General features: G+C 38.4%; 1 pseudogene across 1 annotated transcript; it reads left to right on the top strand.

Moving 5' to 3' along the window:
• The first annotated feature begins 53944 nt into the window (after positions 1-53944).
• LOC308627614 (solute carrier family 28 member 3-like) lies at positions 53945-55376 on the top strand (annotated as a pseudogene). The gene is made up of 3 exons: positions 53945-54229; positions 54365-55063; positions 55200-55376. The product of its transcript is annotated as a solute carrier family 28 member 3-like (transcript).
• The last annotated feature ends 16713 nt before the right edge of the window (positions 55377-72089 follow it).

The raw sequence follows: 72089 nt of genomic DNA, 5'->3' as shown, positions 1-72089 counted from the left end.
ATGATCTACTGCTGGATGGGTTTGAGTCAGGGTTTCTATGCGTGATCCCTGAATGTTAGGGGTGGGTGGGGTTGACAGCAGCCTACACAATAGTGCTGATGAGGAGTGAAGAGTATGAGCTAGGAGGATGAGAATGGAGAGGAAGGGGCTGCTGGAAGAGAGACTTTGGAGTTAGAACAGGTAGAGTCTGGGGGAGGAGGATGGACCAAATCAAAGGTGTGTGTTGGGTTCCACACCTTGTAACGAAGGCTGCTTTGATTGGTTGGTCGACCTCGCTGCAGAGAGTAGGCCCTCAATAATATTTGCTGAATCAAAATGGGAAATGTTTCATATGAATACTGCTGCTTTGCTTCTTGGTACTTTTAAAAGACATGTTTTTGAGTTTCTGATTTTTAAACAATTTAACACGTTTTAAAATATTCTTTCTGGTGTCCGTCCATCTCCCCAGTCATTTGTCAAAGAGGACAGGATGCGTCATCTTCCTTGGGGGTGTTTTTTAAGCCGCTCTCCACCAGATCAGCCGTGCAATGGATTATGGAAGCAAATGTCATGCAAAGGACCACAGGCCATGCCTCAAGTTTCACCCAGGAGGATAACTGACCCCTAGAGTGACCTTTCTGAGGGGAGCCATCTGAAGTTAGAGATGATTATTGATTTCATCATTTTTACTGAGGTCTAAGGCAGCAGACTGAGCTTGGACTCGGTAACAGAGCTAATCTTGATTTCCACCTATGTTGATCTCTTTAGTCTGATGTTCATTGCTAAGCCCCTGAAATGCAGGTCCGGGTCAATGTTACTTTCAGCAAACTTCTGTGTGGTACTAGAGCAATGCTGTGTGCCCAATGGACCCAATTATGATTAGGTAATTTGTTCATCTCTCAGCGTCTTTCATTTTTGTTTCATTTTCTTTAAGTGATGTGTTGTACTTTGGGGTCTTGGCACGATGCTAGCCCTGGTTTAAAGCATCTGAGAAAGTCTGCAGTTACGTTTGCCATCAGTACAGCAGGTGACATCACCAAGACACTCTGTAAACATCATCTCCACTCTCACTACATACCAGGAAGGTAGAGCTACTTCTAACTGAGCGAGCTGGGGTTCGGGCTGTCCAAAATTGAATGAGAAGTTGATCTTTCAACAAATTAAATGAGAAGAATGGGGGAGCTGAGGTTTGGGGTTAGTGGTGTTCTGCTGCTGATTTATTTGGTCACTAATTATATTTATTTTTGTGTGTCTCTACCCAGAGGCTGCTGTGATAGACACTTTTAAAAAAAATCCAAATCAAAATAAAATGTGTTATGCCCAAGGCATTTTTTGTTTTGATTTTTAAATTGCATATACAATTTAAGAGAAATTTTATCCATATGCTTTAGATTCACTTAACTGAAATCATGAGAGTGTTTTTTGTGAGTTCTATTTGATTATCCTTAAAACCTGTCGTGAGTTTATTTATAAAACCCCCCTTTTTTTCTTTCTGTAAATAGTGTCACTATTTTCCAAAGGCAAATGTACTCCATCCTGAGAGTTGCGGGTTTTTGCAGGAATTTGCAGAGCCCTGCATTCTGATTAGAAATAAATTTCGTCCTACCTGGTGAGCTCACCCGTGGTCAGGCAGGTTGCTTCACCCAGCTGCACAGACACTTCATCAGCCCCAGGTCCCAGATCTGCAGAACAGGTAACCCCACTACTGAGACATAGTTCATAACCTCTGTTTCAAATATTCAGCTCCTACATTGACTTACTTTTCCTCCTGCTAAAGGAAACTATTTGTGCTTTCTTCTGCCTCTTTTCCTTCCCTTTCACTTGATTCCCTTTTTATTTTCCTCCCCTGCAGAAGGTCACTCTGGCAAGGATACCCCCAGGTCTGATGGTGGGACATGTAAAAGCCACCAGGAGCCACAGAGCATGAGGGAGGGGAGCCACGACCAGGGACAGTGGCTGTGCACGGGTGCAGCTGGTACCAAGTGTGCAATATTTAAACGAAGGCTATCTGTTAATAAGTCTATGGTGCAGAAGACTCCTTTTGCTCAACTTTTAAGAATGGGTCTCTTTCGTGTCTGCAAGATGAAAACAAACACATAGCCCTTACATAAATGGGTACAGTTCCCCTTTCTGAATTGGAGTGTAACCTGGTGGATGTCGTGAAGTTTAGTGGTGTGCTTCCAGAGCAGGGATGGGCTTCTGGGAACGTATCCCAAGGGGATAATCTCAAGTCCTCCAGTTCACCAGCCATCTGAGCCCTGGGCTGGTTAAGAGCTAGTCTTCGAAGCCAGCCTGTGGATAAAATCACAGCTCCAGCCCAGGTGAGGTGTGCACCCTGGGAAAGCTCCTTACTGAACTGCTGCCTCAGTCTCCTCACCTGTAAGATGGGGATGAAAACAATGGTGACCGCTCATGGAATACATGAGAGCCTGCAGGGATGGCGCATAACAAGTGCTCAATAAATGTTAGATGTGCCTCTTGGTCATTGCTTTCAGCTTCTGTTTTCTTATCTGGAGAATACGGATAATAATAGTTTTTACCTAATAAGTTATTGTGGAGATTAAATAAGAATACATAAGATTATGGAAAGCATGGTATAGTAAATACAATTAATGTTGTTATCTATTACATTTGGGCAAACACTTATGAACAAAGTACTTATTGCTGTATATTTCTGTTGGCAAAAAAATTAAAAATCTAGAGAAATTTGACTATTTTATTTGGTGATATTTGGAAGGTGAAATTATGTTTACAGTGATTTTTTAAATAACACTGGGAAAAGCTATTGTAAAAATATTAAATTTAAAAGAGGTAAATCTTAAGGTATCATCTGAAAAAACCTGTATATTGGGGATAAAAATCTAGAAAAATATACCAATATATTTATTAGCACTCGCCTTTACGTGGTAGAACTGAGAATGTATTTTTCATTCTTATTATTTTTGTACTTTTAAATACATTTTTATACAGTGAGAAAATATTACTTTTAGAAACTGGAGATGGGTCCATCCTTTCACAAAAGATCTTTAAATATTTTTTAGGCCTGGGCTTTATAAAATATTTTCCTCTCTATAGATCATTCAATGGCACTGCAGTCATTGGAAAAACTGGGCCGTGATAAGTAATTTTATGATGACAGTCTAATATCAATTCAAGTAGTAAGTGAGAGTATAAATGAGAGTATTATCCACCCTTGTATCAGGCCCCTTGTCCACGCACACCATGATGAAAATTTAATAATTTATTAAGCACAGAGACTGACACATACACACTCAATAAATATTTATTAAATAAATGAATAATTGAATTAAAAATGAGCTCAGTCATTGAAAGAAAGTTTAATCCCTATAATGTTATCTGAGATTGTAAGAGGAAACATGCCAAGTCAGCTGTTTTAGCACAAAGAGTATTGGATCAGAACCCAGGCATCTGTTGAAATAATGTGCCTTGGTGCTTTGCTTCCTCACTGGATGGTGACTTGTTTGCACTGAATGTTTTATTATGACTTTTCTATCTCCGTGATTCTAAGTGATAGGAATAAATGATGATGATGATTTGTGCTAGTTTGATATGAGTACAAAGGCAGTTAGTATGGCTGACGCGGAATCTCCCTGTTTTCCGGTGCAGCCAGAATGAAGACCAGATCCTTCCCAAGAGCTGAATGGCTGGTGGGGCTGGCAGGTCTTTCGCCGTCCTCACCTCCTGCTGTTTGCCTCTCCGACGCTGTGGCTGTACATCCTGGGCTGACAGCGGCTCCCGGACAGCGTCGCCCTCTCTCCTGCTGGAAGATGTTGTCACGTCATGTTGCTCTGCACCCTGCCCTCCCTCCATTCCCCCACCTCATCCCACTCCGTCCTCCCCCCCTGCTTCGTTTGGGACCCCCTCACCAGTCAGAACTCAGCTCAGGTGTTACCTTCTCAGGGATGGCACACCTGCTTCCTTTCTTACACACTCTTAGGGAACGGGGTTCCCTTTCTTTTGGAATGTCCATCTTATTTTGTAATTATGTCTCCACAAGCGTGTTTATTTGATTACTGCCTGTGTCTCCCACCGTTGTCTGTTTCCTTCACGGGAACAAATGTAACTGTATATTTTTGGCGCTTTGAAAATTGCAGATCCTCACCTCCTGTTTGTTGAATAAGTGTTGAATAGTTACTGATAAATTAATTCAAGAATGAACATATAGGACTTCCCTGGTGTCACAGTGGTTAAAAATCCATCTGCCAATGCAGGGGACACGGGTTCGAGCCCTGCTCCAGGAAGATCCCACATGCCGTAGAGCAACTAAGCCCGTGTGCCACAACTACTGAGCCTGTGCACTAGAGCCCATGAGCCACAACTACTGAAGCCCGTGTGCCTAGAGCCCGTGCTCCACAAGAGAAGCCACCACAATGAGAAGCCTGCATACCACAACAAAGAGTAGCCCCTGCTCGCCACAACTAGAGAAAGCCCGCGCGCAGCAACAAAGACCCAATGCAGCCAAAAATAAATGAATAAATAATTTAAAAAAAGAGAATAAATATATATATATTTCATCTACAGAAGAAAAAAGAGTATGAAGTTTGTATGATAGTTAAAGCTTTCCTTACACCGAGTTCTCTCTCTGCAGGATACATAAGTAGTGCAGGCATCACAATCCACATGTCAAAGTTGGATGAAGAAGCCAAGGTCAGGGGCTGGGCAGTGACAGAGCTCATCCTAGGGCCCAGAGCTGGACCGCACATCCTCTCCATCTTGGTGGAGGAAATGCTCACCCTTACACTTGCTCTCCTCAGAGAAGAGGACAGGGTGGGGTCAGGGCAGCCGAGCTGGTCTGGGGACCTTGTACACAAGAAGCCATGCAGATGAGGGCAGCCCTGTTTTATTTTCTTTCTCTGCATGTGGCTTAAGCAGTCAGCTCTTTGGCCATCCCTTACTTTTGGTCTCTTCCTTCCAGGAGACCAGCCGAAAGTTAAAGATGAAGGCTTGGACCTCTGAGGCAGGGGGACACCCCCAGACTCCCAGTCACTCCATGGGCTCCATCCAGTGAACCAGAACCCTACACTAGGCTCTTTCAAAAATCCCACCCATAATAAAGTAGTAATTCGCCTTCCATTGTCACTGTCTTTCATGATACTTCTTTCTCTTGGAATCTTATGTAGAAATAGTTGTCATCATAAGGCAAGACTTGGATGTTGCTGTGTCTTAAGGCAAATATCTTTTCCAGGCTGTGATAAAGGTGCTCTATTTTATGGTCATTCCCAGCACTCAGACCTTTCACATTAATAATCACCTCCAATTATAGAGGGCTTTACAGTTTCCTCGGGACTTTCCCATGTCTCATTTGCTCCTCAGAGGTCTGCAGGGGTAGGTCTTATGTTTGGGTTTGAGTTTTCTGGGTTGTATCTGTAGCTCCTGGAAGAGTGACTGACACATAGTGGGTTTTGAATGGATGAATATTTAACTAACTCAGTGAACGGACAGACAACCCTTTGCAATGGGCACTGTGGTGTTTTTTATGCCTGATTTACAGCTGGGGAAACAAAGGATTTAAAGTATTATATGACTTTCTAGAAGATACATTCCAGGTAATGGAAAGACTCCTGGTTACTAGTTCAATGTTATTTATTCAAGTGTATTATTAGGAGATTCATACATGAGTAATTTTTCTTGTAATGATTTATACTCATTTTAAAATACTTTATTGAGGTGTAATTTACATACTGCTATTTTACACTTTGTGAGTGTAAAAATCATTCAGTGATTTTTAGTGAATTTAGTTGCACAGTCATCACCACCATCCAGTGTTGGAACATTTCCATCAGACAACAAAGGTGCCTCCATCCTGTTATCATCCATCCTGGCTCCTGGTCCCAGGTGGTCCTCCCTTCTTGATCTTTATTTTTTCTCTACAGATTTCCATTTTTCTTTTTAAAAAATTATATGAATGGAATTGTACAACACGTAGCACTTTGTGTCTGGTTTCTCTCACAGAGCAGAATGTATTTGATGCTCATCCATCTCGTTGTTGTCCATTACTTTTAATTGTTGAACAGTTTTCATTGATGTGCTGCATTTTGTTCATCATTCACAAGTTGATGGATATTTGCTTTGATTCCAGGTTTGGGTTGTATGGACATGCTTCTATGAACAATTGCACACATGACATTCTGTGGACATGTTTTCATTTCTCTTGGGTGAGTACCTAGGAGTGAATTGTTGTCTTATGATAAATTTTTGTTGTTTTTCTTTTGGTTAAGAAATCGGTGAATTGTTTTCCAGAGTAGCTGTACTAGTTCTCATTGGATATATAGACTTCTTGCTTCACATTCTTCTTTGAGTACTTTGAACACGTCATTCCATTGCCTTCTTGCCTCCATTGTTTCAGTTGAACAATCAGTCATTAACTGTATCAATATTTCTGAGTATGTGATGAGCTGTTTTTCTATTTATGCTTTCAAGATTTTCTCCTTGTTTTGGCTCTCCACATTTTTGACTCTGATCCATGTAGGTGTGGATCTCTATGTTTTTCTACATAGATTTCAATGAACCACTTGGATCTGTAGATTAGTGTTTTTCACCAAATCTGGGAAGATTTCAGCCATTACTTCATTATTTTTCTTCCCCTTTATCATTCCTTCTTCTGGAACTCCTGTTATATGTGCTGGTTTCCTTGATGTCCTATAGGTATCTTTTTTCAATTAATGTTTCCTCATTTCTTTTCAATCGTTTACTTGGATGGGATTATTTCTATTCATTCTTGTTCACTTTCACTGATTCTTTCTTTTACCATCTCAAATCCATTACTTGTTGAGCCCACCCAAAATTTTTCATTTCAGTTATTGTATTTTATGACTTCAAAATTTCCATTGCTTATTTTTTGTAGTTCCTGTATTTTTATTGAGATTCCCTATTCGTGGAGCAATTTTTATCACATTTTAATTTAATTCTTCAAATAGAGTTTCCATAATTTAAGTATTTTTAGTTGCTCTGAAATTTTTGTCCGCTAAATTCAGCCTCTGGGCCCACTCCCCATCAGTTTCTACTGACTGCTTCCCCCTCTTTCCCTGAATATGGGCCACACCTTCCTGTGTTTGCAAGCCTCATAATTTTTTATTGACAACTGGGCATTTTAGGTAATGAATTGTTGCAACTCTGAATTTTTCCCTGAGGGTTATTGTTGTTGCTTCTATTTTTTGTTTTATTTGTAATAACTGGATTGGACTCAATCCCCAGTATCTGTCTCCCCTATGATGTGGAGCTGGTGAACTCTTTGCTCATTTTGTTTTTAATTTTTATCTATATTTTTTGGTCTGGATTCCCAGAGGTCACTCCTGAGTCTGCATAGTTTATTTTCAACTGGTGATTGTTTAAAGTTTGTGCTAAAACTTTTTAAGATGATAGGGTTTCTTCCCTCTGCTGATGGATCTCTGTGTAGGGTGAGGAGCTCATTTAATGCTCAGGCAATTTCAAAGTATCCTAGGCTTTCTCCCTCTGCCGTGTCCTCCCTTCTCTGTCCTGGAAGCACCACTGCAGTCACTGAGTTGGCAGGAGGGGTGCAACCAGCCCCAGGCAGGACCATTGCAGGCTCCCACTGCTGCATACGAAGCTCAATAGCTTTTCATGAGTAAACACTCCTCCATTCATTGTTTGCTTTTGGTTAGTATTCACAACCCTTAGAATGGTTGTTTTGTTATTTTTGTCCAGTTTAATATCCATTTTGGGGGATATTTCTGTTGACCTCTTCATTTTGACCTCTTCAAAACTTAAAATCCATCCCCCAGTTTTATCTATTTTTATAAAGTATATTAGTAGAGATATTATAGTTAGGAAAAAGTCAAAGTGAAAAAGTTACAATGGAGAAAGGAAAAGAATGATGTAAGAATGTTGCAGTGCATTTATCTAGTATCTTATAATTCTCTCTTTAACTTCACTCTATATAATTTTTCTTTTTACAGAGGGAACACTCCTATGTAGATGCTTCTTTCCTTCTGAGTGCCATGAGTCCAAGAACAGATAGGAGCTCCTTACATTCCATCAGCATCAATCAATCCTAACCTCCCTCAGTCGTGAAAAAGAAATCACCAGGAATTTGTGACAAAATAATCTTTATTATACTTTCTGCTCCAAGCTCATTTGAATTCTGATTGCAGAGCTGAAGGTACAGTGTCTTTTCCTTCAGATTTAACCCTAATTTACACAGTTGTGTCGAGAGGCTTACAAGCAAGTCATCTCCAAGTGTTTAGAAGATGTATCAGGCTGAGCATTCTAAGATGCACTTTTCCCTTTCTCTCTTTTCCCCCTTCCTCTCTCAGCCAATGATAGGTGTTCAATTTGCTGAACCATAGGGAGAAGGGTACCAGGCGGGACCACAGACACACACACAGAATGAATGACATTTCACAAATGAAGTGGGCTCATTAAACAGCATCTCTACAACATGCACCTTCTATGGTCATCTGATTTTCTGATGAAAGGGAGGTCACTGAAATTGGCCTGATCCATCTTTCAACTCCTTGTCAGAATCCATCTGGGGGACCCAATTTTCTGGTTCAACAGGGACTGTATGTGCAATGCCGACGCTGTGGTGGCCCTGGACAAAGTACAGCCATGACGAACTTGTGGGTGATTATAATGGTGTCAGTTAAAGCCAACAGAGGCAGCTGGGCTGCTCACAAAAAATGGCAGCTCAGCCAAGTTCTGGCCAGTGGATCTCACTTGCTTTTTTTTTTTTTTAGTCTTTTTATTTTATATTGAAGTATAACCAATTAACAATGTTGTGATAGTTTCAGGTGCATAGCAACGTGACTCAGCCATACATATATTCAATACATGTATCCATTCTCCCCCAAACTCCCCTCCCATCCAGGCTGCTGCATAACAGTGAGCAGAGTTCCCTGTGTTATTGCTTTTAATTGACAGTGATTATGTGGAGATCTCATGTAGGTGCCTTATAGGCAAAGGGAAGTTTGTGCCGACTGCTGAGGTTTGTACGATCTGAACTGTGCTGGCATTTGCTCCTGGGAGAAATCGTAGACCTGAATGCATGTTCTAATGAAATTAACATTGGTCCTTCCTTCTTTCTTTCCTTTCTTCCGGCCTCCCTTCCTTCCTTCCATCATTTGCTTTTCATTATGAACAATTTAGCTTTTGAATATCTCATTTGCAGATTGTCTTTTGTAAGTATTTTATTATTGCAATTGGGTGACATTTGTATTCCTTTGTTGAGAAAAATTGAGGAAAAAGCAGCTCCTTTCTGCTATACAAATCTTTGTCTGTAGCATAGTGCATTAAAAATAAAAAGAGAAGAAAAAGAAAAGAACCATGGCAAGCAGAGCTAGGGATTTGTCTAACCCACAAGAACTGGAACAAGTGTTTGCCAATTACTTAAATGTAAGTTTCAGCTATATAAAATATTGAGCAATGGAAAAAAAAAGAGCCTTTATTTCAAACAGCTTTTATTTCATTCTTTATTTTTTCCCCACATTTAAAAAGTCTTTTTTTTTAACTTGTAGGAAAACCATTGATTTTAGCATGTTTAGTAAAGAAAACAGCCTGAGAATGATGCATTCATGAAGGTTTAGATAATTAAGCAGAACAGAGAAATCACAGTTGGTGGCGAAAGAAAGGATTTAATAGATAAACTACTCATGCATGTGTGAGAGCATTTTATGTAAAGTCAGGGATGCAGGTACTGTCGTATAAACTGCAAGACAACAGGAAATGCATTTTGAGTGTGCATGGATTTAAATAGGTAAACCTTATTTCCTGTGGCACGCAGTAGGGCTCAAGGCACTTTACAAATTGTACCTTGTTAATCTTTGCAAAACTGCAGGGAGACAGGGAGTTGGTAAATAGCATTGTCTCACCTTTGGACAGTGGGAAGACCACAAGTGGGGAGAGATTAAAAGATTTGCCCAAGGTCACACAGCAAGTTAATTAGGGAGTTTGAAAGAAAATGCGTGTCCCAGTCCAGTTGTCTTTCTATTAGACCCTGCTGCTCTGTCTCTTCCCCTGGGTGTCTCAGCCTTTAACTGTGTTCCCAGCACTTGCTACTAATCAGTGACTTTGGGAGGCTTTTCTTTCCAGGAGGCTTAGAGATCGCATTGGCATGGGAAGCAATTAAGGTTCTTATAACTTCTGAAGCCACCTGGCCTCCAAACAGGTGCACAGAGAGTTATTTGGAAGACGGATGGAAATACCTCAGTTTGCATTGCTTTTCAGAGGTGTCAGTGGAGCAAATGCTTCTGTGCAAACGAGGGGCATTGCTGACGGTGGACAGGAGCCTGAAGATCAGCACTCATTGGGTTTGAAGAGAGTGTCTAGATCGTTGATTATCTCTGGGTATCCTGGAGACCAAAGGAGCATTTATTCATTACTCTGCTTTCAGCGTATTTCTCAGTGGGTACCAGAGCCCTTTCGATTGAAGCTAAGATGTAAGTAAAGGTAGTGATGCAGGCACAGCACCTGACTTTTAGTCCTCACAAACCACCTCCTCATTTGAGTTTCTATGAATGGCACCTTCACAGAAATTGTCTCACAGTCACCCAGACTTGAAACCACAGCAAGCATCCTGGGTGCTTTCTCCTGCTTCCTTTCCATGTGCAGTGATGAAGGCCTATAAATACTGCATCTATGATATTCTCCATGGCGTTTTCCCTGATCTCTTCTGTGGCACCACCATAGACCAGGCTGTCCTGCCTCGGGTCCGGCTGCTCGGGTCTGGCTGCTCGGGCCCTGCTCACCCCAGCACATCCTGCTCGGGCCCGACAGACGGTGTGGAAGCACACAACCCACTCAGAAACTGTGCACGCCTCCCTCCAATGACGACTCTACAGCAACACATCTAGAACTAAACACGTGCAAGCCCACACTCTTGGTTTACCACCCAGAGAGCAGAATGCCATCTTCTGTCCATTGTTAGAAATATTTACCCACAGACCTACAGTGAGGGAAACCTTTGTATCCCCAGTGTTCTAGCAGTTGATGGGAGCTTGTATCGTATAGCTTCCATTTTCTTGTCTCGATTCATGCTCCACCAACTTTTCCTCTTCTCTGTGTCCCGAGAGTGTGACCCATATATTTTGCATCATCCTACACTCTTGCTGTTTGATTTCCAGTTAGGTTCAAGCAGTAGGAGCTCCTGATGTGAGATCAGAGACCAGGAGGTGAATGAAGTAGGATAACTTATTCCCCTGGTTCTATTTCTGCTGTTTGTTGTGACTCCCATCAGGCTGCCCTCTCATATAGCCACCTTCTCTGGATCCTTCACACTTGAAGATAGTCATCATTTCCTTCTGTTGCTTGCCCTGAGAAACTGCATTACTTCTTATTAATTTGACTAAACCTTGCATTTACGTGTGAAATTGTCCCTGTATTAAACTCTCCTCAAATTACTCTGCCTGAATGTGTCATGGATTGCCCAGTGGGAACTTGAGAACTCTAAATATTTCTTGAACTAAATAAATAGTTCCCTTTTACTGCACAGTTGTCACATTACTTTCTAAGAAACATATGGCCAACTCTCAATGTCACTTGAAAACATGTGACCCATTATAAGAAGAGTAACTAGCATGTAGAAAAGTCTCAAAATTGAGTCTTGCAAAGAATGTTTATAAAAACTGGAAATATCTATTTTGCAACAAAGAAGACTAAGGAAGGGAATGCTGACTTCAACTATTTGAAGGAATGTCATGGAGGAGTGGGATTCAGCTGCATGGCTGTGGAAGGTAGAAGTGAGACGAATGAGTGAAAGCTACAAGGAGTAAAAGCTGGCTCAATGTCAGGGTTGCTTTCAATCATCTAGAGTTGGCTGGAAATGGACTTGCAGTCTAGTCCATCAGGGAACTCTTTGTTTGTGAAGATAATCAAGCAGAGGTTGAAGAACTTGATGTTGAGGTGTTAATGGGTGCAGGAGATGGTGATGAATTTCAGTTAATGTCATGGGTTAAACGAAAGTAGTTGCTCCTATTAAAAATAAAGTGCTTTGCAGTCATGGAACTTTTAGGTATTTAACTACAGAGACCAGGGACAAATTGTTATCTATCTATCTCATCTGTTATCTATCATCCATCCATATCTATCTATCTATCTATCTATCTATTATCTATCTATCAATTATCTATTATCTTTCAATTATCTATCTCTATCTATTATCCACTTATCAATTTATCTATCTATCATGGATACTCTCATGGGTGGGTTTGTGGTCTCCCAGTCTTCCCTTTTATTGGCCATGCTGCTCCTAGGCCACCACAGGCTTGGCTATGGTTGTAAGGACAGCTTTCGGTTTATGGAATTTCATCGCCCGTATCATACAGGCTCCTGGCATCCAGCAGGATTGCACTGAGAGGTCACTAATGAGCCTGAGGTCTTCAAATCTATGAAAAGTCCACCAAAAAAGGGGAAATGTATAGCATTTTATAATGGTTGGGGAAATTAAATATTAAGTGTCCAGGACAGTACTGCCTATGAAACCTTAATGAACGTCAATTTCTTTCCTGTTTTACATTTTGCATATTCTGCCTTCCTGATAACTTTCCTCTTTTGCTCTGGATTTTGCATTTTTTCATCAGGAGCTAAATTCTTTCATCTTTAATCAGTAGATTTTGAGGGGTACGCAGATATAACGTGTTTCAACCAATTCTATATTTTATAGAAAAAAGCCAGTATATTTACTAGCTTCATTTAAAAATATGAATGCTGGAGCTTCCCTGGTGGCACAGTGGTTGAGAGTCCGCCTGCCGATGCAGGGGACACGGGTTCGTGCCCCGGTCCGGGAAGATCCCACATGCCACAGAGCGGCTGGGCCCGTGAGCCATGGCTGCTGAGCCTGCACTTCCAGAGCCTGTCCTCTGCAACAGGAGAGGCCACAACAGGGAGAGGCCTGTGTACCGCAAAAAAAAAAAAAAAAAAAAAAAAAAAAAAGAATGCTGTAGGGTCACTTTTCTTATTAATAATTATTTTCCTTTTCTGTTTTTTTGTTTTTTTAATACTGCTAATTTTCAAGGATAAGTAGCATGAAGAAGTTTGAACCGTGCTAAATAATACAGCAGTCCATTGGATACCAACAATGACAATTCTGTTGTTAATAATTTTTTTTGTAGAGTGCTCTGGGCCTGTAAAATGCTGTCCTTTTCCTTTTCTTAATCATTTTTCATGTATTCCTGAGAGATAAAAATGGTTGATTTTATATTTCCTTCCACTGAGGAGAAATGAAAAAATCAGAGTGTTTATGGAACGGCCCCAGGTCACATGACTAATTTGTCACAGAGTATTAGAGAAGCACATTTTATTGCCAACAAATATTTTTTTCCTTATGAAAAAAGAAATGGCAGTGTTCTCAGCATGGAACTTGATATATAAGATGTGCTCAGTAATTAAATTTTTCCCCCTCAGTGGATAGTAGTTTTTATTTTTTATTCATGACTAGTATGAGTTTGGGTTTGGTCTTTTTTTTTTTTTTTTTTTTTTTTTGGTAATTCTTTGTATTCAATCTGGAAAGAAAATCTCACAATCCTTATTCATAATATGGTGTTCTCAATCCTAGCTGAATATTAGAAACACCTGAGGAGTTTAAAAAAACATCTGGTCGGCCAAGAGTTCTGGGCATCGGTAAATTTTAAATGCTTTGTGGATAATTCTCACGAGCAGTTAGAGGTGAGAATCCCCTGATGAAAGAATAACTGAAATGCAACGTTTAAGTAGGTTTCTCCCACTCGAATATCCTCTAATTCGGAAAGTCCACTTAAGGTCTCTCTTTGTACTTCTAGGATGGCACATGAGCTGTGTGTGTGTGTGTGTGTGTGTGTGTGTGTGTTTCCCCAGTAAAGAAGATGTATCCAAGTGCAAGCTTGTGCTGTATTTGTCATGATTAAGAACATGGTCTTTATTTGGCATTTTGAGTTTGCTTCTCCACCTACTGTGGATAAATTGCTCTAATTCTTCAGTCAATGCCTTCATTTGGTGGATAGTAATACTTATTTCTCAAGACTGATCTGAACATGAAAAGACATTTATTATGGGTTGAATTGTGTCTGCCATAAAAGGTTGAAGTCATAACCCCTAGTACCTCAAAAACTGACCTTATTTGGAGACAGGGTCTTTAAAGAGGTAATCAAGTTAAAATGAGAATCATTAGGATGAGCCCTGAATCCAAAGATTGGTGCCCTTATAAAAAGAAGAAATTTGGAAACAGAGACAGACTTGCACAGAGAGAAGACAATGTGAACACACAGAGGAAGACTACCATCTATAAGCCAAGGGGAGAGCCCTGAAAGACCCTCCCTTATAGTCCTCAGAAAGAACCAAACCTGAGACACCTTGATCTGGACTTCCAGCCTTCAGAACTGGGAGAGAATAAGTTTCTGTTGTTTAAGCCACCCAGGCTGTGGAACTTTGTTATGGCAGCCCTAGCCCACTAATATGATATTATATAACAGCTTAACACTGCCCAGTGAATTATATAAACTCAGTAAAAAAAAAAGCTACAGTGAAGGAGATAAAAAACAAAATATTACCAATGCTGTTAAAAACAAATAATAGATTAGTTAAGAAAGTCATGATTTATGAGATTTCATAAAAAAAGATACACAATAAATTAACATTTTGCTGTATTTTAAATCATATTAAAATATAATACATTAGCTAATTCCTTGATGTAGAGCCAAAGCCAACTTTCTTGAGTATGGATCTGATAATTGACCATTTTGACTCTTTTCTCCTTTTAACTACACTCATATGAATTGTCTCTAATGTTCAGTGACTTTCTTTTAAAGTGGAATGAGGCATTACAGAGTTTGGGAGAGAAATCTGTTTTTGCTTTGGATCTCTCAATTTATAGAGATTTATTTTTTCACTTTCTTTTTCAAATTGAGACTTCACAAAACATTCACTAAATCCTTCATATACATCACTCCTTGTGGGCCTAGTTCTTTGGTTTGGGTCCTAGTTTTATCGATTACATGATTAAAATGAAAAATACAACCACACAAGAGGTTGAGAAATAAACAACTGATTTCCAATAGACTGGAGTTGTCTTGGGGGGAGTTGGTGAAGCAGGCGTGGGGAGGGATGGAGAGCGGGGGACCAGTGGGTAGGTCAGCAGGAGGTGAGTGGGAGCACTCCTTTGTTATTACTAGGTTATCAGGGCAAACTGGATTATTTAGGTATTAAACTAGTAGTGCTATTGATTTAGCCACTGCATTTATTTCTGGCATTAACTATTCTCTTTATGTGGCTATTTTATCTGTTGGGTTTTCAAAAAACACTTCCCTTGTGAATGTGAATGTGTTCTCTAGAAATGCATCACATATGTGAATCTTCATTATATCCGATTTCAGTTCATGCTGGAGTTTTGCTTTTACTTTGTCTTTTTGTGCAGAAACCACTGTTATTCCCCATTAACTTTCACCATTTTCAGTGGATTTGAAACTGAGAAATGTCTCTCCTATCATTTGTTGTGTGTATAAATTATGCTGTCCAGATGCTTTCAGTTATTTTAATCTTTCTTCTGAAGAGTTTAGCCAACCCATGTATTAATTATGTGTGTATACACATATGCATATATACATGTGTGTATGCATGTGTGAGTATGCACATTAAAATTAGAAACAGTATTGCAAAGATATCTAACACATAATAGACATTAGATAAATCATTTATTTGTTGTTGAAATTAGTGTCTCATTAGTTGAGGCAAAAAGTTATAGCTATCTTAGCTACAATTCATTTACAACATTTAAAAATATCCCACTTTTCATTTCTCTCTCTGTATTTTAAAGTTATTATTTTAATTCCCTCTAAAATAAATATATATGAAACAAAAATTTGGGGAGAATGTCATTAAAAATATATTATATATCATTTAATTTGGAGAAATGCACATAATTGTACATAAGCCATTCTATTGAGAAACGTGCTGTAGCTTTCAACCTTCATGTCTTATGTTGAATATACTAATTAGATTATGAAGTTTTATAGGAGGTCACACACGTTTTATTAAGGCTATTTTTGTATACTCATGTCTGCATATACATGTATGTGTATGTATATGTACATATATGAACACATATACAGGCATATATGTATATATATGCTTATTACTTTATAAGTATATATGCATATATAAAATTTTATTCTAATATACATATATGTGTATACAACTCTCTCTTTATACAAATGTATTCCCATAAACATACATGTGTGTACATATATGTATGTATTAATAAATAGCACAAATGATGTAATTCCAATAATACTTTCCATTGGGTTATACCTGTAGTAAAAAAAAAAAATGTGTGCTTGCCTTGTAAATGACCGTTTTACCAAATTTTACGCTTATCTAGTTTTCAGTTTTAGCTACTCTTTGTTTTTTTGGAGCTAGAGCTTGTAAGTTACATATTTTTTCTCACATTCTGATATTTATTTCCCCTATTCTTACCACATTAAGAAGTATATCCACATAAGTTAGGGAAGTATGGAGTCCTGGAAAGAATGTTTACCTTGGAGAATGTGATTAATCATGTGTGCCAACAAGGTTTGAATACAACTTTGGTCTAAGTTTATATTTGTATTTATATTAAGATTACAGAATGAAAAAACCACAACTTAAGCTTCATGTAAATTCTCACTTTAGGAATCGTACCAAATGCTATAGTTACTCCTATTTTATCCATTTGGGTTTACCCCCTTTTTGGTTTAGCTTATATTAATATTTTACAGTATTATCTTCTACTTTTTAAATAACTTATTAATATAATTCTACATAATTAGTGTACCATATTAAATAAAGTGATTTATAAATTTCATCAATGTATATATTTTTAAACAATTTTTCTATTTTGTATTTAATTCTATTTGAAATGCTCAATATATTTCCCCACATTGTTTGAAAAATGACTTTTATAAACCCAAGCCTACCCTTAGAAATTTGATTTCTTTTTCTTTTTATAATTTTATTTTGCAATTAAGTTAATCTTCAGTGGCACTTGAGTTCAAAATCTAATTATATAATTAAACATCTATATTGCTAAGTGATTCATAATGGCATAAGAAGTGTATCCTTTCAATGTAATTGATTCTATATTAAGAGGTAAGTTTTTGGGCAATGACATAAGTAAGAAGGAGATATTCTTGACTTATACTCTCTTAATTTTGACTAGATTTCTAACAAGTAAAGAGCTATTGCAGAAATTTCTTAATTTAGTTTTGTACCATAATCTTATAAATTCTAAGAATAATAAAATTTATTTTCTTATTCAAACATTATGGTGATGTTAGCCATAAAGCATGTAGAAATGTCTCATATATTTTAGGGCTAGCATCGTCATGGTATTAGAATAAGTTTTATCCCTAAAGGATGTGCATAATATTCACAGGACATACACACACACACCCCTTCCTTACAAGCCAAATGTTGCCTCAGGGAGTCAATAGTCTATAAGACTGTGGATTTTTAATGAAATCTGGGTTTATCCATCTAGAGCTCAAGTAAGGAGGAGGCAAAAGGAAAGAATGACATGATATAAAGAACCTGGTGGCCAAGAAATATTCACAATCAGAAGGTGCCAGAGATTAGTAGAAAGTTAACTGAAATCGGAAAATTGTGTAAAGGAAAAGATAAATCATTGCCTGGGTACAAGCCTGGGAGAACCTAGGGTTGGGGGAGTGAGATGTTTTGTGTGTACTCTTTTAATTTGATGTTTAAAGAAAAACACCTGTTTTCCATGAACTTCTTTCTATAGCAATAATTCAACTGTAACACCATTGTGTGGCATATGGTTTTTAAATATCATCTGTTGGATTTCAGAAAATACATCATTTTTTTTTTTTTTAGCTAAAAGGGATAGTAGAGATGATTTTTGGCTCCAAACTGCCACCCAAATCAGCCTTTTGTGATTTGATACAACAATGTTTCCTTGACATCTCTCAGGAAGTGAATTAAACCCACTTACATTTATTTATACACTCGCTGTGGTTGTTTTAGTTCTCTCATATGGTTTTATGTTGAATACGCACTAAGTATATTTTTATTCACATAGTTGGCCACTATAGTTTCCTCTGGTGGCTTTCTTCTATCCCTTTTCTCTCCCTTTTTCCCCCTATGCCTTTGCCATTCAGATAGGCTGCATTTAAAAAAAAATGGTTATCTTTATAATAATACCTTTATGTAAAACTCTAGGTCCCTCTTATTTGTCTATTTTCTATTTGTTTCCTACTGTGAACAATAGTGAAATTATCTATTAATCTCTTCTCTCTCTTTCCTCTTTCCTACTATCTAACATCCTTTAACATTTCTCTCTCTTCCCTAACATCTAATTTAACATCAGTCTTCTGTCACCCTGTTAATTTCTGTAGCACCTCTGTGAGCTGTTACTTTTTATATATTCTCACTCTTTCAGCGTTTGATGGTTGCACTGTATCTATCTTGTCAGAGGATAGACCCCTTCCATACTATACCATGTAATGCATGATCGTAATGTAATCTTTGTACAAGTATTTGTAAAGTCTCCACTGACTACCAGTCCTTATGCTTTATACATCCTTTCCCTCTGTTGTTTAAAGCTTGTTCTCTAGTAGATTACAGATGAGAAGTTTATGGCAATATTTATTTTCTGAGTTTCTGTATGTTGGTTATAGTTTATTATCTCCTTTATATGTAAGGTCCGTTTTTTGACTCATATTTTCTTTCCTTGGATATAACTTATCTTCTTCACTGTCTTCTGTCATTAAGTGTCATTAAGTGATAAGTTATTCTGTCTTCTGTCATTAAGTGATTCAATCAAAAGTCTGATTACAATTTTTGTTTTTCCCTTTATAAATTACTTGGTCCTTTGCTCTGATGCCCTGAGGATTTCTTCTTCATTAAAATACAGTAGTTTTACTGGAATATCTCTCTGTGATATCTCTTATGGTTTGATTTTCCCAGGTTCCGGGGTGCCTTTCTAACAAGTAGTTTTGTCTTTTAAAAAACCACAAAACTTTAGAAACACTTTACTGTGTTTCTTCTGTTGCATTGCTTTGGTTTTCTTTTTCGTTGACTTACTACAAGCGTATTGTGTCTTCTTTGCTTCTTTTCTATTGCTCTCACTTTCTGTCAACTTAATAAAAACCTTTAACTACTTAAGAACATAATTTTTTCTGCTATCTTCCAAATTTTAATGTATATCAATTGTTTTTATTTAATCTTATGCTACTTCTGTTTTGGCCTTTGTTTTTGAAAAAAAAAAACCCTTCATTTTTAACTCTTTCCTTCGCACTTCTACCTTTGTTCTCAAATCTTCCATTTCTCTAATCATCTCATTTTTGTTTTTTCCTAAATATTAGTTATGCCATTTTTATAGCTCCTATTTAAAAAAAAAACTCATGTAGTTCATTTAGAAACATTAGGTTAGTATTTTCCTCTGTTTTGTGGGCATGCCTTTATAAGTGTGTTATCATTATAGGAATTTTTTTTCTACTCTTTTTTCTGTATTTATAATTAAGTTATTGGAAATGAGTTTTACTGTCCTTTTAGGAAGGAGATGTAGTTGAAGATACCTTGTATAGCTTCACAGTCCTGGAGCCCCTCTTTTTTTTTTTTTTGTGAAGTGATAAAAGATATGGTGACCACTTGGTTTGCTTCCACCTTTTGGCTGCTATGAACAAGGGTGTACAAATATCTCTTCCAGGCCCTGTTGTCAATTCTTCTGGTGATAAACCTGAAATGGAATTGCTGGATCATATGATTCAATTGAATAGGTAAACAAAATGTGGTATATACGTACAAAGGAATATTATTCATCCTTAGAAAGGAAGGAAATTCTGATACATGCAACAACATGGGTGGACCATGAGGACATTATGCTCAGTGAAATAATCCAGTTACAAGAGGACAAATACAGTATGATGCCATTCTTATGAGGTGTTTATTGTAGTCCAATTTATAGAGATAGAAAGTAGAAGGGTGGTTGCCAGAGGCTGAGATGAGGTGGAAATTAGGGAGTTGTTATTTAACGGGTGCAGAGGTCCAGTTTTGAAGGATGAAAAGTTCTGTGGATGGATGATGGTGATGGTTGTATAACAATGTGAATTAATGTTACTGTGCTTAATGCAATGTGCTTAATGCTACTGAACTTTACGCCTAAAATGGTGAAAATGGTAAATTTTATGTATATTTTACTACAACTTAAAAAAATAAATTAAAAAATATGATAGTGTCCATTCTGAGATCTGCCGCCTCTGATTTCAACTCTCTTTTACCTCTGCTTTCTCTTTCCTTTGTCTGTACTGTCCTTGTCCTGTTCAGCTGGGACTCTACTCCCACTGGTATCTTCCCAGAAGAGGGTCATGTCCCGTGGATTGGAGTGTTCGAAGCCCAGTCCTCGTCCCTCTGCCATCCTTGTCTGGCTGCTGATTTTCCCATGAGCACCTGACAGCAGCTTAGGTCAGCATCCATCCCCTGCTTCCTCCTGCAGCTTATGACTGCTTAGCTGATGTAGTCGTGGTGATTTGCCCCACCTGGTGCTATTTAGGGTTTCCTAGGGGTGCCTTGGAAATTTTAATTTTATTTTTTTTATTTATACACCTAATTTTAGTGTAAATTTTGTGGATTTGGGGTTTTATTATCCTGGCATTTGTCTGCTTTTCTGTGGTAATTTGGGGGGATTCAGAGATTTGCTACCACCACCACCTACTTGGAGTCTTTAATTAAGCTTTTGATTTTTTCCTTTTCTTCTTTTGTTTCTTTTCTTTTCTTCCATTCTATTTTTTTCTTAGAAAAAATCCCCAACACTTAAAAATCAGAGAAACAAATCCTAACATAATCAATTGATAAAATGGATTTTTTCAAAGTGTTCATTATAGGGTCTGTCCTAAACGTGTCCAATTTCTAACACTTTCTATACTCTAGAATAAAAACATTTGATGCTTTAAGATGATGGTCTTCAATGATTTCATATAAATGAATTTTTAAATTAGATTTTCTCAGGAAAGCTGACCAATGCATATCTTTCCCTCATTAACATGAGTTAAAACAACATTTTAAGATCCATCTTTATTTAATTGGAAAGAATTCTGTTAAAGTCCTGATTGAGATTTTACTGTGTATCTATTTAATGATAGGGAGCATCTATTCTACACAGTTAATGTGAGGGTAAATTTACACTTTACTTTTCTATCATTCACAGTTTTCCCTCCTTCACTGGTCTCCCCTCAGTTCCTTCCTTGTTTAGACGTTCCTACCACCTCCCTCCGCACCCCCATGTTGTCTGGCCCAGCGACATGCACACATAGGTGTTCAATACATTTTCTTAGAAATAAAAATCGTTTTTCTATTTTCCAATGCTTTTTTCTAAGAAATGGATGAGGACACTGGCTTTATAAAATGTCAGTTCTCTTAAAGAAGAAATTCTAACGATGAAAACCACATTTAACAATTATGGAAGGTTTTTGTCTTTTCATTGTTTCTAGCTGGTTCAACTTTATTCCCTGTGAAATTATAATGTAAATTAAAGTGTCTGTTCCTCTTTGTTTTAGCTGAGTTAATGCTATTCAAAATTGTCTTGCAGATATTCAGAAATAATAGCACGTTTGCACATCATTTCTGGAAGCATTTAATGCAAACGAATCTAGCTATTATCATCAGTAGCTGTAGGCTACGACTTCTGTGGATCTTTTAAAAAAGGACTGGCCAATCCCTCTTATTCATGTGGAAGGACTTATAGTGAAGTGACAGACATTAAGATTCATGGGATTCCTTCCCCCTTTTCACTGAACCTGCTCAGCATCCCATCCATAAATTAAATTATTTAGACACGTGTTAAAGAACAGGCTTCAGGAACAAAAGGGACAACCAAATGATGGCATTAGCTTAATTGCTCCATAGTCTGGAGACAGCTCAGAATTGCTGTGAATATATCCAAGAATATTTAGAAGAATCTTTGAGGAGAATACTCTCTTGCTTTTGATTTTCTCCACTCTGAAACTCTCTCTTTCCTTCCCTCCCTCCTTCCCCCCTCCCTCTTACACACACACACACACACACACACACATGCAAACCCTTTCTTCCCACTCTGTTTCAGAACACTGTGAGCTATAGTCTTGCGCGTCTTTTGTTCTAAAAACAGCTGACTTTCCAGGGAAAATAACAGAGAGGAACAGAAAAAGAAAGGTGTAATAGTGTAAAAGTTTACTAGACAAATTTTATGAAATCAAATATTGCCTGTTTCTTTTTGATACATTTAAGTTGCCTTTAGCTTCATGGCAAAAAGTCACATAGTCAAGATGTATAGTTTTTCTACCAACAAATCAACATTGAATTATCTTAATTATGGTCTTTGGAGTGAGCTTGCCTTAGAAAACCTGCAGTGTTTTATTCCTGTGTTTCTCTCCTCCTTTTTTGATACTAGGATGTATGTCCTAAACTCAGGAGTAACTCTGGGTGGTGATTTATGAAGGTATTGTATTAATATCTTTGTTTATTGGTCTGTAATGAATATCATGGTGGTGATTATTTAGAGTTGCCTCTCATCTCTAAATGCAATTCAGGAAATCCATGGGAAATAGCTTATTTTCTACATGATTCACTGTAGAATTAAATGTTTAAAATAGTTTTCTATCTATTTATTTATTTGGCTGCGTCGGGTCTTAGTTGTGGCATGCGGGCTCTTCATTGTGACACGCAGGATCTTTCGTTGTGGTGTGTGGGCTCTTGGTTGCAGTGCGCAGACTTCTCTCTAGTTGTGGTGTGTGGGTTTTCTCTTCTCTAGTTGAGGCACGCAAGCTCAGTAGTTGTGGCATGCGGGCTTAGTTGCCCTGCGGCATGTGGGATCTTAGTTCCCCAACTAGGGATTGAACCAAAGTCCCCTGCATTGGAAGGCGTATTCTTTACCACTGGACCACCAGGGAAGTCCCTAAATATTTTTTTTAGACTGTATTTCTAAGAGTAGACTTATTTTTTGCCTAGAAAATGCATGCTACTGACCGCCAGCCGTTTCCTTGATCTTTTATGTGGTCATGAGAAAATGTGGTCTCGATTCCCCTGTGTCTACACTTGGACCCATTCCTACCAATAATGGGCTTTGGGGGCTTTGGGGGGAAAATATCCTATGGAAGACTCTCATCCACGTATGGAAGAAGCTAGTGTCTATGGCAACTGAAGAAGTCTAGTCAAAATCGTGTCTCCTGTGAGCCTTCCAAAGTAGGCAGACTTTCCAATATCAATCATTCCTTTTTATTCATGCATGATATTATTCCACAGAGGGAACAAGGAAATTCTGCTAATGTAGATGGACCTGTAGTTTGCTTTCCTAGATGCAGGAGACATTTAGCCCTGCTCATACAGAGGAGTGGCTGCTAACGACATGCAGAGGGGCTTGAGGAAAGGAAGGTCTTCCAACTCCACTTAGGCTCTAGGTCTCCGCTTCCTTCCTGTGACGCAGGTCCCCCATGGACTTGGAGTCTTCTGGGTGGGGTGCTGGTGAACAAGGAGCTCCTGTGAGAATCTGAGGATCTGCTGTGCAATAGACATTGTCTGTAGGAGAAACACAGTCCTGTACCTTGGTCTCCTTCTTTTTTTAAATATGTATGAGTATCATTGTGATTAAAAAATATAAAACCATGCAAGATTATTACTGGAGTCGATAACTATTTGTCATTATTTATTTTCTCAATCAATAGGTGCCAATGATGTAGGCCTTATTATGTGGAGCTTGTGCAATTTTTGGTGCTTCAAAGGTGCCCTTATGCTTGAGAAAGTTGGGAAATTTGGGTCCAGAATATGGAGCATTGAGAACTGGCCAGGACCCTGGCGCGTGTTCCCCAGGGTCAACATCAGATTCTGAGTGGCTTTATTGGGGGAGGAGAGGGTCACCCATGGTCTCTGGAGAGAGCCAGCAGTATGTGCCAGGTGTGATTTGTTTTGTTTGGCTAGCAAAAGAGTTTAAGGTAGTGATTTCTAACCAAGTGCTCTCGTTGGTGAGCTTGGAATTTTTTAAATCGCTAGAAGCAAGTTAATGATTCAAGGCATTTAGTGGTTTATGTAAACCCCTTTTAGCACTTTATAGAGATAAAAATGTCTTTTTACCTCCAGTTGAAATTAGCAAATATCAATATACCACAATACCTTGTTAAAAGATAGTTTAATGTTTGTACATAACAATTAGTTATATTATTTTCTGTATGAAAATGAACAGTGTACGATGGCTTGATCTGCACACACCTGAACTTACAATGCCCTAATTAAATACGGACTTTACAAATCCATACCGGATACTTCAGCTGCTTTTCATAAATTAACTTTATTCAAATAATAACAAAACTTCCTCTCTTTTTAATAGGAAAAATATGTATGCTTTCAGGGAGCTCTGGAAAGTGCCTCTAGCTTGAATGTGTTTTCTATTTCCTATCTGTGCAATGGAATCTGTTAAAGGATATTGACCTGATGCCACACCGTTTTTCAATTCAATTACTGTGAGCATTTCTATTTTTAAACAGGAGAGTCTACAGAAAAGAACCATATTAATGTAGAAACAGGAGAACTATCTTTTTGTCTGTTTGTTTACGTTTCATTAAACAGTATCGTGCTATTTGTTTTGGCTCATTCAATAGGTCATCTTGATATTTTTCTTCTTTTCTTTTTTTGTTTTTTGGCTGCATTGGGTCTTCGTTGCTGTGCTTGGACTTTCTCTAGTTGCAGTGAGTGGGGGCTACTCTTCGTTGCGGTGCGTGGGCTTCTCATAGCGGTGGCTTCTCTTGTTGCAGAGCACGGGCTCTAGAGTGCAGCTCAGTAGTTGTGGCGAGAGAGCTTCAGTAGTTGTGGCTCATGGACTCTAGAATGCAGGCTAAGTAGTTGTGGCACAGAGGCTTAGTTGCTCCACAGTATGTGGGATCTTCCCGGACCAGGGCTCAAACCTGTGTCCCCTGCATGGGCAGGCTGCTTCTTAATCACTGTGCAAATTGCATCTTGTTGAAATTAGGAAAAGAAGAGTCAGCGGACACCTGAACTCCAGTCTGCTGCAGGCTTCTGCTCTGTAGGTGTGACCTCAGAGAACCTGGCCAGGGTAGGAAGCCCTTCTGAGCTCTGGAGGTCCTCAGACCCTGTTCTGAATTCCTGATGTGTTACTAAGTAGCTGTGTGCTCCTGGTGGAAACACCTCAAACTTCTCTAGGTTCTTTTTTTTTTTTTTTTTTTTTTTTAGGTTCTTTTTTTTTGTCTATAAATTGTGCACTGTAATAGCACCAATTTCACTAGGCTGTTGTGAGAATTAAATGGGTTAATTCACACAAAGTAGTTTTATTTATTTACTTAACAAACATGTGTTGTGCACCTGTTGTATGCCCAGTGCAGTCCTAGGCACTTGGAATACACCAGTGAAGCAAAGACATCTCCCTCTCTCCTTTCCCAAATTTGTGTATTCTCTGAAGAGAAGGGATGGGAAAGAAAGGAAAATAAACAATGGATATAAGTATAACAAATAGGTAAATTTCTAGAAATTCATAAGTAAAATGTGAAACAGAGTATATGGATTGGGAATATTTGGGAAAAGCCAACAGCAATTTTAAAAGTGGGTATCAGGTTAAGCTCCATCCAGAAGCTGACATCTGAGCATAGACTCAGGGAAGTGAGATTGTTGGCCTCGTGGAGATCTGGGGAGCATCATCGTCCCCCAGGTTCTGGGAGCAGCAGAGAGGCCTGGGTGGCTGAAGGAGACAGGATGGTGAGAAGGCCTGAGAGGTAACAGGATGGGGCCTTCATCAGGATAGCAGCATTAGTGGCTGCCCTGGGTGCCACTGCAGAGTGTGAGCCCAGAAGTGATGTGACGTAGCTCAGGCTTAGAAGGCTAGCCCTCATAGCTGTCTTGAGCATAGACCTTCCAGAGGTGAAGGCAGAAATGGGGTTGCCACAGTCATCTCAGTGAGGGAGGGTAGGGATTAGCAGGATGTTGGAGAGAAGAGGCTGTATCCTGGAAGGAGTTTGGGGTGAGCCAACAAGCGGTCCTGACAGAATGGATGACACACTGAATACGGGTCCTGATGTTTAACCAGCATTCACCAAAGAGTCATAAAATCAATAGTTTTTCACTATTACCTAATAAGATGTGTGTGGAGCCTGCATGGCTGGCAGTGGGGTAAAGGGCCAGGAAGGAAGGTGACAACGTCTGTCACCTGTGTTTCCTGATGTACGGTGAATGGACCGAAATCCAGTCAATGGTGTGGAACTCATGATTAAAACCAGGGGAGCTTGTCCAGGTCAGGTGTACAATTAGCAGGACAGAAGACATCCTGTGGTCATCAGGCTAAGTGCTCAGCTGCCATATGGGGTGTCCAGTTTATGCCTGGACATCCATAGTCATCAGAATCACACTTCTCCTCAAAGAAATGTGTTCCCACATCAGAAATCTCTGATTATTAAGAACTTCTATCTATATTGAATTGAAATTTGTCTCAAAATTTCCTCCAATCAAAAAGTATTAAATCTCTATCATGTGTTAGGAAATATAATGATGAATAAGACATGTTCCCTGTCCTTAAAGAGTGCTCATATAGCAGGAGAGCCAGATATTAGACAATAAACTTCATACAAAGTGATGTAGGAAGGGAGACACATTTGGAAAACAGAGGATTAGAAGAAAGATGTTAATGGAACCAGGGAAGGCTCCATGGAGAAGGCAGTATTTATGTGGATTATAAAAGATAAATAAGAACATTGCAATGATGTGTGTGTGTGTGTGTGTGTGTGTTTTGGAGGGTGAGAAAAAAATGGATTTTCAGAGATACTGTCCCTATCAGAGCTTCAGATATTTGGAGGTAGCTATCAAGTGCCTGGAGGTTATGACACGGCCAACCACTCATGGCAATTCAAGTTACAACTTTTTATTATCTTCAGGTTAAGCATCCCTTCTTTAAACTAGTCCTATGTGACATAGTTTTGAAGCAGCTCCACTTTACTGGAAATACATAAACTCTTTATGTTATCATTCTTATTTTCCAAATTTAATGTCCATATTAGACACAAAATGAAGAGAAAGAAGAAGCACTGTAACTGCTCCCATCAGTTCAGTGGAGGACTCGGGCTGGCCCACGCCTGCGTGCACAAGCTGATGGGTTTACCTTCCTCCACTCAGTGATGGCACAGAAATCAGCCACGGGGCGTACTCACACGGTGGAAATTGGCAAACAAGGGTTTCTTTCTTTCTTTTTTTTTTTCCCAATGCACAGACCAGCTCACCACTGCCAGATAGAGAAGAACTGTCATGTCCTTCAGTTTGTGTTCTTGACTCTGAAGGGAATCTAAGATAACGCTATCTGTTTTGTGAGTTTTCTCCACAATGTTGACTCAAATTGAACTTCTTGTCCAGTAAGTCTTATGTCATTTCTTTTTTTCGTGCTATTAAATAAACAGCCTTCATAATAAGCAATGTTCTAAATAAAGAAAAGAAAATCACTTGCAATTGTTTATTTCAGGTCTGTCTGCCTCCTCTTTCGTTTTTATTTTTAACAAAATTATGCACATATATAGTTTAATCAATTTGTGCTGCAAGTTTTTAAAGAAAGCTCAGCATTTTCCTACTTCCCTCCTTCCTATTTTCCCCTCACTGGAGGCAACACTTTTAGCTGATTCCTTGGGTATTCATCTCCATATTTCTATTGCCGTGGACTGAATTGTGTCCCCCTAAATACATGTGTTGAGGCCCTAACCCTCAAGGTGACTGCAATTGGAGATGGCGCCTCTAAAGAGGTCATTAGAGTTAAATGAGGTTGTAAGAGTGGAGTCCTGGTGTCCTTATAAGAAGAGGAAGAGACACTAGGGGTCCCCCCTCTGCCATGTGAGGACACAGTGAGAAGATGGACAGTCAGGAAGAGGCCCTCATTAGGAACGAAATCAGGCAGCATCGTGATGTTGGAATTCCATCCTCCAGAACTGTGTGAAAAGCTCTGTGGTAACCTGCTGTCACGGCCTGAGCTGACTAAGGCACCTCCCACATATGTTCATTTGGCCATTTCATGGTTTTCCAGTTTTAGACACTTATCAGTTGAGTGCCCTCCACAGGTGACCAGGATTTCATGCATTGTCTTCCTATCAGCACCCGTGCCCACCAACCTCTCCTTGCTTGTAACTGTCCCATCAAAACAACTGAGCTCCTGCTGTCACACCTTCCTGCCCCCATCACCTCTGAACATTTCCAAGAGGCAGTTTTCAGACACTGATATTTCCCTATATTTTGATTTCAGGATTCCTCTGTCTTTAAATGGGGGTTGACTACCCAATAAATTAAACCACACATACACACCTTCAAACCCAAACCAAACCAAACCAAACCAATGAACAAACATTATGAGAACATTCTTGGTATTTAAGAGAATATTGCAGTGAGAAATGGGAGAGCTTGGTCTGTGGTTCCAGATGACAAATTTGAGTTCGTTTTGACTTTCTAGACCTAACTGGATAACTCTATTAACAGCTGCCTCCTGTAAAAGCTCCAGAAAATGTTTATTAATGAATATGCTTAAATTGTGTTAGAATGAAAATTCTTCTACATATCAGCTTATTAAAATTCTGTATCATAGATAAAGCCAAGGAAATGTTTTTGCCTCCTGTCTTATAATAGATGAATGAACTGATATCTCCGAGTGAATTGTTTTTATTTAGAGATAAATAATATGCATTGTTTTCTTTAGGTGGCAATTTATGAATAAAGTTAGTAATTACCACATATGGGAGTCTGATTTAGTCATTATAAGACTGTGTGTAGGTCATAGTTGCTAGGTAACATAATAGTAAGAATATAGTTGGTATTAAAAGAAAAAATTTGATCTTTATTGTATTCTATATTACAATTAAATATAAACTAAGCCAATAAAACTGTGACTAATAATTTAATATATATATGAAATCATATATATGAAATTATTTGCTCCTTGCAGATGTATATTGTGTGTGGAGGTAATTTATTGTGTGTGGAGGTAATTTCTTTCTTTCTTTTTTTTTTTTTTGCAGTACGCAGGCCTCTCACTGTTTTGGCCTCTCCTGTTGCGGAGCACAGGCTCCAGACGCGCAGGCTCAGCGGCCATGGCTCATGGGCCCAGCCTCTCCGCGGCATGTGGGATCTTCCCGGGCCGGGGTACGAACCCGTGTCCCCTGCATCGGCAGGCGGACTCTCAACCACTGCGCCACCAGGGAAGCCCTGTGGAGGTAATTTCTGATCAAGATTTGGGGAAAACCACCCAGAATGACCATTGCATGCCATGCCTTGGGACCATGGTTTTCATCTGACTAGTCTTCGCATGAGTTTATCTTCATCAAGGAAATAAATATGCCCTAGCATTATGATAATCTACTACCCTTCAGAATTAATTAGTCTGGTCTTTTCTAAAACTAGTCAAAAAATGTCACTTCAAGCAGCTATTAATTGTAACTATGTCCAGCTCAATTGAAATGTTGAACTCACAGTCAAAATTTATAGGGAAATAAAAATTTAGAAGCTTCCAGGCAGACTTTGCCAGAAACCGACTTTGATCTTAAGAAGACACCATATAAAGCACTAAACAACATTTAACACATGTATATAAAATCTCTATGTGATGATTTTAAAAATTATTTGTCTAACAATTATTTTAAGGTTATTTCTCCTTTTCTACCTCTAATATGTTTATTGAGGAGTCAGTTGTGTAGCCCCTGTACTAGGACATTTACACATCTTATTTCTTTTTCATAACCACCTCCATGAAACTGGAGATATACACTATCATCACTGCAACTTTGTGTGTCCTACAAATGAGAAAAATAAAGATTGAAAGAAGTTCAGGAATTGGTTCAAGATCCCCAAATAGAAGCGGTTTAGTGAACAGAGAGTAAGAAAAAAACAACAAAACAAAACACTCTCTTGGGAAAAATTTGTGGGGATTTCTTAATATTCAGGGAATATGATATTGTGATAATTATTTAAAAAGATGAAAGAAAAGAAAGGAAAAAAGAAAGGAAGGAAGGGAAGGAGGGGGGAAGGAAGGAAGAAGGAAGGAAAGAAGGAAAAGAAAAGAATATCTAGGAAGCTACTGATAGTAGGGATAGTGCTATATAGATTAAAACCTATCAGGGTTAATTTTCCTATCTCGATATAATATTGCTGCCTGATATGAATTCCGAAATGAGGACCTATATTCTTGGAAAGCAGTTTGAAAGAGAGTTTTCATTTTCTTGCCTTTCTAAGTGATATAACACATGCAGTACCCATTGCATTAGTTTTCTCAACTTGGAACATTTTTCTTTTCTTTTCTTTTGGTTTATTCACTTGTCACAAAGAAATTTTTGCTGAAATACCATCATTTTCCTAATAGTCAGTGATGATGACTTGAGTACCATAGACCCGGGAGAAGATGGAATTGTGCGATCTCATGAGGAGGGATGATTTGTCCTTATTCACCAGGAAACAGCATGTCTTCTCCAAGAGGAGAGGTAAAAAGCCAAAGGAAGAAATGGATGGGGAAGATTTCCAAGTGTTTCATTATTTTTTCTTGGAGTGTCCAAATTGTTTTGTTTTGCTTTAATCTGCACTTGGTTTAGGCAACAAGTTTTTGCAGTGAAAGGAAATATCAGCTTCAGGGTCAAAATATGCAGGATCTGCCTAAAGTATGTAGCCTTGGGGAAGGTACTTCACATTTTGAACTTCAGTTTCCCAATGTAGAAGGGAGATAATAACTCAAAGTCCATGTGAAGATTGTATGATACGGCATATGTATGAATCTATTATAGTGTTTAGGATACAAACTAGACACTAAATAAATGTTATCCCATTCTTTTCTCAATATAACAATTACTGGGCTCTGACAAAGCCCAATATTTGACATATACAAACCAATTTTAAAATATGAGCTCATAATTACAATCTGAAGCAAAGGTATAAATGATTTTCAATGAAGTTAATTCCATTTAAAAAAATTCCTATTATTTTGAAGGCTCTGTGTTTGGCATAACAGAGGATAAAGCTGAGTAAGGTGTAATCTTTATCCCTAAGCTACATGCGTTCTACTTGAATCTTAAGGGAAGACTTAAAAAATGACTAGGTAATTTGGTAGGCTGGATCTCAGATAAAAGATGAATAATCTAGATTGTAAAGAGTGAGTTAAATTATTAAAGCTATGATTAGGGACATAAGGCATCCACAGAAAGAAGTGTTGTTGCTCTAAGAGTTATCAGAAACATTCATAAGAATAAAATTAAAAATATATTGATGAATTATTTGAAGAGAAACAAAATAAATATAGGCATCTCTCAATTTATTTATGAACTGGAATCTGGTAGCAAAATTAAAATTATATATTTTTTAGTATCCCACTTAAAGGCTTATTTCTAGTGTTCCTAACATTTGGAGCCTTTGTGGCTTTTCTGGGTTTATCACTATAGAAGCTGTTTCTGTTATAATAATTTATGTAGTCATCTCCCATCAGTGTATAAAATATTTTTTTCTCTTCACAGGAAGAGATTTTCTTTTTGGGATCTCAAATGCTGTTCTTTTCATAGGACTGGCATTAATATCGTCAAGACCCCTTAAGAGCACAGCAGGACTCTTGAAAAGTGCAACACACAGTGGCGGTGAAAAGAAAAAGTCGTGTCCAAGACTAACCTGAAAAAGGATTAGTCTTTGAGAATAATTAAATGCCAACAAAAATTAGATCAGATTAAAAAACAACTGCCACAAAAAGTTTGAAAATTATTACAGATAAATAAAGAATTAGATAAGTTGGGAATTTAGAATGCAATTCTCATAATTAACTTAGAAGTGTAGAAATACATCTTTTATAATTAGTATGACAAGAGAAATAATTTATTAACATGTAGAAAAGAGTCCTAACCTTGCAGAAAAGGGATGGTTAGTTACAGAAAAAATTATGTTGGAGTGACTCAACTTTCCATTCTTTATTGAAGGGACCAATTGCTTTCTCAAATGATTTCCTGTATGATTTGCAGGAGGAAATGATTTTCGTGACTTTAAGCCTAAACTGCTATTGTGATAGCATTTTTGTTTTAAGCTTATGATCCACTCTTTAAAGAAATGGTTCTCATTTAAGCCACTGTTCTAATGGGGTAAGCAAAGCTGTGTTAAGCTGATTTATACATGCTTCAAACATCATTTTAGCACCTGGGTGCTTGCTGCTAAAAATTACTCTCTCCCTTTGAAGAGTATTATAATAATCTTGGCTATAACATAGCTAGTGAATATTCTCAAGGTACCTTCCTTGCAATTCTCCATAATCAACAGATTATTCCTGGATGCTGTCCTGCCTCATCATGCAGTGCAAAAAACAAAAACAACAACAACAACAACAACAACAACAAAACAACACTTAAAGGTAACAGCAGACGGGAAAAGCTTTCTTTAAGGAGCAAATGATTAAAATATTTCCAATTGTTATCATTATTTTAAATTAGTTCTCTGTGCATGACTTCAGGTTTATGAAATGCTGATTAAAGTCTATAATGATTCCATTACTCGGATGCCTGACTGGTAGGACAAAAAGTCTAATGGTGTCTCCAGATATTTAATTTATAACTCTTGTTAAGAATCAATCGGGCCTCCCTGGTGGCGCAGTGGTTGAGAGTCCGCCTGCCGATGCAGGGGATACGGGTTCGTGCCCCGGTCTGGGAGGATCCCATATGCCGCGGAGCGGCTGGGCCCGTGAGCCATGGCCGCTGGGCCTGCGCATCCGGAGCCTGTGCTCCGCAACGGGAGAGGCCACAACAGTGAGAGGCCCGCATACCGCAAAAAGAAAAAAAAAAAATAAAAAAAATAAAAAAAATAAAAGAATCAATGATACACATCACTATCTTGCTGGAAACTGGAAAAGAGATGGCAATATTTCTTTTCCAAAGGGTTTCTTGAGCTCTGTACCAGGTGCTTTGGTAGGCCAGGATATGGAAACATGGATAAGCCATGATGCTCGAAGTGAATGGGTAAAAAATACATCACAGCATGGTAGGTGCTACATGAAGAAGTGTGAGCAAAACATTGTGAGAATGCAAGGAACAAAGTACCACGCTTCCCGGGATTTGAAGAATGGGTAGAAAATTTTCCAGATGAAGTGGGGAGGGCATCTGAGGCCGGGAAAAGAACATGAGGCTAATCTGAGAGTCCACATATATAATAGTTCCAGTATCTGCCATAAAGACGATGACCATCACTAATGCAATTAAGCATTGTATAGGTGTTTGTGATTATAATATGCTGAATATTATACTGAGAGATATCTAATGACAAGATTAGAGACAGTCCACAGATTGAAGAGAAAGTTGTACTCTAGTGAGAGAGAAGGTGATTCATTAAATTATTAGAAGAAGATATGTCTGATTATTTTGCAGTCCTTGAGTTGTCTTTACAGTTAAGTTTATGTTATCCTTTCATATGCCCCTGCCTACCTTTGAAGCAGCAGCATCTCTGACCAGGGTCAAAGCCTCATATCTGTCTGTCAATCATCTTGACTGGTTTCTACCCAGCCTGCCTCCTGGGGGCATTTCTCCACAGCCTCAAGGCCACAGTCCTCTGTACCTCCCTCCATGGTGTTGCATCTACTACGCTCTGGGTCTGGAAGACCCTCCTCACTCTCCTTTTTGCTTAGTCAACTCTTGTACCTTCAAATCTTGACTCATGTGGCATCTCCTCTAGGAGATGTGCTACAACCATGGGGCCAGCAAAACAGGAAATTCCCAGCATTCCAGAGCCCCCGTCAAGCCCCTGCCAGTCTCTGCCCTCCTCCTGACTCCTAAGGGCATTAACAGTTTTCCCTATTTCTGAACTTGATCGAAATGGAATCATACAGTGTGTGCTCTTCTGTGTTTGGCTTTTTTCAGTAAACACTATACTTGTGATATTTATCCATAATGCTGTGTATAGTTATAGATCATTTATTTGCATGGCCATGTAGTATTCCATTAAGTAATACACCACCACTTATCTTCCTGTATTACTATTGATTGGCACTGGAGTGTTTCCAGTTTGTAGCTTTTAAAAATAGTATAACTGTGACCAATGTTGCACCTACCTTTTGGTGAACATAGGTACATGTTTCTGTTGGTCATATGTCAGAACTGCTGGGTCATGGAATCTGAATATGTGCAGTTTGACAGTATTTTATAAAGTTAACCCAACATATCATTTAACCAAGCAATTCTACTCCAAGCTGTTTACTCAAGAAAAGTGAAAGCATATGTCCACACAATGACCTGTACATTTACAGCATTTGTTCTGAGTATTTTCAGTACTTTGATGATATCATTCCATTGTCTTCAGGTTTCTTTCCTTTTTTCTATTGAGAAGTTGGCTGTCAGTCTTATTGCCGTTCATTTGAAGACTTGTGTTTTTCTTTTGATGCTTTTAAGATTTTGCTTTTCTCCCTGCTGCAGTTACCATGAAGTGCCTAGGTATTGTTTCTCTGTATTTTTCCCAGAGCCTCTTAAACTCTGTTTTGATGCCTTTCATCATTTTCAGAAAATTCTTGGTCCTTATCTCATTGACTATTGCTTTGGTCTCTTTTCTTTGTTTTCTCTTTCGGGACTCTAATTTCACTTTGGATGTGTCACTTATTTTTATTACACTCTCTTCTGTGAGTTCTCTTTTCTTCTGTATTTCATTCTGCTATTCACTTGGGGCACTTACTACTTACCTGACTTTCAGATCACATTTTTTTTCTCCTACTGCATTTACTATGATATTACTTTCATTTATTGTGGTTGCAAACTTCAGATGTTAAATATTTGAGATCTATATTATTATCTAAATACTTTTTTTTTTTTTTTTTTTTTGTGGTACGCGGGCCTCTCACTGCTGTGGCCTCTCCCGTTGCGGAGCACAGGCTCCGGACACACAGGCTCCGCGGCCATGGCTCGCGGGCCCAGCCGCTCCGCGGCATGTGGGATCTTCCGGGATCGGGGCACGAACCCGTGTCCCCTGCATCGGCAGGCGGACTCTCAACCACTGCGCCACCAGGGAAGCCCCATCTAAATACTTTTTTACAGATTCAAATTATGTGGTAACAATTTATTGTCTATTACATCTTTTACAATGTTTTTATTTCCTTGCTGCTTTTTTTTTTTTTTTGCGGTACACGGGCCTCTCACTGTTGTGGCCTCTCCCATTGCAGAGCACAGGCTCCGGACATGCAGGCTCAGCAGCCATGGCTCACGGGCCCAGCCGCTCCGCAGCATGCGGGATCTTCCTGGACCGGGGCACAAACCCATGTCCCCTACATTGGCAGGCAGACCCTCAACCACTGCGCCACCAGGGAAGCCCTACAATGTTTTTGAATGCATTATTCATTGTTATTTTAATTGTTTTCATTAACTCCAGTAACTTGATCATATTGGGGTCTGCTTCTATTGTTTCTTTCTATTTTCGTTTCTCATTTTTCTTTATCATATAATCTTGTCTCTGCATGTTTAGTCATTTCTAGTTATATTCTGAACAATGACAAAAGTGACAATGAAAAAGACCTATAGAGACTCTGGTGATGATTATCTTCAAATATGATGTCTTGCTAGAAAAACATGTCGACTTTCAAAAGAATCCCAAATTCTTGCTTGGTTTCTCTGTCCTCCAGAATTGGTCTTTCCAGGAGCCAAAACTGAATTCTCACCCTCTGGATATCCATAGTCAACAGATGCCCTACTTCAATCCTTTTTGTGGATCATCTAGTGTTGTTGTTTTTTTATTAATTTAATTTAATTTATTATTTATATAGCAGGTTCTTATTAGTTATCTATTTTATACATATGGATCATCTAGTGTTAATTCAACACTCCTTCTAGAGTTTTTTTATCTAGCTTGTGTTTTGTTTGCAGGACTGTTTTCCTGGAATATTGTTGAGTCCCGAGTGCTGTGAGAATGCAGGAGATTTTGGTCTAAGGGTCAGAAGTTCTGAGCCCATTCCTTTACCACCTGTGCAGCCTCAGCATTCGGCAAACGTCTTTAGTGAAAACCAGGTAGATATTCGGAGCCTTTCAATTTGTCGTTCTGGACCTGCTTGATTCTCAGCTCCTGCCTGGTTTCTCTTTTCACCAGGAACAACCTTCTGCCTGGGCCAAACCCAAACCTCCAGCCATGCTCAAAGTTGGCAAGCGTCTCCCGGGGGAAAGCACTAGTTGTCATGAGCTCATCTCTTAATGAGTCTCCCTCCCTGGGAAATTTAATTCATGAATTCCTTGTGCTATTCGTAGTCCTTTAAGTGCCTCGAAAATGTTATCTTTTGACATATAATTTATCACCTTTTTTCTGTATCAGCAGGAACAGCTATTACTTTGGCCTCTGACATGCAACCAGAAAGCATGCATTCCACTTCATCATTTTAAAGTGAAATATAAAAAATCACCCAGAGGAAAATGACCAAGGGGGTAAAAGTGATTCATTTGAGGCTATTTAAGAACTGCTTGGAGGCATCAGTGATGTTGTCTGTGAGTAGAGGTTAGACGTTATGTGTATGGCTTCAAATGATGAGAAGATTCTAGAAGGAGATGGATTTCAGGTCTAAGTAGGGAGGATTTTCTTTGAAATCTCAGATCTATGAGAAAACCAAATGTGCCATCTCTGGAGAGGATGCATTTTCCCTTTCAGGGGCTGTGCAAGCAGAGTTTGGGGTGTTGTTTGGTGACTGTAAAGAGGACATGGGGTGATTGGACCCTCATGATTCCTCCTGACCTTGTGATTCTATGAATTCCTTCTGCCTTCTCTCCTATAACAGAATTAATTTGTGTTTACCTAGCAGTAATCACAGTTATTACATGTACTGCATGGCTTACAGGAAGTTTTTCTGGACTCTAATACCTTTGGTTTAAGTAATTTATGTCAAAGCTAGTAGTTCTTTTTCCAGCAGATGAATTCTGTAGTGATATTTCTGTCTAGGTTTTGAGTTAAAAAGAATTATCACTGCCCGAACCTAAGTTGATAACAATACATTATGAACGTTCTTCTTATTATATAAAAACATGCTTTTAGAATCAAAGTCCACTCTCAATAGTTCAGCACCTATTCAGAGGAGAGAAAAGTGGTGCTATATTTTCACACTAGCTAACGTCCTTGATACAGCAATTATGCTATTTTCTGGAGTAGGCTGTCAGGTTTATTATAATTACTACATGTGACATTCAGATTTCATCATTTTCAGAATAACTTATGCCTGGAAAAATTGCTCACTGGTTGAATTTTAGAATAATAAATGTGTATCTTCTATGTAGATATAAGAGCTGATGTTTGCAATATATTTAATTGTAATCTCCATTAGTGTTTTGTTTAATAAACTCACTAAACTTATAATAATAACAATAACATTAATAAGTAGTAACAACTGTAGCTTTTTACTTTTCAGTTTTCTCATGTGTAAGATTAGGTCATTATAACTTAAGTCTCTGAGGCAGGCAGGGCAATCAATAAAATTCCAATTTCATAAACGAAAAACTGAGGTCCTAAATTGTTAATGTCAACTGTTCAGTATCATACAGCCGGGGGAAAACTGGTATTAACATTCAGTGTCCTTTACCCCCAGGCTTTCTATTATTAAAAAATAGTAGAATGTTTCCCACAAATCTTATGCCAAAACAGAAGTCTTCATGACTGAGTTAGTTTTTTGTTGATTGACCCTAATGCAGGTGACTCACCTCCTTTTGGCCCTAAATAAGCAAACCGAGCACTCTTTCAGACTTCAAGAGGCAGAGATCTTCTTGAGAGACTTGCTCTGAAAGAGGATTTTCATACCTGCCAATGAAGAAGCTTGACTAGGAAGAGAAATAGAAGCAAACTCAGTTGGGTGTCTCCATTTATTCACTTTTGTTGAGGTGGAAATATTTGGGGAGTTTTAGTGATCAATGAAAGATCCTTTTACTCCCTTTCTAGAAAATTTGGGCTTCTAGGGATATTGTGACCCAAACATGAGAATTCTTTACACATAAGAGCCTGTTTCATCTAGGTCTTAGCAATCGTTTCTGGTAGGAACTTTGAAAATGACAAGGTGCTAAAGATATAGAAGCTGTTGGTTGGTTTCCATAAAAATGGCCCAACACCCCACCCTGGGGATCATTCCACTATATCATCCAAATACTTCCTCAGGGAAGAAGTGCAGGACTGGGGCCACGCCTCTTAGTTACTGAGAGCTGGTCCGATTCTGCTCCCTGACCCAGGACTTGTCTACACTTATGCTCACCACGTTTTCAACTTGCATTCAGTTTGACTGAGTTCTGATGACAGATGAAAACTCTGGAGAGTTATCTTGGAAGAATATATTACCAAGTCCTGAGAGTCTAAGCTCATGAAGTGGTTCAAGTCTATTCTTAGGATTCTGGTCATGTGAGCATTCACCAATTTATTTTCAGACAGATAAAGTTGAAATATGCCTTTTCAGCATCTTATAAAGGAATCTTAAATATACACTGGAGAGGTTTACAAAAATAGCATATTGGATCTGTGGCAATTTGTGGCTAATTGATGGACATGATACATGTTTATGGAAGCACTGCCCTGAGCTAGGCCCTAGGTGTGCACTGAAGAGGATGCAGCTCTTCCCAAGATCTTAGAGACTGATCCAGAAGACAGTTGGGTACCTTAACTACCACCAGGAAATCATGATAGGAGTGCAAACTCAGGTGGAGACTGTGGATGAAAAATGCCACCTGTCATATCACTAAACAAAGGATGCTGTAGCCAGCAAGCCCTCAGCCACTGCAGCCGACCCCCACCTCCAGCTGTGCACCCTCAGGGGACTCAGGATGGAGAAAAGCAGGATCCTGGCCCCAGACAGCTGAGGTGCAGATCAAAGGATTGATTCCAGTGAGCCCAGACTCTTGCCTCTTCCCATGCATAGAAAAACATTAAATTCATGAACTTGAGATGTCTGGTTTTCTTTAATTAACAGTAATCTTTTGAAGATCTGACTATCTGGCTTTTGTTGCAAAAACCTCTGTAGATCCTGGCTCCCCCCGACCTCTTGTGAGCAGTCCCTCACAGCTCTCTGAGAGGCTGCGTCCTGGGCTTGAGTCCTCAGTTTTGTCCGCAGAATAAAACAGAATTCTCAACTTTTAGGTTGTACTATTTTGTTTCAGTTGACAATACTTAAATGGGCTGTGAGAAAACTTAAAGAATAGAAGAAGTAGTACTTGACCCAGGACCTATAGGGTCAACTAAGTTTGCTAAGAGGAGAAGCTGTAGTGGGATGCAAAGTCAACAAAGGTAAAGGTTAAAGGACAGATTCATTCTGACAATTATGACCATGGTTAGTGCCCATCTAATCACTTTATAGATCTCATTTTATTTTCGTGTGAACTATGCTTGTTGTTACCTCAATTCACAGGTGATAGCGTGGATTGTAGAATGATTCCTATCTGTAACAGAGCTGATAAGGTTGAGGTCTGTCTGCCTCCCAGATAGTTAAGTATTTCAGTGGAATGCATTTTGAAGATGTACCACCCTGAGGGCCTGCCAATCAGCATCAACAGAAATACCACTTTATTCAACCGCAGGAATACCATTTTATCTAATCCAAGCCTCCCCTTTAGGGTTCAATAGCCAGCAGGATATCTGTGTTTAGAGAGAAAGGACAGAGGGGTTTTCATTAAGTTTACACCTGAAAATGTACCTCTGCTGGGAGAAACCTAGCTATACATGGGGTCCTAGACCCTCTTCACAAAATTGTTTGCAAATGGCTGGAATACAGTGTCCAGGAACATGCTGACCTCCCTGCCATTCAGGGCTCTTTACAGGTCAATTCTTGCTAGTTTCAGGGATGTAGAACGAATGATTGTGCTGGGAACAGCAGCCCCGGTGAAAATATTTTAAGTGTTTCAGGGCACAAAAGTACAAACCACACTATTTTTATTGTCACCTCCTTGAAATCCTGCATGGGTTATTTTCCTAGTAGGAAGCACAAAGCCATTTTAAGCTGAAGGGCTAAGGTTTGAATGCAAGCTTGTCACTTACCATCATTGTATGACCTGAGGCCAGGCTGACGACATCCTTGAGCTACAGTTACCTCTTGTGTAAAGCGAGATTCAAATTGCAGGTAAGACTGACCTCTAAACACAATGAATATTAATCCTCATGATGATAGTGATAACCTGTGCAAAAAATAGTATTATGCTTCTATAATTTAGTGAGTAGTTATAAATGGAATTTCTCCATTTTCCCTCTGAAATGTCAATATCTGAAGTTTTGCAAATTATATTTATTTTGCAGTTTTTGTGACATGGACACAGGTAAGTGGACCAACAAATAACTAGAGATGACATGTTAAATTTTGAAAAAAGAGGGGAAAAAAGTATTCTCTTTCAAAGAGGAATTTTCTTTTTGAGCTCTCCAAATAAAAACCTAAGTAGATCATGTAACACTCGTTTCAAGTCAAAAAAGATAAATAACTTGCTTTCACAGGGAGATTTGGGCAGTCAAATGGTGCAGAAAAAGAGATGTCAAAATGACTGCAATTAGCATCCCGGAACTAGTGGGCATCTTGTACAGGGCTGGTTGTGATGTGTTTGGGAAAGGAATAAAGCATGAGGTAAGGAACAAGTGTTCTTAATATCCACAAGGCCAAGACGCCTGGGACCTATTTCCTATGGGAACACACCCAGAAACAGGTTAGGAGGGATAGCTGTTTTGGAATCAGCAGCTTGATACACAACCAGATGGAAAGAAGGAGCAGTGGTGAAATTTGAAACCCATCAAGGAGCCTTTGGTGGACATGACCTTGACTACAATACACAGAGAGATGGTCAGAGGCACCATTCCCATTTTAGCTGCTATAAACTTGTATTAAGTGTAGAAGTAAATATTGGTATTAGCTCGGGCCTTTCCAAAGCCAGGCGTTCAAGGACAGGTCACATGTCCATCTTGTAGAAGCTGTTTCTGCCAAACACTAATTGTAAGTAATCTGCAAAATTTCCTTTAGTCTTGATGAAAGCACTTGGTTATTTTTTGACTGTTCTTAATAGTGACTTTTTTTTCTTCTTCCAGATCTTTTAAAAATATAAGTCAACTCACAGATACAGGGAACAGACTTGGGGTTGCCTAGAGGAAGTGGGAGTGGGGGAGGGATGGACTGGGAGGTTGGGATTAGCAGATGTAAAATTATTATATACAGGATGGATAAACAACAAGGTCCTACCATACAACACAGGGAACTATATTCAATATCCTGTGACAAACCATAATTGAAAAGAATATGAAAAAGGATAATATATGTATAACTGAATCACTTTGCTGTACAGCAGAAATTAACACAACATTGTAAATCAACTATACTTCAATGAAATAAATAAAAAACATATAGGTCAGTTCTTCACAGAACAATCTGACAGGTACTTTGTAAAGCAATCAATACTAGTCACATGTATTTCAAGAATATTTTATGGTGACTATTTTTTCAGAGTTTTGTTGCCTGAAACTGAACATTAGCCTGTGGGTGACCCCTAGTTCTTTGTGTTACCATGTTCTGGACCACATTCTACAGCACAAAGGTTAGCTAGTACAATCGGGCTAAATTTGAACAAATACTTATTTTAATTACTATACTTATTTTAATTACATAGTATGAGACCATAGCTGACTCCTCACTGGGAAGTTGGTTGTTTGCTAAAGATTTCAGAAAAAAATGATACATTCTGTAATTTTTTACCTGCATTGAAACTATTGAGTTCTTCATGAGTTTGAAATAATAAAACTAAATTTATTTATTTTTCTCTATAAGAGAAACATTCTACACCTTTATGCGGTTACTTGTGAATTATTTTACGTCTTCGTGGCATTTAGAATTTCTATGCCTGTCCTTTTTCCCCTTTGCATTCTAAACTAGAATGAATCTAAGGCGACATAGCCTTATAACTGTGCCTTACAGAGTTTGAACTCAATAAATATCTGTTGATTTGAAATAAATGTAAGTTTTCTGCTGTGACTTGGATGCAAGGCCAACCGAGATAAAATGCTGGGCCTTTAAAAAGTAGGTTTTTAAAACATTTGGGTTTTGACATTCTAGTTTTTGAAGCAAGAAGAAACCTTTGAGATCCTAGGGGGTTTCAAATATTTTCTGTCAACTGTGGACTTTCTTGTGAAATCCACACAAACGGATAAAAGGAGAGTGACTCAGAATGTGCAGGGGTGACCCCAGAGCTCTGAGGGAGAGGTGAACCTCAAGGGGGGCTCAGTGCACAGTTTGGGATACATTATCTAGTCCCTACCCCTCATTTCATAGATGAGGATACAAAGCCACGCAGAAGCAGCATTCTCCCTGTGGACCCCCCAGTTTTGTTAGGATTTCAGCACCGTTCCACTTAGCCGTGCTGTTAGTTCTTGGGTAACCTGACCCAGATGTGCTCCTGTGCCTCAAGGTGAATTCTTAACACATCCTCATTTTCAAAATCTACACCAGGAATTGCTACTCCTTTATAGGTGATTGGCTATAATATTTAAATAGTGAAAATTCAGTAACAGGAGAATGCTTTGTACTTTATGTAAATTCACCGTTCACTAGAGATGTGCTATTGAGAAGAGCTTTTCTGGAAGTAACAGTAATTAGAAAAAATGTCTAGCTTGACTTCTTGCATGACATCATTAGGATGTTCTTCCCATCAAATGCTGTGATTTTTCTTCCTGCTTTTGCTGTAAAGTCACTTAAGTATCTCATCCCAGAAATAATGGGACAGACATTATAGTGCGAGCCAGGATCTGTGAGCCTGCCCTGTGCTGGATGCATTCATATACATGTTATCTAATCTAATGTTGGCTGCAATCCTGTGAAGATACTTGTACTGCTTATTTCTATTTTTTACCCTCAGATTTGCCCTTTGCCCCACTTATCCTTGCCCCCAGTCCCAGGGGGGTGACCTCTGTGGATGCATCACCTCTGGGTCCCCTGGAGTAGCTGAATTCTGTGGATTTCTCTGAGTGAAGTTCCCCAGCACACAGCTGGAGGGGTGGCTCTGGCAGCGTATGCATTACTCCTGGCCTCAGCTCCTGAGCGTTACCCATTCCAAGGCCCTTCTCCCTGTGCCCCGGGAATGAATCCTCTTCCCCTTACCCTAACTTTCCAGGCTTGGTAGGACCTTGGTACCTAACTATAGCTTTCTTGCTCCTAAACTTCTGCCATACCTCAGTAACTAGTCCCTCTATAAAGATGTTCCTTCAATAAAGCCTTCAATTAATGCCTCTGGAAGTACCATCATATGTGTCTCAAGTACTTTCAGAATCCTGTCTGACACAACACTACCATTTCAATGTTACAGAGGACTATCCAAGGCTTTACCATAAAACTTAAGCTCTGGGATCCCTCATTTACATGGAACATTTCCAAGTTTCTAAGGCTCTTCCAAGGCCGTATGCATTCTCATTACCATATATGGTTAAGAAACTTGCAGATAATATGCGTGTTCATATGATCTTCATTTCTTTGTACTCACACTTTTTGGGTTGGCTAAAGGTGGGATGGCTATGGACACTTTTGAGATTTGGCCCAGGAAAAATTGGTTTGGAAGATAAGCTTAACTTGAGTTTACTGAGATATATTTGTGTGGGTGCATTCACTGCCACATATAAATAAGTTGTTTCTAGGCATCCCAGGGTAGGAATGCTTTCCAGAAAGGCTCTCACCATCCCCCTGTTTCAACTCATACAGAGGTTTTCTTGAAATAAAAATGTGTCTCAAGCCACATGGCCCCAGATATATGAGGGTGGCAGAGGAAAAACAAGGGTTAAAATGAACAAAGCCAGAAACATGTCTGTGGAAACAATGTCTAAGCATCAGTTATGGAAATTGTAATAGGATTTGCTACTAACAACAATTAACCAAAACACAAGTACTTGGCTCCCCAGAAACGTTCTTTATAATGCACTATGTACAATTTTAAATACATACAATTTTTATGAGAATTGTGTAAATTAGAACTTATAAGAATTCCAGTGTTTATAGGGCAAAAGCATGCAGTGTTAATACACAGAAATATGTCTTCTAGATTGGACTGATGTCTTAAAATGTTATGTGACATTAAGAAAAATGAAATATGAATGAGAAAGAAGTGTAAACATTTTTTAGCATAAACATTTTAAGTTTACAATTTTTACAGTTTAAATTATCAACCAAAAACCCAATCAATCATTCTAGGGAAGACTTAATTATCTATAAGATAACATAGAATAGTCCTTTTTATTTTTCTATATAACATATCTATAGGAAATACTATGAGCTTATTTGGCATTCAAAAACTATTCAGTTAAAATGCAGAGGGGTAAAAGCATCATAGTGGTGAACTAGGCACTTAATTAATAATAAAGTTTTTTCTCTAAGTTGTATTTGTGATATTTGTCAGTTTTTTAAAATTTGTAATTTGTTGTGACTTCTTTTTTCTTTAAAAATAAACATTTATCCTTGTACCAAATGTATCATTTTATCTTATTTATTTATTTATTTATTTATTTAATTTAACAAATATATAGTTGTTTTACAATGTTGTGTTAGTTTCTACTGTACAGCTAAGTGAATCAGCCATGTGTATACATATATCCCCTCTTTTTTTGGATTTCCTTTCCATTTAGGTCAACTCAGAGCACTAAGTAGAATTCCCTGTACTATACAGCATGTTCTCACTTCATTTTATTTTCTTCACAGATGACCCCTAAAACTCTACAAGGAACCTTGTGTACCCACCTTGAATGTAAATAGATAGCAGAATCCCATCTTACTCATTAATGATAGCAGAGCTGGGGGTCACAGTTTGGTTTTTATGCTAAAGTGTATGATTTTTCTAGTATAATACTCAACCTTTCTGTCTTAGGTTGGGTTCCTTCAGAAATAGACTCTGATACAAGGATTCAGGTACAGCAATCAACTTGGAAGGGGACTCTAGGAAAGAAATGAAAGGAAGGGAGCAGGTCATGGCTGTGGGTGATAGGACTCAGTCCTACTTTGGAGCTTGTAGGACAGTGTGGACGATGTCCGAGAGCTCTCCCACCCAAGGAGTGATGGGGCCGCCACATTCACCACCAGCCACCCTTAGTCATTTGTCACTTGTGCTGCTCTCAGGACACTGATCCCCAAGCGACTGCCCCTCCCAGACCGAGCAGGCTCCCATGACCCACAGAGCCCTGGGCAGGCGGAATTGCAGGCTTGCCTCTGAAGCAGCAGGAATGGCGTGAGTGCAAGGGAAGAAGGGCAAAGCATTTCTCAAAGGTGATGCCTGCTCCTTTGTTTATTTTCACTTTTCACTTTAGGTCTGTAATGAACTATAACACTGTGTTACATAGCAATTTTCACTTGACAAAGAATTATCATAGACCATATATTTTTACACAAAGAAGACCTTATTTCATCCTTGAGACAATCTTTGTGAATCTTTTAAAATGTGTTTTATTGGTTTGTTTTTTATATGCAAACAAACTGAATTTAGTTGATGATACCCATTCAAGAACTCTACTACTAAATATCACCACAGTCCACAAAAACAGAGATATTGAAAACAGCTAGGCCTGAAATGCAAATAATCAATATTTCCTTGCTGCAAAATGAAGAGAAAATTGCATGGCCCTAGCCTTCAGGAGCTGTCAGGCTTTTGCATTCTCCACACCTTTTGCTATTACCTTATTTTCATGACTTTGAAAATATCGCTTTAGCCAATATCTATGCCTTTTGAGATAAATAGATGTATTTTATCTGCAATATAAGTTCCAATATGTCATGTTTGAATTACTTTTGAGTCCATCGAGATAGGCAACATTTCTGTAATCAGCAATATACAATTATTTGATAAGTTGTTACTTTAAGACAAATATTATAACTGGATATCTGAAAAAAAGAACAGATACATGCTGGGAAATTTATTTTTTTTTAAATCTGTTTCAGCAGAGATGAAGTGAGCTGTTCTCTTAAGTTGATAAGATAACCATCACAACATCTGTACTGTGTTTATGGTGGGCTAGGTAACTATTTTTCTAGTTACTTAAAAAAATTTAAAATAGATCATCACTCGTTGAAATGCTTCCTTTTAGCTTTAAAAAAATAAATGACTTTCCTATGATAACAACTAGGACCCATGGTTTGGAAATCTGATGAATGAAGCACTTTCTTGGTCAAAAAGCACTGTACCTGGATCTTCACAGAGAGTTTTCAAGTGCATGTAGTCACGTGGATTAGGTGTTCTTTTGTTCATGGATTAACTGACTTTGATGGAAGAGGCAAGATGGCTTGTGCCTAAGGTAGGAGAATAAAGAGTAGCCTAAAAAAATTTATTTTAAATTTTAAAATGGCTTAAGAGGAAAGGACCATCACAATTCAAAATGCTGGATGCAGACATTTGTGTGGGGTTGTCTTCTTTTGTCTTTGAAAATAGGAAAGCGTCTTAGTTTTTGTGCCCTCAGAATGGTGCTTGGACCTAATAGGTCCTCAAAATACTTGTTAGATAAGTGAATACATTATTATTAAAATATAATGCAGTGTGGAAGTCAGAAATGGCTTCAAATCCTAAATGATGGAAAGCATTTCAGTCTAATAGACTGATGTGTGAAGATGCAATACATAACGTAATTAAGGGACTTCTCAAGCAAATGACACAGTGCTTAAATCACTGTGTGGATGGATGAAATTTCTGCTGTCTGACGTTAATTTTGGCTCATTTTCTCACTTTGATTCTAGCAGTCTTACAAACAAAACTAATGGTGTGAATCTTGGATACTTTTAATGAGACATTTGCTTTTTATCAAAAAGGGATAGTTTTCTTTAAATTTAAATATGTTATATTACAGTTACATGAAGAGATGATCAAACTACTTATCTTTCTTGGTTGCTGATTCTAAACCAACTGGGGAACGTGATCTCACCAAGACGATTGCTTTTACAAAAGTGTTCATTTTGATCCATTTAACTGTTGGCTAGGAGAGTTAATGACACACACTCACGTTATAGCAAGCATTTTTGTTAGTTTTTCAGGTCGATGCATAACCCTCTCCAATAACCAAGATGAGATTTGCACAGGTGAGATTTATTTCTCGTTGTGTTTTCAAGAACCAGCCCATGAGAGAACACAACTCTGCATTCATGCATTCATTATTTTGCAAGAGAGGGGCACATGAACAAAGAAAGGGCTATTTCACAGATAAGTAGACATTCAAAAGGGCAATATTTATATTAATATTTAGAGAAATGAGAGCAAGATGCTCATTTAATTAGTCAGCGAACATTTTCTGAAAAATCTGCCTAATAATTTTATGTTGCATTGCTTGTGTGTAAGCATGAGTGTATGTTCACCTGTGTGAAAGGTTATATAAAGAGTCACACATTCCCTTTTTTTTTAAATTATATCGAGATCACACTGAGTAAGAAACATAAGGGAGGGACATGGATGTAAGCTGGTGTCACCCTGACCCCTCGTATTTGAGTCAGAATGTGGTGTTCATCCAGTTGTCCCCAAATATTTGCTCTCTTCTCTGTCAACAAGTGACCTTTCCATAGTGAGGACAGGAGAACAGAAAAAGTTCTGTTTTCTACCACATTCCTTCAACCTGAAGTGACTTTGTCAATGTTAAAGACAATTATATGTATTTAAAGGTTTAGAAAGTCTGAGATGTTTTTAAAAGCTAAAACACTGAATGTTTTATGTCAGTGCCTTGGATTCTAACCTATAATTCCTTCCCCTTCTTTGTGAAGCAAGATTTCGTTGTGAAAAGCATGTGGCAAGCTTGTCAATAAATCAAGTGAAGATTATATGGATATAGCAGGCTTCATGGATACATAGAAAAATAACTGACTGTTTTAGAAGTTTAAAACCAAATGATAGTGTGTGCTTTGCTTACACTTAATACAAATAAATCATAATTTGATTTGTATTTACTTTTCCAAATTAGTAGAATCAGCTAGAATTGTTAAGATTTCTTCTTAGTTTTCTAAGGTGCCTGAGTTCTGGCTTAGAAGAATTGATCATCTAAACTCTGAGACTGTATGGTAAGGAGTTTTAGTCTACATTTTGTTCTACAAAATTTAAATAGAAATGACTTCTTAGGGTTTACAGCAGAATTCTGCTACCCATTTTCATTTCAAATTTTATCTTTTCTTGCTTGGTATTACATTTCAGTTACTTCTTCCCTGTGTATAAAATGTTTCAACTTTTATATAGTAAGTTGCAATTATCTTTGAGTAAATACATCACCATGGTCACTAAAGGGAAGTCAATGGAATAACTTTCTAGTAAAAAAAAAATACAAGGTCCTGCTCTTACAAGAACACTCTTAAATTGGGATTTCAAGTTAATGAAGCTCTGTATAAGAAATGAAGAACAAATCCCACTTGAAGAGGACAGGAGAGTGCTCTCAAGCTTGGCTGACATTGTAATCAGTGTCATTGTTCTGTGTCCTGAGTCCTTGCTGGGTACTGGTATCTACTTTTCCACCACTCTCTACTCTTTCAAAATTACAAGTAAAAAAATATCATCTAGTCTACAAATTCGAAATGAAGATGCATTTTAGAAATAGATCCAGTGGTAATTTGGTAAATTCTCACTTTTCCAGGTAATAAATAACAAAATATAATGCAATATAGTCTAAGATATTCTTAATTCCTTCATTTTGAATACCCAAATTTTAATTAATTAACTAATCAACAAATTCATTAATTAAATTGTAGGGATTAATCCTGTCTATGATTTAAGACTTAGTTCTGTCATCGTGTTTTTTCTTCTTTTGTTCTTTCTGCTCTTGGTTTCTCTGTTTTGATTTTCAACAAGGGTATTCCTGTGTGTTGTGAATGCCATTTTTAGAATTCCATTTTGATTTATGTCAAGTATTTTTTATTGTAACTTTTATCCCGATTTTTCAGTAGTGGCTCTAGGTATTACCTTTTACATACATAACTTATCATAGTCTCCTGGTGTTGACATTTTATCATTTTGAGACAAGTGTAGATGTCTTACCTCTCTTTAAATCCCTTTACTCTCCTCATTTATATTATTGTTTTAAATATTTTCTCTGCATACGTTGACAACCAAATCATACAATGCTATGATGTTTTGTCTGACTTTGAAACACAATTTAGATAACTCAAGAGAAGAAATATTTATTGTATTTACCCATATTTTTGCATACTAAGCTCTTTTTCCTTCTTAATGTTTCTAGTTTTTTTAAAATAATTTGTCTTTTCTTTAGAGAACTTTAGAGAATTTAGTCACTCTTTTAAGGTAAGTGCTGATGACAAAATCTTTTAGTTTCTCTTCATCTAAGATGGCCTTGATTCCTTCTTCATTCCTGTAGAATATTTTTTTGTGATATGGAATTGTAGGTTACAATTCTTTATTTTTTTTAACTTAAAAAAAACTTTATAAAAAAACCCCAGAACATTTAAACTTTAAAGTAGTTTTGGGGGACGAAGACAAATATTTGTTAAGGTCCACTATATCTATTACTTCAAATATATTATCTGAAGCCTAATACAGCACCAGTAATATAAGGAACATTCAAGTAAGGGTAGTTAGTAGTATTGCATACATTATCTCATCTAATCATCAAAACAGTCCCATGACTCTGGGACAGATTATTATTATATCTATTTTACAGGAAGTAAAACTGAGGTCTGGAGAAATTAGGTGACTCGCCTAAAGTCACATTCGTTCCATCATTCCCTGCTTTACAATGCGAAGCTAGAAAGACTATTCTGGCTTATCTAAATTCATTCATTGGTCCAATCATTTAACAAATATAGATCACCCACTCTGTGCCAAGATCAATGATAGGGCCTGGAGGGAGCTCAGTCCCATGCTTCCAGAGTCAGTGGGGTAAGTAGACATTAGATGGAGATGACAAATCAGCGTGATGGGTGCTGAGAGAGAAGCAGAAGACCTGGAGAAGCATGACACCAGGGCACCAAGTCCAGCCTGGGAAGGGTTCTCCAAAGAGGTAAGACTAGTGGAACTGTTTCACCCAGGACTCCTACAGAAGGACTCAGTCAGAAGGGTGGCCTAATAGTTCATTTTCCAAGGTCTCTGGCAACCCCAAGTTCCAGCTGCCCAGTGGCAAATATGGCACAGTGCTCAACTACCCAGACTGCAAGTGGGCCTTTAGATAGCTGGAAACTATTTCCACATATCATGGCAATGACTGACCACAGTCACCGGGGCTGCTTGGCATCAGACACTGTGGATAACGTTGAAACATCAGTGCCTGGCATGGACTAGGCACTAATACATATTTGTATTCCCTTCCTCCCCTGACATTATTCCCCAACTCTGTCTGGTTCCTGGGTTCTGATACCTTAACTGGGCTCTTTTACTGCATGCCACAGTCTCTCTCTCTCTCTCTTTTTTTAATTTTTGAATTTTATTCTATTTTTTATACAGCAAATTCTTATTAGTTATCTATTTTATACATATTAGTGTATATATGTCAATCCCAATCTACCAATTCATCACACCACCACTGCCCCCGCCACTTTCCCCGCTTGGTGTCCATATGTTTGTTCTCTACATCTGGGTCTCTATTTCTGCCCTGCAAACCGGTTCATCTGTACCATTTTTTTAGGTTCCACATATATGCATTAATATATGATATTTGTTTTTCTCTTTCTGACTTACTTCACTCTGTATGACAGTCTCTAGGTCCATCCACCTTTCTACAAATGACCCAATGTCATTCCTTTTTATGGCTGAGTAATATGCCATTGTATATATGTACCACATCTTCTTTATCCATTCATCTGTCGATGGGCATTTAGGTTGCTTCCATGACCTGGCTATTGTAAATAGTGCTGCAATGAACATTGTGTGTCTTTTTGAATTATGGTTTTCTCAGGGCATATGCCAGGTAGTGGGATTGCTGGGTCATATGGTAATTCTATTTTGAGTTTTTTAAGGAACCTCCAAACTGTTCTCCATAGTGGCTGTATCAATTTACATTCCTACCAACAGTGCAAGAGGGTTCCCTTTCCTCCACACCCTCTCCAATATTTGTTGTTTGTAGATTTTCTGATGATACCCATTCTAACTGGTGTGAGGTGATACCTTATTGTAGTTTTGATTTGCATTTCTCTAATAATTAGTGATGTTGAGCAGCTTTTCACGTACTTATTGGCCATCTATATGTCTTCTTTGGAGAAATGTCTATTTAGGTCTTCTGCCCATTTTTTGATTGGGTTGTTTGTTTTTTTAATTTTGAGCTGCATGAGCTGCTTATGTATTTTGGAGATTAATCCTTTGTCTGTTGATTCATTTGCAAATATTTTCTCCCAATCTGGGGTTTGTCTTTTTGTTTTGTTTGTAGTTTCCTTTGCTTTGCAAAAACTTTTAAGTTTCATTAGGTCTCATTTGTTTATTTTTGTTTTTATATCCATTACTCTAGGAGGTGGATCAAAAAAGATCTTGCTGTGCTTTATGTCAAAGAGTGTTCTTCCTATGTTTTCCTCTAAGAGTTTTATAGTGTCTGGTTTTACATTTAGATCTCTAATGCATATTTTTTAAAAATTATTTATTTATTTATTTATTTTTGGCTGTGTTGGGTCTTCGTTTCTGTGTGAGGGCTTTCTCTAGTTGCGGCAAGCAGGGGCCACTCTTCATTGTGGTGTGCGGGCCTCTCACTAGTGGCCTCTCTTGTTGTGGAGCACAGGCTCCAGATGCACAGGCTAAGTAGCTGTGGCTCACAGGCCTAGTTTCTGCATGGCATGTGAGATCTTCCCAGACCAGGGCTCGAACACATGTCCCCTGCATTGGCAGGCAGATTCTCAACCACTGTGCCACCGGGGAAGCCCTTTAATGCATTTTGAGTTTATTTTTGTGTATGGTGTTAGGGAGTGTTCTAATATCATTCTTTAAATGTAGTTGTCCAGTTTTCCCAGCACCACTTATTGAAGAAATGGTCTTTTCTCCATTGTATATCCTTGCCTCCTTTGTCACAGATTAGTTGACCATAGGTGTGTGGGTTTATCACTGGGCTTTCTATCCTGTTCCATTGATCTATATTTCTGTTTTTATGCCAGTACCATATTGTCTTGATTACTGTAGCTTTGTAGTATAGTCTGAAGTCAGGGAGTCTGATTCCTCCAGCCCTGTTTTTTTTCCTCAAGACTGCTTTGGCTATTCGGGGTCTTTTGTGTTTCCATACAAATTTTAAGATTTTTTGTTCTAGTTCTGTAAAAAATGTCAATGGTAATTTGATATGGATTGAACTGAATCTGTAGATTGCCTTGGGTAGTATAGTCATTTTCACAATATTAATTCTTCCAATTTAAGAACAAGGTATGTCTTTTCATCTGTTTGTGTCATCTTTGATTCCTTTCATCAGTATCCTATAGTTTTCTGAGTACAGGTCTTTTACCTCCTTATGTAGGTTTATTCCTGGTATTTTATTCTTTTTGTTGCAATGGTGAATGGGGTTGTTTCTCCTTAATTTCTCTTTCTGATCTTTCATTGTTAGTGTATAGGAATGCAAACAATTTCTGTGCATTAATTTTGTATCCTGCAACTCTACCAAATTCATTGATTAGCTCTAGTAGTTTTCTGGTGGCATCTTTAGGATTTTTTATGTATAGTATCATGTCATCTGCAAACAGTGACAGTTTTACCTCTTCTTTTCCGATTTGGATTCCTTTTATTTCTTTTTCTTCTCTGATTGCTGTGGTTAAAACTTCCAAAACTATATTGAATAATGGTGGTGAGAGTGGACAACCTTGTCTTGTTTCCGATCGTAGAGGAAATGTTTTCAGCCTTTCACCATTGAGAATGATGTTTGCTGTGGGTTTGTCATATATGGCCTTTATTATGTTGAGGTAGTTTCCCTCTATGCCCACCTTCTGGAGAGTTTTTTTTCATAAATGGGTGTTGAATTTTGTCAAAGGCTTTTTCTGCATCTATTGAAATGATCATATGGTTTTTATTCTTTAATTTGTTTCTATTCTTCTATGTCAGGTTCACTGATTGGCCTGCTATTATCTCAAATATGATGGTAAGTTCATCCAGTAAGCTTTTTAATTTAGTTATTGCATTTTTCAATTCTAAAATTTCCATTTAGTTTTTCTTTATATCTTTAATTTCTTTATTGAGACTAATTTTTCAGGCTGAATTTAAGTCCTTTCTGATAATTCCAACATCTGTCACGTTAGTGTTGACATCTGTGATTGTCTTTTCTCATTCAAGTTGAAATTTTCCTGGCTTGTGGTGCAATTAGTGATCTTCATTTATATCCTGGACATTTTAGGTACTATGTAATGAGACTCGATCTTGTTTAAATCTTCTGCTTTTGAAGGTTTCCTGTGACACTGCAGTGTTAGGAGAAGGAGTTATGCTGTCTCAGTACTGCCAGGTGGTAGTGGGGCGCCATGTCCCCACTCAGCCTCCGTTGCTACCGGGGTGGGTACCCCATTACTGCTCCCCACATGGTCTCCACTAATATTATGGAGGGAGCTACTTACCACCCAGTAAAGGTGAAAGTCCCACCTCCCCACTTAAGCTTCTCTGACAGTATCCCAGCAGGGAGAAGATGCTACATTACAGCCAGGTGAGGGTTTCATTCTTCTTCTTATTATTTTTGAATATCTCATGTGATTTATTGAATACTGTACTGAAAGTGGACAACAGAGTGGTTGTGTGGGTACAGAATCATTGTAAGTGTATAGGTTGTTTACCTTGATGATTATATAGCTGACTGGGCGTTGCTACTGCCCAGCATCACAAGGGTATAGAGAGACTGACTATCATACCGCGTATCACAAGCCTGGGGAAAGATTAAAATTCAAAATTCATAGTAGGTTTCTACAGAATGCTTATCAGTTTTGCACCATCTAAAAGTAAAGTCAAAAACTCATAAATCAGATTTTCCTCGGTGAGCTGGGGAGTGAACCTGGCATCTGGCCCTTCATCTGACACATCAGGGAAGAGGCACCGGAGACCATCTGTGGTTCCCATGCACAGGAGTCTTCTTCCCAGAGTGAAAATGGGCCGGGAGGAATGAAGATAATGAGAAGGATTAATGAGGTACAGGAGATCTCCAGCCCAGACATCTGAAAAAAATTTGGAGCCCAGCGAAATTGATGAGCAGCAAAATCTCTGTGGAGCTGCAGAGGATGGCAGCCCTCACAGCCAAGGGCTGTAGCAACACTGGCTTTCAGAGTGATGAAGACTCTTTGAAAACTGGAACAGATCAGGAAATGGCAACACACTAAGGAGTAGAGTTTCACAAAACAGAGAGCAAGAAAAGGCCAAACAGGGCAAAGAGCAAGTCACCACTGAGCAGGATACTTCAAGAAAGGATGAAGATGAGGAGGAGGATCAAGAGACGCATCAAAAAGGGTGGCTGGGACTTCCCTGGTGGCGCAGTGGTTGAGAGTCCATCTGCCGATGCAGGGGACACGGGTTCGTGCCCTGGTCCAGGAAGATCCCACATGCCGCGGAACGGCTGGGCCTGTGAGCCATGGCCGTTGAGCCTGCAGGTCCAGAGTCTGTGTGTCCAGAGCCTGTGCTCTGCAATGGGAGAGGCCACAACAGTGAGAGGCCCGCGTACCGCAAAAAAAAAAAAAAAAAAAAAAAAAAGGGGGGGTGTCTGGCTCTGGTGATTGCGGCCTGTGTGCTGAACTTTCAGAGCCCTTCCTCTTTTTGTGATCACAATAGTTGTCATCTTCTTTGTGATCTGGGATTACTTCATGGCCAAATATGAGTCTCAAATTGCTCAGTTCCTTCTTCCTGGCCAAAGGCTTCTGGACAGCCATTGGTTCTGGCTGAAGTGGGTGATTTGGGCCTGCCTAATCCTGGGAGTTATTTTCTGGCTGGTCTCTGACACCACCAAACTGGGCCAACAGCAGCTGGTGTCCTTCAGTGGACTCATCATGTACATTATCCTGACATTTCTATTTTCCAAGCACCCAACCAAAGTTTACTGGAGACCTGTCTTTTGGGGTATTGGGTTACAGTTTCTTCTTGGGCTTTTGATACTAAGGACAGAACCTGGATTTATGGTTTTTGATTGGCTGGGGAAACAAGTTCAGACATTCCTGGAGTACACTGATTCTGGCCCCTCATTTGTCTTTGGTGAGAAATATAAAGACCACTTTTTTGCATTTAAGGTCCTGCCCATCGTGGTTTTCTTCAGCACTGTGGTGTCCATGTTGTACTACCTCGGATTGATGCAGTGGATTATTAAAAAGCATTCCTGTGTCCACATCGAAGCAAGAAGAAAGGAGAGAGGATGCAACAGGAAGTCCCCATTCTGAGGCAGGCACCGCAGTCTCTGATTGGGAGGACCACTACAAATTGAGACCATCAACCATGTTTGTTTGAGAGGTTAGACAGGTAATGCTAGTGACTATGGGAACATCTCCTGTTGAATCTGTAGTTGCTTGTGGCAATATATTTGTTGGACAGACAGAGTCTCCACAGCTGGTCCAACCATATTTACCATACGTCACTGAGTCCTCATTCTTATTTTTAAATGGGCTTTTATTCTGTGTGGATGTTTTATGTGGATGAGCATTTGCCCAGACAAGAGTGGGGAGGACAGAAAGTGTGTCCTCACTGTAACTAAGCTGGAGGGACAAGAAAGAGAGGACAAGGTCAGTTATAGAAAGAGATCATAAGCAAGAGGATGAGGAAGGAAATGATTCAACAAATATCACTCTTCAGAGTTCCAGGGATTCTTATGCCCTAAGGTTGGGGTGCTACACACAGACCAGGGCAGTCATCCACACCCCTCCACCATCTGGTGAACTGATAAACCTGATTAGCAGAGGCACAAGCACCAAGACAGAGAGCGGACAGAGCATACGCACGGCAGGTGTGGAGGGTGGGATGGAATGTTTACAGTGTGGCTTTGTGTCGGTCACACGTGGAAACCTACAGTCGGGTGTACACAAAAATAACTGGCAATAAATTGTTAAATATTATAATTGGTTACTAAAATAACTTAACTCCTCTCAAAAACAGGATGATGCATTATAATTCTTAACTGAAGAAATGGTAGACTGGGAATACACCCTTGCAATGTCCTTCTGAGTGTGTTTTCTATGCCACAACAGAGTTTTTACGTAAACATAAATCAAATGTTATATAAAAACCAGTTTAGAAGGCCAAAAAAAAAAAAAGAAAAAAGAAAAAAAAAAAAAGAAAACCAAGAATGGAAACAACCATCATGGGATGTGCAAGGAGCAATGAATTTATTTAAAGTGGATATTTACTTTTGAATACATAAATGCCTGGGTTATTTTCTCCATGCAAACTTGGGTTGTAAGGAACAATTTGGGTGGAAAATAGGGTATACCTCTATCGCACAATGACTGATAAAACATGTCTTTATGAAATTATCTCAGTGGTGTATTCTTCTGATTCCACTAGATTTGAAGAGCTATATGATTTAGGCAGAAATATGTCATAAAATTGTATAGTTTCAACAATCATTGAAAGTATTGTTTTGGCATAAGAAGGAAAAGATTTGAGCAGTTTCTTCTCTCTCTTGGTGTTTTTCTCTATCCATTTGGCAACTGACACATTAGCAAAGAAAGTTTAATTGTGGATTTACTTTGCTTTCCACATGACATGCAAAACATTCCCTATATTCCTGATATTAACTGAGTCAAGGAAACTTCCATTACATAACAGCTCCCTTAGTTAAGTGACTTTCTGGCTGCCATCCACTTTTAGGAGGTAGTAAAAATTATTAAGAAATCAGGCTTTTTTTGCCAGGAATCTACACTTTTCAAAAAAGTAATTTAAGAAAGAGATTGAGAAAAGGTAATTCCAGGTTTTCTTTAGTACAGTAAAATTCACCTCTTTTAAAATCACCTTCTGAAAACTTAAGTTCAGAGTGATGATACAGATGCAGTAAACCCAAGATTTAATCCTGTTCTTAATCCCCAGGAACAATGGAGAGTTTAACTTGAAAAAAATAAATGCATTAAAATAAAAAGAAAGTAGAAAGTTTTTTTTTTGGTACTTCAAATTGAGATTTATTAGCTAATTTCTATAAATAAGAGTAATTTATTTCTCCATTCTTCTATTACATTGAAATTTTACTAGTATTGTGGATATAATGTGATATTCTTAAATTCAGCTAAATTTTATGAGCCTTGTCCTTGTTGGCAAAATTTGACAGTAAAGTAGTGGGTTCAGGAATATAATTTTGAAGGGTATACACTTATGATTTATGAAAAAAATAGCTTTAGGGGGTTTTATACCTCATGTATACTTGCATATAAAAACTCATATACATCAATTATATGCAAAGCCCATTATTTTTAGGCACTTTCACTTGTAAATTAGAATTACAAAAATATCTATTACAAAAGGGACATAAAAAAATAGGACCTTAACTTCAGAAATAGTCATCATTAAAAACAGTGTATTTTAAAAACAATTATATCAAATTTAACATCAAACTTTAATTTCTTCTCCTTGATCATTCTTCCGTGACTGCCTCAGTTTTCAGAGATTGTTCCTCCTCAAATTCATGAATTAACCACACATTGAATCACTTTGGAGTATCTCTCATCCTGTGCTCTTATCTGTTGTTTGGTTTGCAATGTTAATTTTTAGTGTTTATGTCCCTTTAACCATTGTCTATCTTTATATTCCTCAGAACCCCTGACACTGTTTAATAAGTGTTATTGACATAAAAACCAGAATTACTCATAATTTTTTATGCCTTCAACATGCCTATTTATTTAAAGTCTATGAAAGCTGTGATATATTAGTTTTTTGCTTTCTGGGACTTAGAGAGAAATCGCTTCCTAATTGGCTGGTGCCCGGAGCATGACCCTGTCTCTCATCTGCAGAGTGGACAGATCTTCTGTGGATGGGGAGTCTTATCACTTACTTGTCAGAGCCTTTATCATCGGGAACCTAATTCCTTCACCTTAACCTTGGCTTCACTATGCATAAATGTGAGTGGTTCGGCTCACAGCCAGGGGTTCCAAGCTAATTCAAATATTTGGGGTAACATTACAGGCTACTGTGGTCCAAGAGGTGCTCAGCATCATATGGACATGTAGTAAATGTCAAATTATAATGATGAAAACAAAGTACAAGTTTAATGTAATTAAACTTTCTAGTTAAGTCAAAATTTTGATACCTAATCAAAACTCTTTGTAAAATTTACCCTTGTAATAGCACTGAATTGAATATAATTGGATTTTTGTTTGAGGACTGAGTCTCTTAAGGGCTTCAGGTCCCAATCAAATAATATTCCATCCAGAGTAGATACTGAAGTGAACTTGTTTTCTTGTGATTTATCTTTTTTTGTTAATACTGTAGGGGATATATTTCAATTTAAGGTCATCTTCATTTAGGTTCAGCTTAATTAAGATTGAGGGGTCATACCACCTACAACAGCATTTCTTTTTGCTTCTCTTTTTAAAATTTTGTGTTGTAGAAATCATGTTTTTCATGTCTCAATCATCAAAAAGCTTTGCAAACAAATTAATTGAAGTAATACATGTCAAGGATGCATCATAACCAACAGGAAGAGATGCATGTCCACCTTGGTAGGTGTCACTACTATATTTTAATCCATAGTTTTCCTAATTTGAGCATTATTGAAACTTTTTAAGAACTAAATGGATTTTATGTGAGGAAATAATAATACATGCAAATGACTTTAGAAAATAAAATATAGAACATAGAAAATGCCCTTTCTGAAAGCATTGCCCTCTGACACTCCCAATAAGGTAAGTTTGAATTGCATTTCTAAATGCCACATATAGAGAAGATTCCAGAAACACAAAGGTAATTTGCTTAACTGCTTGGAACTTTAAAATTCAAAACTTCTGACAAACATGAGACTGCCTGGAAGTATGGTTTGAAAAAGGGATGTAAAAATATACTATTGGGAGGTAATTATTCATGAGTCTGGTGTTTCTGTACATCTTCTAAGCAAAGGTTCAAGAATATTCTCACAACAGATAGCCTTGGAAAGATAAAAATATCATCTCCCTCCAGAGAGATTTAGAAATATCTCTGCCCAGAGACATTCCAAGGCAATAAATCTAGAGACGTCTCCTACCCTCCCCAGGGAAGCCCTTGTAGGAAAGAAAATTTCTCCCTGGAGACGGGAGAGGCAGGTTTGTCAGCAGTCCCCAAAAGTTGAGGGTCTCCCAATCACAAAATTCCTCAGCTGTGACACAGTTGCTACCTGGACCACCTCTGCATCACCCCAGGAGGACTTGGAGGCCACGAGGAAACAACGTGAAGAGGAAGTTCATGTGGTCCATGTAGGTCCTTTGTTTCTTGGTCAGCCATGTCTGTGGGTGTGTGGTTAGCCAATCCAGAAGCCCTGCTTCTTAGGGCCTGCCCCACCCCATGGGCATATACCCAGTACATCTTCAGGGAAAGAGGTCATAAATATTTTCACAATATTCCTGCAGAATATTGCAGAAATTCCTGCAACTTTCTTATTTAGCTGTGCATTGAATTTTTCAGATGGTTATGAAATCAGAAAATACCTTGTTTTGAAACAGATTAAAATAGGCATCCAGTGCCTATTTTTATCTCCAAAATCCATGGAATATCTCATATTTCAAGCATTTCCTTCAAGACATACTCTAAAATGCAGTTTGAAAGTTCCCTGTGTTTTGAGGAGTCCTGGGCCACCTCACAGGCTGAATGAAAGGAGAGACATAGGGTGGGAGGTGTGAAGTGTTGCTAAATGGTCCATGGTCACAGCAGTCGAATTGCTCCTGGATTGGTTGACACTCATTGTGATGAGCAGGGGAGAGTGTGCTTTTTGTCAGCTCTCCGTATTTGCAGATCACCAGTCCCAAGACATCCATCCTCCTTGGAATCTCGTGCACAAATTCTAAGCATTAGCATGTGGATGCCTTAAAATGGAACGAGGCAGCAAGGTTGAAAGAGCTCCCACACGCACTGATGGTACCAAGATACTGGCTGGTGTCCTCACATCAGAAGGAAGCTGGTAAAAGTGAATTCCAAGTTACTCTATTACTAGAAAGGCAGTGCCTCACACACTGTACCTTTTGGTTTCCTTTTATTCTACTTTAATTAGGAATAAACTCTAACCACTATGCAGCTAGAGTTTTATTCATTTGGCTGTAGCTACAGGCATAAAAATAAACAAGGAGAGTAGAGGAAGAGGACGGTGCCTCGAGCAGTGAGACGTCTGAAAATGATTTTGTGTAACATAGAAGACTTCCCATAACTTGAATATGCTGCTTCCCAGGGAAGCCATACTTAGGCAAACTGTCACCAGTTCTCTCTTTTCCCGAGAGTCGACACATTATAGCTGGCGTTTTTAAGGTGCTATGTGCTGTGATGTGTTGGTGTCAGTTTTTCCTTATTCCTCTGTTCCGTGCAGCAGAACAGCAGAATTTTAATAACTCAATTTCTGATATTCAGAGCTTAGACATGGGCTCCAATTTGCACACTTTTAGACTTATTTCTGGCTTCATGAATACTGGACAGTTCGTGAACATTTCACAAAAATTGCAAGTTGATTTCTCCACTTCACACCCCATCTTTCACGTTTGCCTGTGCAATTAGGGTGACTGGAAGTGATTTTCGGCTCAAGAAAAATGCTGTCAATCGAGTTTGCCATAAGCAACAGTTTTTTCTTTAAAGGTGTTCTGAAACAGGTAATTGGATTGAAATTTTATTTTCTTTTCAAAAAGCAAAACATATTGATCTGTAAAAGGCTGTATTTTATTTAAAACACGTTCTTTAAAATCAGCCCAGTTGGTGCTGTCTTACTGTAAAGAGGTAATTGAGCTCTTGGGAATTGCAAACCCAGAGATGTGGTCTATTAGGGGACATTTGGAAATTGTATACTTTTCCTGGAAGTGGCAGTATTTCTGAAATCCTCCAGGACTCCCTGTGGCTCTTCCTGGTAGCAATCTTCTTGATTAAGAAGGTTCCTAGATGGTTGAAATGTCTAGGAAGAGCATGAAAAAAAAAAAAAAAAAGGATCAGCTCAGTGCCTTAGTAGAGTCACTCATTAACTCAGAACTGACCATGGTTTTGCTCTAAGGCTGCAGGTCTCTGGCTACAAGCCCCTCAGGTGAACATTCCCCTCGGCTTCTGTCTCCCATTTGGTGAATCTTGAATTAAGGTTTAACAAGTTACTCTGCACTTTGTCCTCTCTGTGTGAAGACTCGGTTGCATTAAATGACTACTTAATAATTTCTAAAGCTAAGAACTCAGCACAAACGACTAAGAGAAAAATAAGTCCTCCTTCACAAAGAGGAGGACAAAAGAAATGTAGAGGAACGTCTAGACATAAACCCACCTAATGTATAGAATTTAAAATTTATAGGACCTTTTTTTAAACAGCAGGGTAGGGAGAGGTAATTCACTTCAGAGGGTTGCATCAAACGTGGACGGGGAAGACCCACAGACACAGAAAACAGACTTATGGTTATCAGAGAAAATGCGGGGGAAGGGAAAATGTGGGAAGGGGTAAATTGGGTGTACGGGATTAATAGATGCACAATCCTACATGCAAAATAAACAACAAGGTCCTATTGTATAGCAGAGGGAACTATATTCAATATCCTCTAATAAACCATAATGGAAAAGAATATATATATATATATATATATATATATATATATATATATATATATATATATATATATATATATATAATGGAATCACTTTGCTATAGAGCAGAAAATAATATAACATTGCAAGTCAAAAATACTTCAATAAAAATAAAAATATAAGAAAAACTGTGGATCTTGGAGCATCTGTTGGAGACCAAGGCACCCTGTTCTTCCCTAGCGCCGACCCAGAGGGCTTATTGTTACCTGGTTACCAGTCAGCCACGCCCTAGAGCCACGGCTGACACCCACCCTGTCAGCTGAAGGGGCTTCATGGCCTCGGCCCTCTGAGCTTGTCCTGAGTGTGTTCTTACTCTGTTTTCAGCCAAGCTGGCTCTAGTGATGACCCACTGCTGCTCTCAGCAGAATTAGGTCTCAGGTGGCCCAAGGTTCTAGCTCTACAATAGACTAAAAAGTACTTCTTCTATTCTTTCAAACATACATCCTTGGCTTGTCTAGAATTGCCAAAACGGTAAGAAATCATCCATCAGTAAAGTATAATGGAAAAGAGGCTCATGAGTCTGGTTCATTTGGGTTTAAATTGTGTCTCTAACATATTTACCAGTTGTGAAACTTTAGGCAAATGACTTAATTTAGCTGAGGTTTAATTTCAATGATTATGGTGTATATTTTATAATCCCTCCCACTCCCAATATTACACACACTAGATATTTTGGACCGCTAGAATTTGATCAGAGAGGTACACGTTGTCTGGCTTGTTGGCTGCCTGTCACCATCTCTGTTCCAGACCATGGAGAACAGAGGCCTCCATAAGGCATCCATTGTTTAAAAATATCTATTGATGGGGCTTCCCTGGTGGCGCAGTGGTTGAGAGTCCACCTGCCGATGCAAGAGACATGGGTTCGTGCCCCGGTCCGGGAAGATCCCACATGTCGCGGAGCGACTGGGCCCGTGAGCCATGGCTGCTGAGCCTGCGCGTCCGGAGCCTGTGCTCCGCAATGGGAGAGGCCACAACAGTGAGAGGCCCGCTGGATCATGGACACAGAGAACAGGCTGGTGGTTGCCAAAGGGGAGGGGGTTGGGGGAGGGATGGAGTGTGAGTTTGGGACCAGCAGATGCAAACTAGTATATATAGGATGGATAAACAACAAGGTCCTGTTGCATAGCACAGGCAACTATATTCAATATCCTGTGATAAACCATAATGGAAAAGAATATAAAAAAATAGTATATAGATGTATAACAAGCACTTTTCTGTAGAGCAGTAATTAACACCACATTGTAAATCAACTATACTTCAATTAAAAAAAAGTTATTGAGCACCTGCTATGTGAAGTGTCCTGAACACTCTTCTCAGTTCTAGGATAGAACAAACACAGTGCAAAGAAAATCAAAATCCTTGCTTTTGTGGTGCTTCTGTTCTAGAGGGAGAGGCAACCAACGGAAATACAGCCTGCTCACCTGAATCTCTCTACCCCCTGCAATCGTGGACATTGGGACCCTGTCCTGTCTTTGGGCAGCAGCCGCCGGTTCCCCACTCCTGAGGAATCCTTCTCCTATGGGCTTACATCGGCACATGCAAAGTGCCCCTTTACAAAGATTCATGTAGATGTATTTTCAATGGGCTCATGGGGGGAGGTGAGCGCAGCGTCCTTCTAGGCCACCATCTCCATCTCCTCTCCTATCTTTTATGTTGAACTTATTACCATGCATCATCACGAATCTCTCTTTTCCCAACAAGAGGTGGTATTGTGCTAGCTGGATATTGAATACATAGGAGAATATCAGAGAATCCAAAAGCAATGGTTTCGAAAAGCTAATGCAATTGATTGCCTTTATCTGATGATCACAGCTAGGATTCTGGAGTTTGGTCCAGGGGTCCAAGAATGACATGGCTGAATTTTCTGCAGATTTCTGTCTTTCCTCCTTGGTCACCTTATGGTTATAGCCATATGCAGCATTGTGCTTGCTTCCAGTCCCAAAGAAGGGAAATAGCTGAAAAAGAACTCACCAGTTGAGTCAGCCCGTATCCAGTGGGATTACTCGGAAGCCGCAGCCAGGGACTGTCCTCCAGGTGAGGCGCAAGAATCGTATGGAGGGTCCACGTCTCCCTGACTCTTTGTCAGCTTTAAGATGGACATATAGCCACCCAAATAAAATTCATCTTCTGTTTGTTAGGAAGGAAGCAAAAGTGGATAAAGAGTAGACTAGCAGCCGTCTTCTCTGATACAGGTAGAAATAAATAACCCCAGTTTTCTTCGTGCCATCGTAATGTTTTGTAGTAATAAATTTAGCATTTACATAGCACTTTAAACCTTTTCAAGTAATTTATTATCATTATTATTATTATTATTTTGTGTTACGCGGGCCTCTCACTGTTGTGGCCCCTCCTGTTGCGGAGCACAGGCTCCAGACGTGCAGGCTCAGCGGCCATGGCTCACAGGCCCAGCTGCTCCGCGGCATGTGGGATCCTCCTGGACCAGGGCACGAACCCATGTCCCCTGCATCGGCAGGTGGACTCTCAACCACTGCTCCACCAGGGAAGCCCTCAAGTAATTTTATATCTGTTTCTATAGCTTTATATTTGTTTGCTACACTTTTCTACTAAATCACTGGAAATATTTGTCACTTCCTACAACCACAAAGACTGGAAAGTTCATTCAGATGATTAATGATGTGGTTTTATGTATTCCTCCTTGTTATCTACATAATTTCTTTAACCCAGTTTCCTTCTGATAGCTCTTCCATTGCTAGACTAGATATTAATTTGACAAAATTTGTCAAAACTTTTACAAATGCCATAAATCCTATTAGGAAATCATTATTCAAGGTACAAAATAGAATGCGCTTTACAGAGCTTTTAACAGAGTCAGTGAGCCTGAGGCGATTGCTTCAGTTTTTGCTCTAAATAAGGGGCCACCACGCACAGTGCTATTACCTTGACTTCCTACCACTGCCAGCAACTGGCTGACACAATTTATTGCCATATAGAGAAGTATTTGTCATGGAAAATGGGTACTAAATGAAAAAGAATGAAAGCACCTTTTTTTCTTGATTTCTTTAGAATGAAAACCTCTAGGCGCTATCTGAGGACCTTTTTATTATTTTCTTCTTTCTGTCCTCTTTTCTCTGTCTCTTTTCTTAATCAGCATTTGACAGTTACAAGAAAAATCTGAACATTGATTCTCAGATGGTACCTTTCTCTGAGGAACCACCCTCCTCCACTTGGGTCACTGAGGTACTTCCCACCACCTTGAGTCTGTGTACCTTAGTCTCTCTAGATTCTGATCTGCTTGCCCCCAGTTCTATTCATGCCACCATTCTTCTTCAGAGGAGCTACCTGTGGTACAAGGTTGAAACATAATCTATGAATTTCAGCTCTCTGACAATTTAAAATTAATATTACATAATTTCTCTCAATCTTGGACTGTTTTCAAAGTCTTAGATACGATTAGTTTCAGCAATTTCACTGCATTTTTATAGCCTATATCTTTTCCTTACAATGAATGGAATTCTATATCCCCTACTTCCTTTTCATCTTCAGTTTGTGCTCTTGTTATCTCCTGAAATACTGACTTAAAGATAATTTTTGTTTAAGTTTTATATATTATTAAAACCCTTAATAAATTAGTATGTATATTTCAGGGGTTGGTTTCATGTGTAATATTGTATTTTACTATTAGGATACCAGATTCATTTTTTGTGGTAAATTTCACATTAAAAAAGGGCTTTAAACCAAACAATATTTTGTTTCTGAATACATGTGAACAAAAGAGTAATTAATACTATTTTTGGCTAAATCACATCTATCTCATTAATTTGGATAATACAAAGAGTACTTTAAAATTCTTAAAATCCTTAACACAGTGCTCCCCATATACAACAAATGCTCAGTAATTGGTATATGAGTGTGTTCCATTATTCCCTCATTATTCCATGTAACAGAACAGTATTAGCTCAGTCATAAGAAAAAGGAAGTGTCTGCAAGCTTTAAATAAAATTGTTTAGAGATCGGAGTGAGAAGATGGGATCGGAGTAAGTAGCAAATCTTCATGGCTATCTAGCAATGTTCTAAGCAAAAATTTGGCAGATTATCTAGTATATTGTTTACTAAGCATCTAATTAAGATTATTTTTCTTTATAAAAATTTTTAAATTAAATTAAATTTATTTTTTATACAGCAGGTTCTTATTAGTTATCCATTTTATACATATTAGTGTATACATGCCAATCCCAATCTCCCAACTCATCCCACCACCTCCTTCCACCACCACTTTCCCCCCTTGGTGTCCATACATTTGTTCTCTACATCTGTGTCTCCATTTCTGCCCTGCAAACTGGTTCATCTGTACTATTTTTCTAGATTCCACATATATGCGTTAATATACAATATTTGTTCTTCTCTTTCTTACTTACTTCACTCTGTATGACAGTATCTAGGCCCATCCATGTCTCTGCAAATGACCCAATTTCGTTCCTTTTTATGGCTGAGTAATATTCTATTGTATATATGTACCACATCTTCTTTATCCATTTGTTTGTTGCTGGACATTTAGGTTGCTTCCATGACCTGGCTATTGTAAATAGTGCTGCAGTGAACACTGTGGGGCATGTGTACTTGTCCATATTTTCTATTTCTTCCTGGTTCAGTCTTGGAAGGTTATACCTTTCTAAGAATTTGTCCATTTCTGCCAGGTTCTCCATTTTATTGGCATAAAGTTGCTTGTAGTAGTCTCTTAGGATGCTTTGTATTTCTGCAGTGTCTGTTGTAACTTCTCCTTTTTTCACTTCTAATTTTATTGATTTGAGTCCTCTCCCTCTTTTTCTTGATGAGTCTGGTTAAAGGTTTATCAATTTTGTTTATCTTCTCAAAGAACTAGCTTTTAGTTTTATTGATCTTTGCTATTGTTTTCTTTGTTTCTATTTCATTTATTTCTGCTCTGACCTTTATGATTTCTTTCCTTATACTAACTTTGGGTTTTGCTTGTTCTTCTTTCTCTAGTTCCTTTAGGTGTTAGGTTAGATTGTTTATTTGAGATCTTTCTTATTTCTTGAGGTAGTCTTGTATTGCTACAAACTTCCCTCTTAGAACTGCTTTTGCAGCATCACATAGGTTTTGGGTGGTTGTGTTTTCATTGTCATTTTTATTTAGGTGTTTTTTGATTTCCTCTTTGATTTCTTCAGTGATCTCTTGATTATTTAGTAATGTATTGTTTAGCCTCCATGTGTTTGTGTTTTTTACGTTTTTTCCCCTGTAATTGATTTCTAATCTCATAGCGCTGTGGTCGGAAAAGACGCTTGATATGATTTCAATTTTCTTAAATTTACTGAGGCTTGATTTGTGGCCCAAGATGTGATCTATCCTGGAGAATGTTCCGTGGTACTTGAGAAGGAAATGTAACCTGCTGTTTTCAGATGGAATATCTTATAAATATCAATTAAATCTATCTGGTCTATTGTGTCATTTAAAGTTTGTGTTTCCTTATTAATTTTCTGTCTGGATGATTGGTCCATTGGTGTAAGTGAGGTGTTAAAGTCCCCCACTATTATTGTGTTACTGTATATTTCCTCTATTATAGCTGTTAGCAGTTGCCTTATGTATTGAGGTGCTCCTATGCTGGGTGCATATGTATTTATAATTGTTATATCTTCTTCTTTGTTCGATCCCTTGATCATTATGTAGTGTCCTTCCTTGTCTCTTGTAACACTCTTTATTTTAAAGTGTATTTTTTTCTGATATGAGTATTGCTACTCCAGCTTCCTTTTGATTTCCATTTGCATGGAATATATTTGTCCATCCCCTCACTTTCAGTATATATGTGTCCCTGGATCTGAAGTGGTTCTCTTGTAGACAGCATATAGATGGGCCTTGTTTTTGTATCCATTCAGTGAAACTGTGTCTTTTGGTTGGAGCATTTAATCCACTCACATTAAGGTAATTATAGAGATGTATATTCCTATTACCATATTCTTAATTGTTTTGGGTTTGTTTTTTGAGGTCCTTTTCTTCTCTTGTGTTTCCCACTTAGAGAAGTTCCTTTAGCATTTGTTGTAGAGCTGGTTTGGTGGTGCTGAATTCTCTTAGCTTTTGCTTGTCTGTAAAGCTTTTGATTTCTCTGTCGAATCTGAATGAAATCCTTGCCATGTAGAGTAATCTTGGTTGAAGTTTCTTTTCTTTCATCACTTTAAATATATCGTGCCACTCCCTTCTAGCTTGTAGAGTTTCTGCTGAGAAATCAGCTCTTAACGTTACAGGAGTTCCCTTATATGTTATTTGTCATTTTTCCCTTTTTGCTTTTAATAATTATTCTTTGTCTTTAATTTTTGTCAATTTGATTACTATGTGTCTTGGCGTGTTTCTCCTTGGGTTTATCCTGCCTGGGAATCTCTGCACTTCCTGGACTTGGGTGGCTCTTTCCTTTCTATGTTAGGGAAGTTTTTGACTATAATCTCCTTAAATATCTTCTTGGGTCCTTTCTTTTTCTCTTCTCCTTCTGGGACCCCTATAATGTGAATGTTGGTGCATTTAATGTTGTCCCAGAGGTCTCTTAGGCTGTCTTCATTTCTTCTCATTCTATTTTCTTTAATCTGTTCCATGGTAGTGAATTCCACCATTCTGTCTTCCAGGTCACTTATCCATTCTTCTGCCTCGGTTATTCTGCTATTGATTCCTTCTAGTATATTTTTCATTTCAGTTATTGTATTGTTCATCTCTGTTTGCTTGTTCTTTAATTCTTCTAGGTGTTTTTTCTTTAATTCTTCTAGGTCTTTGTTAAACATTTCTTGCATCTTCTCAATCTTTGCCTCCATTCTTTTTCTGATGTCCTGGATCATCTTCACTGCCATTATTCTGAAGTCTTTTTCTGGAAGGTTGCCTATCTCCACTTCACATAGTTGTTTTTCTGGGGTTTTATCTTGTTCCTTCATCTGGTACATAGTCCTCTGTCTCTTCATTTTGTCTATCTTTCTGTGAATGTGGTTTTCCTTCCACAGGCTGCAGAATTATAGTTCTTCTTGCTTCTGCTGTCTGTCCTCTGGTGGATGAGGCTATCTAAGAGGCTTGTGCAGGCTTCCTGATGGTAGGGACTGCTGGTGGGTAGAGCTGGGTGCTGCTCTGGTGTGCAGAGCTCAGTAAAACTTTAATCCACTTATCTGTTGATGGCTGGGGCTGGGTTCCCTCCCTGTTGGTTTTTTTGCCCTGAGTAGATCCATCACTGGAGCTTACAGGGCTCTATGGTGGGGCTAATGGCAGACTCTGGGAGGGCTCAGGCCAAGGAGTACTTCCCAGAACTTCTGCTGCCAGTGTCCTTGTCTTCATGGTGAGCCACAGCCACCCCCTGCCTCTGCAGGAGACCCTCCAACACTAGCAGGTAAGTTTGGTTCAGTCTCCTATGGGGTCACTGCTCCTGCCCCTGGTTCCCCATGAGCACACTACTTTGTGTGTGCCTTCTAAGAGTGGAGTCTCTGTTTCCCCCAGTCCTGTTGAAGTCCTGCAATCAAATCCCACTAGCCTTCAAAGTCTGATTCTCTAGGAATTCCTCCTCCCATTGCCGGACTCCCAGGTTGGGAAGCCTGATGTGGGGCTCAGAACCTTCACTCCAGTGGGTGGACTTCTGTGGTATAAGTGTTCTCCAGTTGTGAGTCACCCACAGAGCACTTATGGGATTTGATTTGATTGTGATTGCACCCCTCCTACCATCTCACTGTGACTTCTCCTTTGTCTTTGGATGTGGGGTATCTTTTTTGGTGAGTTACAGTGTCTCCCTGTAGATGATTGTTCAGCAGTAAGTTGTGATTCCAGTGCTCTCACAAGAGGGAGTGAGCGCACCTCTTTCTACTCTGCCGTCTTGAACAAATCCCTCTAATTAAGATTTGACAGATAATTTTAATTCTCAAATGAATCTGACATAAAAATTATATATCTGCCTTACCTTTAAGACAAGGCTTTCTGTTATTATTTATACTAAAGACTCACTTAAGGTTTTTCAGAGGAATACATTAACCATTATATTTTGAATGTAGCCAATCAAAATTGAAAGGACATGTGAGTATAAACTTCTCAGGACTTAATATTTATGTGGATTAAAACTAAAAGATCCCTTACGGCAGTAAAATGTGGCTGTTAAAACACATTCTTGGGTTTTGGTAAGTTCCCAGATATCTGGGCGACTGAGTTCCTCATTTTTAAAGGCATGAATATAATACTTCACTTGTGGTATGTGGAGATGTGTCATTATTATTCATCTACTAGAATTTTTACTTAATCAGAAATAAAAACCTGAATATCTTTTGTAAGTAATCTTCAATTGTGAAGTGTTTTTTTCTTCAAATAAACTTTTACTTTAGAATATTTTTAGATGTACAAGAGTGTTGCAAATATAGTACAGAGACTCCCCACACACCATACACTGGTTTCCCCTATTATTGACATCTGACATTAGTATTGGTAATTTGATGCAACTAATGAATCAATACTGATCAATTATTATTAACTAAATTCCATGGTTGATTCAATTTCTAGTTTCTATGCAATGTCATTTTTCTGTCTCAGGATCCCATGCAGAATCCCACATGCCATTTTGTCACCCTGAATCTTTAGACCCACCTTGGCTGTGACCAGTTTTCAGACTGGTGGTGTTTTTGATGATCTTGGCAGTTTTGAGGAGTACTGATTAGGTGTTTTGTAGAATGTTCCAAAATTGGGATGACTGGTGTTTTTCTTATGATTAATGTAGGGTCATGGGTTTCTGGGAGGAAGACCACAGAGGTAAAGTACCCTTCTCATCACATCATATTAAGGGTGCTGGCTCTCAGTGTGACTTGTCACTGTTCTGTTTACCTTGATTATCTGGCTGAGGTGAAGCATTTTTTTTCCTTAAAATTTCTAATTAACTAGTGGTCCTTTTAACAAGTGATGATTAGTAAGATTTTTAGATAATTTTGTCAAAAACATTTCATTTCTTATTCTTTCAGTTTAATAAAAGAAATACAGACTTGGCTTTAAGTAATAGCTTTATCTATATACATTGTTTTCTAAATGAAATCATTCCAGAATTTTAAAAGGAATCTTACTGCTTAGTGGTTAATGCCTGATTTAACTTCATTATATAATGAATGCATTCTTGACAAGGACAAGTGACCCAAAACACATTTGTTAAAATGGAGTTGAAGAAATATACCCCTTCAATACCCTTGTTGTTATAGTATAACCTGAAGATAGTTATATCAAAAAGTATAAAGCCTAAGTAAGCTCCAGTTTTAATGCCTCTCCCTCAAACAGCAGATTCTTTTCACAAGCCTTTATGGAGATGCCATGGATGTGCTGATGCCCGGCCAGCTGGGGAAGTGGGATTCTGCAGATTCCTCTGGTTTGGATTTCACTGCTATGCAGTTTAATTATTTCTTTTTACAGTTAGCTTTATATTTATAAACAAGGTTTCTCTTCTGATATTCCTTTTTTTCTGGGGGATGCCATTCTGGCAACATGCAGGATTTTAGTTCCCCGACCAGGGATTGAACCCTTGCCCCCTGCAGTGGAAGTGCAGAGTCCTAACCACTGGATGACCAGGAAAGTCCCCTGATATTTCTTGATACTAATTTTAGTCATCATCTTTGGGTTTCTAGTATGGAAGCTGGGATTTTCTCACTGTTAAACCACTCACCCCATTATTCGCTTTTCTTCAAGCTCCTAATAAATGATATCACAATTTTAATCTAATCAATACTCATATTGATATTTACCTTACATTACTTAAGAAATAGTCACTGCTGACAAGCAGTGCTCTGTCATCTCATTTTTTTTCTCCTGTCCCACTCTTTGCTTTCTTTGGAATTAGCTGACTAATTTTTTTACCCGTGTTGAATTTTGATTTTGCTCTGATGTTTTAATTTCCAAGAAATCTTTCTAATTCTATGAGTGGTCCAGTATTTATGTTTTTCAATATAATTTCTTCCTATCTAGTCTGATGAATGAAATATCCTCTTTTATCTCTTTGAAAAAATTTTTTTTCATTTTAAAATTCACTTGTTTTTTACATTTTTTTTTTGTGCTTTTCTTAAAGTTGTCTCGAATTTGGTTTTGTTTTGTTTTGATTTGCTTTGTTTTGTCTTGTTTTTTGGTGTTCTTCTTTTGCTTCTTCTTTATCTTTTGTTAGTGCTGTAAAATTTTGCTTTTTGTTTTTCTCTCATTCTGGAGGCTTTTCTCAATACTCGGTAATCCTTAGTTATTCATTTCTGTTTAAGAGTAAGACCCTGAAAAGCTGGTTAGAATCTTTGTATGCATGAATGGGATTTCTCAACTGATGAGCTTTGCTGTAAATTAATTAGATGGGCATGCAGCCATTTTATTGGGAGAATCCTAAATATAGTTATTTTCTGAATGCTTTCAGTTTCCGAAGAGAAGAATCCCTTCAGATCCTGCCTCCAGGGTGAGCTGACTGCTTGCCAGTTTTCGTAGAACCACATGGCACCTGGGGCACAGAGCCCCTACCATTCAGGGAGAGTTCTTTACTCAATCCTTCTGTTTGGGAAGTGTGACCCCTCCTGTCTCACACTGCCTGCAGCTGCCCAAGATCTGGAGTGACTTTCACTCAAAAAACATGATGAAAATTAAGATTCATTAAATCTCTTTGTCCTTATTTCCAGTTTTTGTACTCTTAGCTGTATTCTTAGCTTTTACCTA

This window comes from Mesoplodon bidens (genome assembly GCF_964165515.1).
Source record: "Mesoplodon bidens genome assembly, chromosome: 14".
NCBI lineage: Eukaryota > Metazoa > Chordata > Mammalia > Artiodactyla > Ziphiidae > Mesoplodon > Mesoplodon bidens.
Note: the sequence above shows the minus strand (reverse complement) of the source record. Positions and strands in the feature narration are given on the sequence as shown.